The 72,089-nt window shown below is 31.6% G+C and overlaps 3 protein-coding genes across 4 annotated transcripts; 1 reads left to right on the forward strand and 2 right to left on the reverse strand.

Annotated features, from left to right (window-relative positions):
- Positions 1 to 24,821: 24,821 nt before the first annotated feature.
- On the reverse strand, positions 24,822 to 25,776 carry LOC112778303 (auxin-responsive protein SAUR78). The gene has a single exon (XM_025822636.3). The coding sequence runs from the start codon at positions 25,453 to 25,455 to the stop codon at positions 25,066 to 25,068; it is 390 nt and encodes a 129-aa protein (XP_025678421.1). The 5' UTR covers positions 25,456 to 25,776; the 3' UTR covers positions 24,822 to 25,065.
- Positions 25,777 to 39,228: 13,452 nt separating this feature from the next.
- LOC112776340 (17.4 kDa class III heat shock protein) lies at positions 39,229 to 40,617 on the forward strand. Its single transcript, XM_025820472.2, has 2 exons — positions 39,229 to 39,833; positions 40,171 to 40,617. The coding sequence occupies exons 1-2, from the start codon at positions 39,630 to 39,632 to the stop codon at positions 40,426 to 40,428; spliced, it is 462 nt and encodes a 153-aa protein (XP_025676257.1). The 5' UTR covers positions 39,229 to 39,629; the 3' UTR covers positions 40,429 to 40,617.
- Position 40,618: 1 nt separating this feature from the next.
- LOC112776339 (protein SLOW WALKER 2) lies at positions 40,619 to 51,256 on the reverse strand. 2 transcript variants are annotated; one of them, XM_025820470.3, is made up of 17 exons: positions 50,780 to 51,256; positions 47,343 to 48,064; positions 47,172 to 47,247; positions 46,940 to 47,059; positions 46,498 to 46,573; positions 45,883 to 45,951; positions 45,669 to 45,749; positions 44,996 to 45,067; positions 44,549 to 44,641; positions 44,256 to 44,390; positions 44,046 to 44,129; positions 43,775 to 43,918; positions 43,592 to 43,681; positions 43,389 to 43,471; positions 42,386 to 42,787; positions 41,939 to 42,161; positions 40,619 to 41,425 (listed from the first exon to the last, which is right to left on the reverse strand). In XM_025820470.3, exons 2-17 carry the CDS (start codon positions 48,022 to 48,024, stop codon positions 40,790 to 40,792), a joined length of 3,066 nt encoding a protein of 1,021 aa, XP_025676255.1. In that variant the 5' UTR covers positions 48,025 to 48,064; positions 50,780 to 51,256; the 3' UTR covers positions 40,619 to 40,789. The 2 variants fall into 2 exon arrangements, with proteins under 2 accessions (XP_025676255.1, XP_025676254.1); XM_025820469.2 differs by having other exon boundaries at positions 50,688 to 51,244.
- Positions 51,257 to 72,089: the final 20,833 nt, after the last annotated feature.

The following is a 72,089-nucleotide window of genomic DNA, read 5'->3' on the forward strand; positions in this document are numbered from 1 at the left end:
CCTCAGAGCAGCAAAAAGAAATTTTTTAGTGGTAAACCCAAATCCGAACCCTTGAGATAGTGCTTTGTCCCCAACAAACATTTTGAGCCTTTGATTTACAACGGTGATTATCAGAAATCACTTTCTCCATTTATCCCAAATTGACATTGCAGAGATTTGAAGAAAGAGTGAAGAAAATAAATTGTATGCAAATGAAAATAAATCACCTTTATCCTCTGACTTAGCTTAGCTTGCTTTAATTAGGGTGATTAAACATTTGCCTTTTGTGATTTTAGCTTTCTCTTTCTTTCTTCTCTGGTGAATGAATCAGGAAGAAGCTTTCTCTCTTTCTTCATAAGTCTGACCGAAGCAAGCAACGTGAACGTTAGCTTTGGATGGCTTCAACTTGAACGAGTAACTTGGGCTTGGATTGGCTTCTTTCCATTCAACCCGATTGATTTCTTTGTCACACAACATTTGGGCTTTGTTTGTGAATTTTGCACACTTTAGTAGCTTCTGTTTCTTTGTTCAATTTGTTTGGGCTGCTGCCATTTTATTTCTTTGGCCTGCAATACTTAGCAAAAGCTTATCAAATAAACAATTGGGTATTTAACCTAAAAAATTGATGTTTGTCATCATCATTAAACTAATTGCATTCTTATCTCAACAATCTCCCCCTTGATAACAAGCATGATTTCAAAGGATAGGATTAAATAAGTTGAGTTAAATAAATTAATGCACTTTCCTTTGAGTGATATCATTTGCTTTTGGTTTGCTCCCCCTTTCCTTTTCAAATGTTGCTCCCCTGAATTTGTGCTCTTCATTTGTTTCTTATTCACATATTCACAAAGGAAACACAACTATGTGCAACATATAAATGATTATTAAGGGATAGAGCATACATTAAGAATTTCAAACCAAAGTCTAAACCGAAGCAGCACCTATAACCGAAACAGGCAACTTAAAGAAAACAGAGTATGTAAAAAATTTTCAAAATAGAGTTACAAAACAAAGCATGTCATCATCACATAAAATAGAGCACATAAGACAGTATAAAATAGTACTACTACTTCTCCCCCTTTTATTATCAAGGGAGGAAAAAGAAGCAATATCAAACCTGCAGCAAATTGTTAAGGCAAAGTCCATATAACTAGATAAACCAAGAACAAAATAAAACAGTAGTTAATCTGTTTACGGTCATCTAAGACAAGACAAAGTTCAAAATAAACTACAATTGTTCCATGAAACAATTAAAAAAAAAACAAAATAATAAAGATCAATAGAAGAGACATCCTCATGCATCCGAACCATCCCCCTCAAAGTCAGTAGATTCTTCAGGGTCAGAGGCCACATTATCATCCTCAAGGGTGTTTTCAATGAATTTCATGAGAACTACCACCCTATCTCTAGACTTTCTGAGGTAGTTTTCATGCTTGGCAGCCAATTTTCTCTGCTCTTTGCTTAAGGTAATCAGATGGTTGGATTGAGAGACAAATTCCTGCACCACATCCTTCACCACTCCATATAGAAGTGATTTATGTCCAGTGGAAGCTGAAGTCCTAGAGGCAGATGGAGGAGAAGATTCTTCTGGCACATAGTCATCATCATCATCATCAAGGACCACCCTTTCAGTTCGAGTTGGTCCCTTTTTCTACTATTTCACTGAACCACCTCCTTTTAGATGTCTATTTTCATATGTCTCATTTGATAAGTCAACACCAAAAAGTTCAAAAATGCAGGTTAAGAACGTGCTATAAGGAAGAGCTTTATCTTTCTCACTTCTAATGCAATCAAACATATACCTTACCATTAAGTATGCAAAAGAAATTTCAGATTTTGTGAGAATAGCATATAAAACCATAGTGTCACTGATAAACCACTATTTTATGGTTTATCTTGTGCTCAAGTAAGTGGTTTTTATCAACTCTTTACCCACTTATTCATACTATTCACATGTTTTACATTCTCCTTCCTGATTTTGTGCTATGATTGAAAACATGCTTCTTTGGCCTTTATATTGCTAATATTAATCCTCTCTTATCACCATTAGATGCCTTGATATGTGTGTTAAGTGATTTTAGAGATTACAGGGCAAGAATGGCTTGGAGGATGGAAAGGAAGCATGCAAAAGTGGAAGGAATACAAGAAGTTGAAGGAACTGCAAAGCTGTCAGCCTGACCCTCTCGCACTAAAACGACCATAACTTGAGTTACAGAAGTCCAAACGATGCGGTTTCAGTTGCATTGGAAAGCTAATGTCCGGGACTTCGATTTGATATATAATATGCCATAGTTGCCCTGACGCTAGAAGATGCGAACGCGCGCCCCACGCGGACACGTCGTAGTGACGAAAATCAGCGTGACAGATTTCTTCTCCAGCGATTTCTGGGCATTTTCGACCCAATTTTCGGCCCAAAAAATACAGATTAGAGGCTATAAAGTGGGGGAATGCATCCATTCATGAAAAAAGCTTTCATATTCACAATTATTAGGATTTAGGATTTTAGGATTTCTATTAGTTTAGTTCAATTCATCTTCATTCCAGGTTCTATGTTCCTTCAATATTTATTTTCTACTTTTATTTACTCTAATACTTTTATTTGTATTTGATTTATGTTGTCCAATTGGCTTATGAACATTTCCATGTTATAACTTGAATTTATGTTTAGACGTAATTTGATGTGTTTCAGATTTATGATTGCTTTATTTACATGAATGCTTTTAAATTAATTTAGAATTTTCCCTTTTGGCTTTGGTTAAATAATTGGTGACGCTTGAGTTATCAAACTCGAGGTGTTGACTGAAAATTGGAATTCTTCAAGAATTAATTTGAGATCCAATAACTCTAACTTTTCCTAAGGAGAGACTAGGACTTGAGGAATCAGAATTAATTCATCCACTTAACTTACCTTCATAGTTAGAGGTTAACAAAGTGGGAGAGAAATCCAATTCTCATCACAATTGATAAGGATAACTAGGATAGGACATCCAGTTCTTATACCTTGCCAAGAGTTTATTTTATTATTATTATTTTATTTTTTTTATCATTTAACATACTTCTCCCTTACTTTCAAAACCCCCCAATTTACAAGACTCATAACCAATAATAAGAACATACCTCCCTGCAATTCCTTGAGAAGACGACCCGCGGTTTAAATACTTCGGTTATCAATTTCTTTAGGGGTTTGTTACTTGTGACAACCAAAATATTTGTATGAAAGGACTTTTGTTGGTTTAGAAACTATACTTGCAACGAGGATTTATCTGCGAATTTCTAGACCACGCAAAAGTTCCTCTCATCAAAATGGCGCCGTTGCCGGGGAATTGCAAACGTGTGCCTTATTATTGGTTATTGTAAATATTTGCTTTTTACTTGTTTATTTGTTTCTATTTTTGTTTTTATTTTTGCTTTTTCATAAATTAAGAGGTTATTGGTTTTTATTTAGTTATTAAATTTTTTTTCAAAAATTTGTTCTTCGTGTTCATCTTAACCTTCAAGTTGTTCTTAGTTATTTTCTTCGTTTTAATCTAAAAATTTTAAGTTTAGTGTCATTTTATTGTTTTTCTCTTTCCTCATTAAATTCAAAAAATTCAAAATTTAAAATTTCAAAATTTAAATTTCAAAATTCAAATATTTTTCAAAAAAATCATATCTTTTCTTATTTCAAAAATCAAATTTCAAAAATTCAATTTTCAAAAATTTAAATTTCAATAACCTTTAATTTAAATTTATTTTTATTTTCGTTTTTAATTTTATTTGCTACTATGAACTCTCACCCCTTTAGCTATGAGTCTGGTTACAATTATGTTGCAGGAAGAGGAAACTATAATGAAAATAGACATCAAGGTTGGAAGAATCAAAGATGGGAGGAGCCACAAGGATTTGATCAACCCTCTTGGCAACAACCCCCTCCAATGCACTATAACCAACAACCATTCTGTGATGCATACCAAGATGATGATTATGGTGGACCCCCTTGTAGTTACCAACAAGCCCCGCCATATGCTTATGAACCATCTCCTCAACACAACTTTGGACCACCATACTCACAAGCCCCTTACCACCAAACACCACCATATGACCCTAACCCTTATCCACCATACCAACCACCTTATGAGCCATATGAACCATACATAGAACCACCCAAATTTCAACCCAATTACTCCCAAGAATCACCACCTCCATATGCACCATATCCATATCCATCAATCCAAGAGCCTTATGGTCCTACTTATGATAGCCGAGCGCAACAAGAATCACAGGATCGTCTCAAGAAAACAGTGGAAAAATTTCATGCAACCCTTCACCAATTGAATCAAGCAATAAATCAATTACCTTCCCGACGTTCGGACACTCAAGAAACCCCATGGCTTCATGTGGACAATCTAATGAAGAACGTAGCATGAAGGAGATACTAGAAACTCCAGTGGACAGTACGGAGCATGACTTTGTACTGGAACAAGTGAAGGAAGCTGTAATTATTGAAAAGGAAGAAGTGGTTGTAGACTTAGGAGATGATGAACCTCCATGGGAAAGTCAGGTTATAGAACCTCCTTCCAAGGCGATTGAAATTGATGCTGAGGAGGGTGTACAACCTCCAAGGCATATCATGGTTAAGGACTTGGAAGAGGTCGATCAAGAGATGGAGATTAAAGAAGAAGAATCACAGCCTCCCATGCCCTTGGAAAGCAGTGAAGAGGAGATTGAATTGAAAGAAAGCTACCATGAGGAAGAGGTTGAAATTGAAGAAGCTTACAAGGAGGTGGAAGTTGTTAGAGAAGAGCACAAGGGAGTGGAGCTTGCAAGTTCATTAGAAACACCTCTCCCAAGGCCATTACCGTCCAACACAACGTTCAAGTGGGTAAAATTCTTATCCTTGACCTTTACCTTCCCACTTGAATATGGGCTACTGGAGACGGATGGTCAACTTAGAGCTCTTTGTGGCATTAAGAGTAAGAGGAAGATGGTCAGTGGTAAGAATTGTCCTGCAAGGTTCATTATGGTTGGAAGCTTTAAGTTTAAACACAAAGGTTGGTATAAAGCTCAACTGAATGGGTCTAGGAAGCTATTTGGATGTCTCAGTGAGAATTTCAATTGCGTGCCACCCGGATGGAATCATGATGATCAATACAAAGACGGATGCAAAGGCAAGGTCTGGGACCCCGGAATTCAGTCTAGAAATCAATACTCTTGGGGCCTTGTCACTTGTTTTACTTTGCTTGAAGGCTTTCTGCGCCTAGTTTGGGATCCCGGAGGCCATTGGAATTACAAACATTGGTAGAGATTCCTGGATGAGTTCAAGCACAAGCCGCCATGACAAGGAGCTCACCAAATGTCCAACTTAAGGACTTTAACTAAAAGTGCTAGGTGGGAGATAACCCACCATGGTATAATCGTTCCTTTCTCAATTTCAATTTTATTTCATTTTTTTAGTTTTTCGTTTTATTTTATTCTATTTTTATTGAACCTGGATTTATTCATAACATCCACATCTGCATTTTACATTCTGCATACTGCATATTGCATATAAAAAAAAAGCACGCACGCGACGCGGCAGCGTCGCTGACGCGTCCGTGTCACCAGTGCATTGGGGAGAAAAGAAATCGAACAGAAAGTCACGCGAGAGCGTGGCTGGAGGCGTGCCTTTGGCACAATTTGACCCACGTGACCGCGTCGCTGACGCGTCCGCGTCACTTACGCGGACGCGTGACCTGGAAATCGACGTGAAAATGGTGTATAGCCGAAAGTTGTGCTGGAGTAGGGCTGGACTGGTGCTAAACGCACAAGCCCTACGACGCGACCGCGTGCCCCACGCGTCTGCGTCATAGCCCAGTATTGGCCACCCACGCGACCGCGTCTACCACGCGATCGCGTCACCCAAAATTTTGGCACTAATGAGTTTTTTAACAGAAAGTTGTGCGATCGTGAGGCTGCCCTCGCGCCAGTAGCACAAAAACGAGTCACGCGACCGCGTCAATCCGATTCAGCACAATTCGCGCGAACGCGTCACCCACGCGTCCGCGTCGCTTGTGCCGCACAGCTTATCTAAATTAGCCAAAAATATCTTATCTTTTCTTCCCCAATCCTAATTTTTCTTATCCTTTCTTACTTTCTTCTTCTTCATATTTTTAACTTCTCATCCCTCTTCACTTCCATTCTATTTCATTTAATTTATTTGCATATTTTCATTCATTGCATTATTGGTGTTAGAAATTTATTTGGATTATTAAGGGAATTGTTTGACAATTATATATTAATTTTATAGGGTTGCTTGCATATTCAATTTAATACTTTCAATAGCTTATTTACCATGCATGCTATGTGTTTGTGAAAAAGCCCGTATGGCAATGTGCACTATTTTTTGATTTCTTTCTATCTACTACTCTAAATGCTTGCTTTTCACAAAACCCTTTTCACTATTAATTAAATATAATTGTTATTACAAACATGTTGTTAGACTTGGTAATCTAACTTGGACATTGAATGCTTGATCTATGCTACTCATGCCTTTGCCAGCATGCTAATAAACATCTTGCATTTAATTGTCATCATATGCACTTACTATATTTTTATTAATGATTTTTCACATGTAGTCATGACAATGTGTTAACATCATTCATCTTTTAATGTGCATTGATTACCACCTTTCCCACTCTCTTCCTTGCTCGAACCCTTAGCTTTAAAAGTTACTTTCTTTTTCCCTTTTCAGGATGACCACTAAGAAGGATAAAGAGAAAGCTACTCCCAAACCACCAGCAAGGAAATGAACAAAAAGAACCCCAGCTGAGGAACCACAACCCGTCCACTTGTACATCTCAGTATGCACCGAGGACGGTGAAATCTTTAAGTGTGGGGAGGTCGATACCAATCTCCATGGGTTAGTTACTCTTCTATCTCAACACCAATGGTTTATTTTCCTTGTTAGTTGTTGCATTTACATATTTGATTGCATATTTGTTTGATTTTGTGCATATTTTACCACTTGGTTGAAGTAATATTTTCTTTTTCAAGAAACCTTTTAGAGCATTTCACCAATTTGAATAAAATTTAATGTTAAACTTGTTTGAAGAAATATTATACTGGAACATGGTTTAGAGCTTGAACACACAAAACCTGTGAGATTTTGAGCCTATTTGATTGGTTGCATTTTATCAACCAAAATTCTGTTTTAGTGTGTATTTTTCTCTCTAAAATTGTGATTTTTGTCTTGCTTAATTCTATATTTCCATTATTTGATGTATGTATGCACTTATATGATTGAGGCCTTATTTCACTGAACTTACATACCCATATGGCCTTAACCTTTCATTATCCCTTGCAAACCAATTTTGAGCCTATTTTATCCCTTTATTCTTTACTTTAGCTCATTGCTAACTCTAAGCGAAAAACAATAATGTCTTTAATTTGAATCATTGGTTAGCTTAGACTAGTGAGAGTGCTCATGAATTAAGTGTGGGAAAAAGTGGGTTTGAAAATGCTTGGTTTAAGAATTGGGTGTTATATATCTTTATGAAAATGTGAAAGAAATGTTTAGGACATGTTCATGCATTCAATAAATTAATCATATGCATTGAGAAAAAAAAATAATAATATATAAATAATAAAGAAAAAAAAGAGAGAAAAAGAAAAGAAAAAAGAGCAAATAAGAAAAAGGGGACAAAATGCCCCAAAGCAAATGGTGAAAGCAATGCATATGTACTGTACTTGAAATCAGAATGCATGAATATGTGGAAAGCATAGTAAATGGGTAGTTAGATGTTGTATTATGATTACATGAATTGTCCAAGTTAGGTGGAAAGTTTAAGTTAATTAAGGATTCAGATTTTAGTCCACTTGGCCAAATACAATCCTACCTTGACCCTAACCCCATTACAACCCTTAAAAGACCTCTTGATATATGTATTTGTGCATCAAATTTATGTTGATTGTTAGATGAAGAGCAAGCCTTAGAAAGCAAGGTTAGTAGAGAATTGAGAGAGTCGAACCTTAAACACATGAGTGATTAGAGTGTATACACTTCTAGTGAGGGTTCGATGCTCGATTCCTTGTTCCCTGCTTTCATGAGCTATCTTCTTACAAGTCTGCTTGTCTTCTATTGTATAATTTGAATTAGTGAAATCTAATTTACGTTTGTCTTGAAGAGCTTATTTACTTTTAACTAAGTAGGTAGAAACATTTTGCATGTAGTTGCATTCATAGGGTGCATTTCATATTAATTTACCATTCATCTTCACTCTCTTTATAGATTCTCTTGAGCTTAGCATGAGGACATGCTAATGTTTAAGTGTGGGGAGGTTGATAAACCACTATTTTATGGTTTATCTTGTGCTCAAGTGAGTAGTTTTTATCAACTCTTTACCCACTTATTCATACTATTCGCATATTTTACATTCTCCTTCCTGATTTTGTGCTATGATTGAAAACATGCTTCTTTGGCCTTTATATTGCTAATATTAATCCTCTCTTATCACCATTATATGTCTTGATATGTGTGTTAAGTGATTTCAGAGATTACAGGGCAAGAATGGCTTGGAGGATGGAAAGGAAGCATGTAAAAGTGAAAGGAATACAAGAAGTTGAAGGAACTGCAAAGCTGTCAGCCTGACCCTCTCGCACTAAAATGACCATAACTTGAGCTACAGATGTCCAAATGACGCGGTTTCAGTTGCGTTGGAAAGCTAACATCTAGGGTTTCGATTTAATATATAATATGCCATAGTTTCCCTGACGCTAAGTGACGCGAACGCGCGCTCCACGCAGACGCGTCGCAGTGACGAAAATCAGCATGGCAGATTCCTTCTCCAGCGATTTTTGGGCTATTTTTGACCCAGTTTGTGGCCCAGAAAACATAGATTAGAGGCTATAAAGTGGGAAAATACATCTATTCATGAAAAAAGCTTTCATATTCACAATTATTAGGATTTAGATGTAGTTTCTAGAGAGAGAGGTTCTCTCCTCTCTCTTAGGATTTAGGATTTTAGGATTTCTATTAGTTTAGTTCAATTCATCTTCATTCCAGGTTCTATATTCCTTCAATATTTATTTTCTACTTTTATTTACTCTAATACTTTTATTTGTATTTGATTTATGTTACCCAATTGGCTTATGAACCTTTCCATGTTATGACTTGAATTTATGTTTAGACGTAATTTGATGTGTTTCAGATTTATGATTGCTTTATTTACATGAATGCTTTTAAATTAATTTAGAATTTTCCCTTTTGGCTTTGGTTAAATAATTGGTGACGCTTGAGTTATCAAACTCAAGGTGTTGACTGAAAATTGGAATTCTGCAAGAATTAATTCGAGATCCAATAACTCTATCTTTTCCTAAGGAGAGACTAGAACTTGAGGAATCAGAATTAATTCATCCACTTAACTTACCTTCATAGTTAGAGGTTAACAAAGTGGGAGAGAAATCCAATTCTCATCACAATTGATAAGGATAACTAGGATAGGACTTCCAGTTCTTATACCATGCCATGAGTTTATTTTATTATTATTATTTTATTTTTCTTATCATTTAACATACTTCTCCCTTACTTTCAAAATCCTAAATTTACAAGACTCATAACCAATAATAAGAACATACTTTCCTGCAATTTCTTGAGAAGATGACCCGAGATTTAAATACTTCGGTTATCAATTTTAAAGGGGTTTGTTACTTGTGACAACCAAAACATTTGTATGAAAGGACTTTTGTTGGTTTAGAAACTATACTTGCAACGAGGATTTATCTGCGAATTTCTAGACCACGCAAAAGTTCCTCTCATCAGTCATAGAACGATACCCTCTAATAAGAACCACTCTAAAGAAGAATAATATGGTTCACTATACGATGGAGCTGAGCCCGATGATAACCCAAAGCTTTGTGAGTTGGTGTGAGGCTATCAATTAGAGAGATATTTTCACACACAACAGCTAGAGCATCTCTATAGGAAACACCTAACCCTTCATCCCATTACCAGAGGTATAAGCACATGCACCAACATCAATATATTTTAGAGCATCACTTATGGTTTCCTCATTCAAAACAAGGTCATGACCTTTCACATATGAGTAAATGCTGCCCTCATGGTAGGTCATATTTGCATAGAATTCTTTAACTAAGACTGGGTAGACAGTTTTTTTATTTTGAAAATATATTTTCAGTCTAGAAATTGAAGATTATCAGCAAAAATAAAACCTTTCTTTTTTAGGGTTGGTAAATCAGCAAGAAAAGTAGGACGGATGGTATAGTAAATAACAACACCATCATAGAAATCATTATTCATGGTAGATCGAAAACGGTGAGGGTTGTAGTTATAGTAAGAGGTCATGAATTGTGCTTTGTGTTCAAAAGGGTCAATGGAAGGCTCTTGAACAGATTTGAGAGGGAGATGAGGGTTACCTCTTTGAAAACGCTAAGGTGATGACCTTGGCCTAGGTCGCGATCGTTCAGGCGCTAGCTCCTCAGCTGCTGGTCACTTTTCCTTCAAAGTGCTTGGTTTTGAGGGAGCACTTGGTGGAGTCGTCAGCTTGGAAGAGGAGGGATACCTTGGAGTGGTTTTGGTGCATACCATTGGATCAGTGCGAGGAGGAGAAGCGGGAGGAGATGGTGAAGGTGTGAAGGTTTGGTCTTTGGAGCTAGGAGAAGTTCTAGGTTTTTCAGGAAATTTGAGAATTTTGGCTCTTGGACTCTTTTGAATCACGGTTTTCTTCTTTATTGGTGTGGACAAAAATTTCGAAAAAACAAAGCACTAATGATAGTGGAAAAGAAACGAAGAGGTGGTGGAAGGAGTTATGAAGAGAGATGTTTGGTAACTGCAGCAAGAAAAAAAAATTTCTTGAAAACATGCAACTGCACCACATATGACAAGACCTTAAAAAGACTTGACATCATAAAGCATGATTTGATTTTATAAAAAAAAATACTAGGTAAAATAAAATTGATAAAATAAAACCTTTTTTACTAAAGGACAAAATACAAATTCACACATGGATGATGTAACACTCATTGGGCCTAGAGATGATATAGTTTAAGGAAACATATTGGACCACAATAACCCTGAACTGAAGGGTTAGCCCAAAAGATTCAGAACGTGCAGTTGAGCCCAGAAAATAATATTCAGGATTATGGTTCTTCATTTGTCCAAAATTGTCTCATCCCAACCTGAGAGACAAAAACTTCAACAAACACATCAACAAGGCATAAATAATGAATCATGACTTAGGATTCCTAGATTCGTCCTGAGATTGCAAAATTTATCTTCAGCTAGAGGTTTGGTGAAAATATCTACTAATTGATCCTTTGATTTAACAAATTGAATGCTAATATTCCCTTTTTGAACATGTTCCCTTATTGAGTGAAATCTCACCTCAATATGTTTAGTCCTAGAGTGCAAAACTGGATTTTTGGAAATATTTATAGCACTTATATTGTCACACAACAAGGAAATATTTTCAGCATTTAATTTGTAATCAGCAAGTTGAGTTTTCAACCAAATAAGCTGAGAACAGCAAGAGGATGTAGCAATATACTCAACCTCTGTAGAGGATAATGCCACTGTAAATTACTTCTTACTTGACCATATATTTAAGGACTTCCCAAGAAAACAGCATATGCTTGATGTGCTTCTTCTATCCACTCTATCTTCGGCAAAGTCTGCATCACAGTAACCAACTACAGAAAACTCGTTAGTCTTAGGATACTATAAACCAAAATTGGATGTACCATGAACATATTAATAATCATTTTAACTGCAGAAAGATGTTATTCTTTTGGTTTTGATTGGAATCTTAAACACATTCCAATGCTTTGCACAATATCGGGTCTAGAGGAAGTTAGGTACATAAGAGATCCAATCATTCCTCTATACTTAGTCTCATCAACATCTTTCTCAATTTCACCTTTTCTAACATTGAGTTAGGGTACATTGGTGTTCCCATGGGTTTGGCATTTTTCATACCAAATTTCTTAACTAATTCCTTGGCATACTTCTCTTGATGGATAAAAATATCATTTTCAGTTTGCTTTATTTGAAGCCCAAGGAAGAAGTTAAGTTCACCCATCATACTCATGTTAAATTCACTTGTCATGAGTTTTCTAAATTCAGTACAAAGGGTCTCATTAGTTGATCCAAATATAATGTCATCAACATAAATTTAGACTAAAATAAAATAATTATTAGAATTTTTAATAATAGAGTAGTGTCTGTGGTGCCTCTTTGATAAAGGGGGGATTGAATCTATAGTCTTCTTTTACTTTAATAAACAAATCCTTTGTTACACAACTTAAACTTGATTTCTGTTTGAACTGTGCAGCGAAAAATTTAAGAGATAATTTCTTTCTGTCTCATAAATATCAAAAAATATAACAGAGAGAGAAAGGAAGAAGTTGATACATGTATCTTGGTTCAGTTGCCTTGTGCAATGCAACCTACATCTAGTCTCCACCACAACAGTGGTGGAATTTTCACTATAGTCAAAGTATTATATACACCAATTTCATAGGATTCACATAATCCTATTTGGGCTCCCAAGTTTCTTCTTAAACTTGACTTGGTTATACTAATACCTAAACTCTTTACACTAAGTGCTTACTCAACTAGCAAGGGGTACCTCACAGGTACTTGACATAAGACAGAAAATTACAATCAAAGTAAATCAGAATCCACTCTTGACTTTTCTCTCAAGTGTTTCACTCTGCCTTTTTCACTCCTAGGATTTTTCTCAATGTCTTTCTCTCAGCCTTTTATCTCTCAAAGATAATATAGAAAGATATACATTGAAACTGAAAGACAAAATTGTAAAACATGAAGGAGATTGATACATAACAGCTTAAACATTATGACCTGAACCCAACAATAGAACTCAATACTTCATTCTTCATCTTGGCAGAGTGCTCCCTTTAGTGTAGGTGTAATACTTCCAAGACTTCAAACTCAATAGTGAGATTTCACACACAACTCTCTATTTGGGTTCTCTCTCCTTGCCTGACTCAGAAACAATTTTTTTTTCTTTTTGTACCTCTTGCAAAGTCACATTTCTGGATTTCTTCTAAGTCAACTCTTTGAACTATATGCCTCCTAAACTTGTCATCTCCCTTTCTTCAATTAACCCCAAAATTAGAGATTTCAAAGCTGGTCCTTTTGCTTGACCGAAGACCTCAGAGCAGCAAAAGAAAATTTTTCAGTGGTAAACCCAAATCCGAACCCTTGAGATAGTGCTTTGTCCCCAGGAAATATTTTGAGCCTTTGATTCACAGCAATGATTATCAGAAATCACTTTCTCCATTTATCCCAAATTGGCATTGCAGAAATTTGAAGAAGGAATAAAGAAAATAAATTGCATGCAAATAGAAATAAATCACCTTTATCCTCTAGGGCGATTAGTCATTTGCTTTTTGTGATTTTACCTTTCTCTTTCTTTCTTCTCTGGTGAATGAACCAGGAAGAAGCTTTCTCTCTTTCTTCATGAGTTTGACCAAACAAGCAATGTAAACGTTGGCTTCGGATGGCTTCAACTTGAATGAGTAACTTGGGCTTGGATTGGCTTCTTTTCATTCAGCCCGATTGATTTCTTTGTCACACAATATTTGGGCTTTGTTTGTGAATTTTTCACACTTTAGCAGCTTCTGTTTCTTTGTTCCATTTGTTTGGACTGCTACTATTTTATTTCTTTGGTCTGCAATACTTAGCAAAAGCTGATCAAATAAATAATTGGGTATTTAACCTAACAAATTGATGTTTGTCATCATCATTAAACTAATTGCATTCTTATCTCAACAAGATCCATTGGGATACGACGGGGTTACCACTATTAATAACCACTCGACCCCTGTCACTCTTGTTCGAATTAACATATAGTCTACCTCAGAGTTTTTTGAGGGAGTATGATACCGAATTCTCAAATCTAATGACCTCCTTCTCTGGGTGATACAGAAGAAAGAAGATAAACAAAAAGATAAGAATTTAAATTGAATAAGAAAAATATAATGAAATTAAAATAGAAAATAAAAGGGATAGATTGAAATTGAATACAAAGAGAATCACTCTACTTTCTATCCAATTTATTGATGCAACAAAAAAGGAACTCCTCAACCTAACTTGTACACACTATAGTTTGGGAATTGAATTGAAGGGACTCCTCAACCTTCTTCCTAATTCTTCAATGCAACAAGAGAGGGACTCACTCAACTATACTTATCCACATCATGGTTTCATCATGAAACCAAAAAGGAGTTTCACACCTCTAATTATTAAATACTATAACTACAATAGATTAGGAGGTATATATAACCTCTCATTAGGTTAAAACAAAGAAAATCCTAAAGTCCACAAACATAAAGTCCAATCTAGTAACTAAATAAACATAAATCAAAATACATCAAAATAAACTAATAAGTTTTAAATAATATTTGATCTCTTCATATCACGAACATTTGAAACCTGTATCATTGGGTCAGAATAGTATGTTGTGCCAACATGGGTAGGGGGACTTCACTTTGGTTACATGACTGTGATTAACCTGGATCCATCGCCATGAATCCAAGCAGCTGGCTGAACGATGTTGGGTCCCCTATTTTCAATTATGATACACCCCAATATTATTAATGCAGTGGATATGACTATATGAAATGCGATGTGAAATAGATTTTGGAGCATATGGAAATGCAAACTATTGAGGTGGCTCTTGCAGTGGTGTTGGCTGTAGGGGTTGTTACGGTTGTGGCTCTGGCTAAGGTGGCTGATTCACCACAATATTTTCCTCTTGATTTTTTTTTTTTTTTTTGCAACACAAGATCAAAAAAGTGTAAATGGGTGCCATATTTCATACAATACGAATATATGTAAAGGTCTAATAGATACTACAAAGGCATAGGATCCACAGCTAGGACATGATTATATCAGTTGGTCCATTGCATGATCCAAAACGACTGGTTGACGGACCAAACAAAATTTTTGGGTCCAGTCAAAATCTCACCATGTTGGTCGTCTAGAGACCTCTCCTAATGTGGACACCCTATATAAAATCAAATTGTCTTCTGCACCTGTTGGTTGCATGCCACTCAAGAGTCTCAAATGATATCAATGGTATTGTTGCTCTCCAAACCAATGAATGACAACAGATATCTTCTAGAATGACATTTGGCTTTACTCGATCAACACAGTAAGTTTCTCAAACAAACTAGACAAATACAAAAAAAAATCAAAAGATTATTCACCAAATAATACGAAGGTTCAGCATACATAAATATCAACATGATCTTATATTATTTAATTAGAACATACCTGACCTTCTTGCATGTCATTTAACAATCTCCTAAAGTGAGAAAAAAATATGATATCTATACAGCTGATTAGCACGCTCTCAATTATGCGATTTGACATTATTTTTTCATTAATAAACTTTTTTACCAAACATTAAAATACAATGTAAAACACTTTGTAAAATTAATAATCAATGTTACCAATTAGCTAGTGGGAAATGTTGCGAGGCACTAGGAATCGAGGCAAGAAATGACAGACGAATCCAAACCCAGATATGCGACAATGTTAGTGGATCATTGAACTCCTTACAGTCAAAACAAGATTACCTACACAAAGTTCTGTACAAGTGTGTTATGGATGCCGATCCTCAACTAATGTTGCTAATCTAAAAAAGTCGCAGAACAGCAGCATAAATTTCCAGTGAATTTTTAACCTAAACTTATCAGCAACCATGATTAACCCAAACAACAACAAGATATGGCACTCTTAATGGTAACTTGATTGTTCAGATGTAATCCATCTCTAACATTTCTAATCTAGGTCAATTTGATGTAACTTTCTCTACAATCACTGGTCCTAGGTGTAGCCCTAATTTGATGCATGCATTCAACTTCCATGGCCTCGTGACTACTCATGGTTAGTCCTGTCACGAGAAGATCATCTATCAGAATACCTAAAATTAGTGCTATATCTTCCAACGTAACAACACACTCACTAGTTAAAAGATGAAAGGTATGGATATCTGGATGTCATTCCTCAACTAGAGCTATTATCAAAACTAACTGACTTTGAATCACTCCAATCTAAGATACCTCATAAAAGTTAGTGTCGCAAAAGAGGCTCGACAATTAGAATATTTACATCTAGTGAATTTATGTGGACACACCTCAACATTCGTAAACCCTATAAAATATAGATAAATAGTAATTCAAGTAATCCCAGTTAATTAATTAATAATAAATTAAAGAACTTATAGTTCTAATTTTCATTAACATGATAATAATTATTATTAAATTAATATGAATATTAAGAAAATAATTTAACCTCAATACTAAATTAACTAACATAATTAATAACTAATTTTGTTATCAACAATATCTAAGCAAATTTAATTCTTATTTCTAACCATACATACTAACAAATATAATTAATAAATAAATTTACCTTATAAATACACACATATATACATACAAAGTAAAATAATTAATTATATTGTAACATAAATCCTAAATAATTATAATTATATCAACTACAACTCGGATACCCAGACCCAGACTGTAGGCTTGAACTGTCATGGTAAGTATAACCACCTAATCAATATTCAAATTCAAGTACTTCCCTTATTTTAACTAACAAGTAAAGATAAATTAACGATCGCAAACTATATAAAGGGGTCAAGAGGGTCCCTCAGGTACAACATACATCTCTAACTCTCGCCTACTTTTCGGATCCATTTTTTTTATTTGAGTGTCGAAGTGTCTTTGTAGGTACCACTCCAGCGCTCCAAGAGTCGAATCCGTCACCATCAACGGCGACTAGTCTCCGACCCCTCTTACAACTTGTAGGAGTGATATCTTGTCCAATATCAAATAAATAAAAATATTATTTATATATTAAAATTAACCACAATATATTTTTGTATAAATATATATTGATTTAATTTATATTTAATATATATTTTATATTTTAATAAATATTATATATTGATAACTGATTTTAATTATAAATAAATTAATATTCTTTATATTATTGTGCAAATAGATGGCATATATACGCTTAACTTTTTAAAATTAAAAAATGAGTATAATTTTGATATGTACATTGTTCTTTATTTAGATGATTATTTATAAATTAAATATAAAAAGTAATTAATTTCATTATATATATATATATATATATATATATAGTTGGAGGAATATTAAGTGCCTAATATTTTAGTCCAAAAAATGAAAGAATCGTTAACTCAAATATAAGATAAATATAAAAAAAATATTAACTATATTGGTCTTAGCATTTGTATTAGATATACATGTAAAATTTTTTTATATTAGCAAAATACATGAAAATTAAATCTAATAATAAATTTCGGTTATATTATTGTCAAAATTATCTTAAAGAAAAAATTGTTATATTTTTTATACTAAATTAACATGAAAATTATTCTATTCTAAACTAAATTAATTTCATGTTTACTTTTAAGAGAATCAAATAATTTGTTTCCAATAATCACCAAAAAAGTCATTTGTTCCAAATATAAAGTTAGATATTATGATGTTTATTCACTATCAATATAAAAAAATCTACACTAAAATCTAATATTTAATGAGTTGTCACATAAGTTAAAAATTTTCTTCCATTAATTTGTATAATGATTATTTATAAAATAAGATTTAGTTATCCTATATTTTAAAGATGTATTCTATAATAAATTGAAATTGTTACACTTTTTATGTATTTAATATGTCAAAAATTGTAAAAAAAATTATTTTGTCAATAATTTTAGTAAAATATTTTTTATAATACCTTTAAAATGTACTAAAATACATGTTGGTAAAATCCTATAAAATAATATATAATTTATTAATTTTAGTATAAAATAAATACTCTTTCATAGTTAATACATGTAAAAAAACAAACTTACAAACGTCTGTTAATGTGTCATGCACACAAATATAGCAAGCGATTATAATATAAAACTTTTTCACAGGATATTCATGCAAACTTTTTATTTATGATTGGAGCTTGACCATCAACTTGCAAAATGAACAAAAGTGTAGAAATCAGTGGGCAAGCCCCCAGTATACATGCTGAATGATTTATAGGTGAAATAAAAAGAAATAAAAAAAATCATAAAACAAGAAGTAAGAACATACTCTTGGAGTACTTCTGATACCATCTGCAAAGTAGACCCACACACTGAACTAATTTGTCTAGTGTGACTAAAGCATATAAACAAAACAGGTTGGCTGCAATAATCTCCAATTGACTTGTGAACTTTTACAACTTCTACTGTATGGACTTTGGATACTTTAATTATAAGATGCACATTAAGAATTAGGCATCTTTAGTTAATTAACGTCAAAGTTATCAATAATATTTTTGTTTTATTTTTATTCCTTTTTCGCAAAGGAAAAATATGAAATCTATTTCTTTTGGTGTTTTCTTTTTATATTGAGAAAATATCACTCTCCTCCTCTGCGAGATGTTAAAATGACATTCTCCTCCCTTCTATTTATAAAATGTATATTTTCCTCTTTTATAACTTTTAAAAAATTTCATTTTTAATCCATTTTAAACTTTTTTTTGTTAACTAATGTTAATTTTATCTTTTTTCAAGAAAAAATAAATTATTTTTTACAAAAATATCTTTTAGCAAAAATTTTATTTGTTTGTTATTAAATTTTGCTTAACAAAATACTCTTTAATAAATTATTTTTTTATTAATTAAATTGTATTTTTACCAAAATATTTTTTAAAAAAATTAATAATTAAATTATTTTTTCTAAGATATCCTTCAATAATTTTTTAATTGTTAAATTATAATTTTACCAAAATTTTTATAACAATTATTTTTATATTTTATTATTAATTTTTTTATATCAATATAAATTATTTTAACATTAAATAAAAAAATCTTACTATTGTTAATATGTATAATAATTAATATATATTTATATTGAAAAATAATCTTACTAATATTTTTATTTAATATTAAAATAATATATATTAATATCGAAAAATTAATAGTAAAATATAAAAAAAATTGTTAACGAAAATTTTGGTAAAATTATAATTTAATAATTAAAAAATTATTGAAGGTATCTTAGAAAAAAAATTAATTATTAAATTTTTTAAAAAATATTTTGATAAAAATATAATTTAATCAGTAAAAAATAATTTATCAAAGAATATTTTGGTAAGCAAAATTTAATGATAAAAAATAAAATTTTTGCTAAAGAATATTTTTATAAAAAATAATTTATTTTTTCTTGAAAAACGAATAAAGTTAACATTAATTAATACAAAAAAATTTAAAACGGATTAAAGAGAAAATTTTTTAAAAGTTATAAAGAATGAAAATATACATTTATAAATGGAGGGGAAGAGAATGTCATTTTAGTGTCTTACAAGAAAAGAAAATGGTATTTTCTCTTTTATATTTTATACTAGCTACATACTTGAATAAAAAAATTAAAAATTATTTTCGTAGCGTCTTAAACTTTCTCTCAAAATCAATTTTTTGAAATTGTGGATAATAATTTTTTTTTAATAGGATAACAACCCATCTTCTTTCAATGAGTACTAAATATTATATTTTAACAGAGAATTTAGTTAACATTTAAGCTACATGATAAATTTATTATTAATAAAAAAATTTAAAATTTTTTTATTTAATAAATATAAAATAAATATATTAAAAATTTAAATTTTTTATGTTTTTAATAAAAGAATTTTAATTTATAATTTTAACATATATTCTTAAAACACAAGATAAATAAATTTTTTAACAAAACCATAACTTTTTGTTGTACCTGGTTTGGAAATAGGACGATTCCATAGTTAGATCCTGTAATATATTTGATTATGTGGCGCTGAAACACTTATGTTTGCATGTATTAGCTCAATTTGCAGAATTCCTAGGCATCTTGTTGCACTGATAACCGAGGTATTATAATTCACAAACTGACAATTTCTCATATTTGTGCCCACTCTCCGTGCATGTTAATTCAATCTCATTAATTAATCTTGAAATAAGATATATCGTGATAATAAGGCAAAGCAAGATTTACTAATATAGAGTTTGAATATATTGATCATTTAGGTGAAGTTGACCAACATAATTGGGCTCTTCTTAACAAAGAAGGGATGAAAAGTGAAAATCTTGAGATAATCACCTTTAAATTATGTATAAGATTTTTTTTAATAAGTATGCTTCGAGTACAAAAAAAAAATGTACACAAGTTCAGAGAGCACCAAACATAAGATAAGAAATATAATACAAAAACTAAACTTAATCGTTAGTATAAAATATATATTAAAATATAAATATATATTAAAAATAAATTAAATTATATATATAATATATTTATATATAAATATATTAATGATTATTTTTAATAATTAATTTTAATATATTAATAACATTTTTTCTATTTTTTACATTGATTTGATTTGAAATAAATTAAATTAAAAATAAATTATTGTATTTAAAATTAATTATGTGAAATAAGAATTGATTTTCTTTAAAAATGGATATACTTTGATTTTATATTTTTATCATTTATTTATAACATAATTTTTTATCATCACCACACCAATAAACAGTATCATAATGCAAACGCCATCGAACTTCTACTACATCTTTCTTTTTTTCAATTTTTTTAATATTAATATTTAAAAAATAAAAATAACTTTTTATATTTTATATATACTAAATCACTTTATTTTTAACCAAATTCTATTAAAAAAAATAAAAGAAATTTGAGTTTAATTATAATATAAATTTATAAAAATTAATTCAATTTTTTTATTTATTTTAAATAAAAAATTTAATTTTAAAAAAATCAATTTTATTTTTATTGTATTCCGCACACCTTAGAAAACAATAGTTCACATAGTGTTTATTATACTTTAATCATATTATCTGATTTAAACATTTGAACACCTATATTTATTATCAACCACCTCCGACTCTTAGCATGCACAAGTTATATTACTGAAAATTAATATGTAGTTCCTTTAAGTTTGCAAATTATTTTCTTGAAAAGAGTAAAATTCTTCTAATTATTAATTAATACTATGTTCATCTTTCTTTTAAGACATCATCTCAATTACATCATAGCTATGTTTATCTTAAGGTATCTTTGCCAATTTGGATTATGAGAATTTTGATGAGAATAAAGAATAGTACTCCGAATGAAGAGAATGTCAACAAACTATATGTCTCCACAGACAATATTATTATTTATAAATGTTTTATGACTTCTTGAGTTGAGAAATTACTTAAACAAAATGGTAAAGTGTAGGTTAGAAATACAAAATTATCACAATTTTCTTATTCCAAGTTTTTTATGTTAGTTCATCAAAAACATTATATTAAAAATTATACATGAATGAACATATTTAAAATAATATATTTTTTATGAAATTATATTACAAGTTTTTCTATCTTCTATTACGATTTCATTCAAAGTTTTAAATTACTTCTCGCATTAATTAGTAGATGCTAAGATAGTGAATTCAATTCTCTTAGATTTATATATGTTTGATATTGTAACTTCCTTTTTAAAAAAACCATAATTATAATGTGAATTATTAAACCTATAAAGTTAAAGGATAAAATATTATTTTAACCTATAATGTTTAAAATATTTTATTTTTATGCTAATTATTTTATTTTATTTTATTTTAATTATCTAGTTAAAATAAAAAAATTCTTTCAAAAATACTCTTTTTTCTATCATTTTTTTTATAACGGCAAAAGTATTAGTTATTGTAGTAATTTAAAAACGAAAATAGCGAAATAATAATACAAAAGAAAATCATAACAAAGAAAAAATAATATCTAAAAAAATGTTAATTTTAACAGAAGATTAAAAGAGGATAAATTAAAATATTTGAGATAAAAATTAAATTTTTTTGATAACTTATAAAAATTAGGATTTAATATAAAAGTTTGACACTAAAAGAGTATTTTGCTCTAAAGTTTAAATTATTAAATATTAAATCCACTGACACAGAATTATTGTAATTCTCTCTCCAATGCTTTCATGATGTAACCTCTTCTTTATGGATGTTTGAGACTTTAGAAATATTTGGACTCGATTTCTACCTTTTAAATATAGAGAACTAGTATAGAATTGTAGAGTCTTATGCATACAGTCATTTATTGATCAATGACAAATTTTTAAATAGAGTTCAGTATCGTGGCGGATTAATCTTTAGTCTATCGAATTAGAGAATACTATGAAAAACAAAAAAAAAAATGAGAAAAGAAAAGTACAAATAGATTTTTGATTTTTTGATATATAAATACTTAAATTTTTAAAAATTTGAAAATACATTTAAGTTCTTAATCTTTTTAAAATCTGGATATATTAATTTCTTATATTCATTTGAGTCTGTCGAAAAAATCAAATATGACTCTTGTTGTACACATAAGAGAATTTTTAAAATTGAACAAAGTAAACTTAGAACATTGATATGTCCAAATTTTAAAAAGTCAATAATTTAAATATATTTTTAAATTTCAACAAACTTAAATATCTGCAAAATTAAAAAGTCAGCGACAGATTTCTCTTTCTCACATAAGAACGAGAAAGTTTTTGGCAAAAACTGAATTGTGATGGATTCAGTTTTTGGTCGTATGTTAGCAAAATCTTGACTCTTTATTTTCACTTTCGCTGCCAATGTATGGGTTCCTTAGCTTCCTGTGACAGTAACAGAGTTAAGAAAGTTTTGGTTGAAATAAATTATCCTCTTGCACTATCACTCATTCAAAGTGTTTCTATTGGGTCTCATCAAAGGTTTCTTGGCAAAAGATTGGAAGTACACTTGCACATATTTATCGGGACATGAATTGCACTGTTGATGGTTTGGCAAACCGTGTTCTATGATTTTATGATCTTATCACTTGCCGGGTGTGTTTTTCCTACCTTATTCGTTTTGTTTTATTCGGCCGTTAGTACCTTTAATTTCCCACTCAAAAAATAATGTCCGGTTTTACCATATTAGCGCAGACACTTCACACTTGTAACCACTTAAGACGTTGACAATATTTAACTCAAATTAATTTATTGCTTCCAACATCGCTCTTAAGGAAGAAAACCCGTATATCAGATCAGACTAATATCAAGAACGTAACTTAATTGACAAAATGATTTAGAAATTCTTAGGACATATATTCATCATATCATATTATGTATAGAAATTATCATGAAACAAACAAGAAGATTGTAATATATATTTCTCCGCAATGAATGAAACACCGAAGCAGCTTAATTTTTTGCCCTCCAATATCTGTCGGCCACTTTCATATATAAGAAATGTTGAAGGGCACGCCTACATACATTATACATTATTATTATAATTAGTCTCTTTAATTACACTTACTTAACTAACACGAACATTTGAATCATCTTCATCACTTCAACTATATAACTGCTTTACATGACTAATTATCCTCCTCTCACTTTAGTTGCAAGCAACCGGCATATACTCGTATTATTATTATCTACTTCTACTATATATAAAGGCAATAGAGTGAAGTAGTTGGCATGTATTTTTATTTTTAAATATTCTTCTTATAAATCCATAAAAGTTAATTTGTTATTTTTTTAATTTAAATCCAAAATTTAGTTGATAAAATAGTAAAACAATAACTATATTAACTAATCACACATTTTATAGTAAATTCAGAGACATATTTTCCATTTTGTAAATGTACACCTATTGATTAATCCACTGATTTTTATGTATGAAGTGAGAAGCTAGTATTCGAATGTTTCTTCTTAAAATACTATTTTATTATATTTCTCTTTTAAACAAATTGTTATAAAATATTTTCTATTTATAAAGCTTGAATAAAAAAAACAATGGTTAAAAGAATCAAAATAATGTATACTTAATTACGACTTTATATAATATTCATACATTTGATTTGATATCTATTAAAAACACATTGAATTTATAGATAAAAATAAGAAATAATAAAATATGCCAAAACCACAGTGTAATTAATAATACTAAATTGAATCTCTAAAGGTTTATACGCCAATTTTTGGTATACAAATATGTTACTTATCATACATATTATTAATCATGCTGCCTGTTCTAGACAAGATCAGCCATTTATAATCATAATTAAATAAGAATATTACGTTTTAGTTAACAGATATATAGTTAAGATTAATAAAGTCGTGATCTCATAAAATTGTTAAAATTATGACATTAAAACAGATGTTAAAAGTAGTAAATGTTTCTAAATCGTTACTCTGAAAAAAATAAAAATAAAAGAAAAGGGAACCAACAAATAAACTCTAATATTTACTAACACCTAAAAACATTACTAATTTAAATATCGGATTATCTTATAGGTTCTTGACCTAATTTTGACAACACTCAAATTAGGGTCTCCGATTTTTTTATCTTTTTAACTCGTAACTTCAAAAGGTATAAACACAATCATACTAGATATATACTAAAATTAGTCATTAATACAAAATATATATTAAAATATAAAATATATGTTGAATGTGAGTTAAATAGCGCTTGTATTTATATACGAATATACAATAACTTATTGTACACATAATATTTTTGTAATCTTGGTACATATATACTAAAAAATAACTATTAATTAGCTATTATATAGAAATATATATATTTAATCTAAATAAATTTCTTTTGTTATGTTTTTATCAAAGTATTTGATTATTTATCTATTTTAAATTTGATTATCATACTTTAATAAATATAATTATGATAATTATTAATGATTTTGTTAAAAATACATGTAAAATAATATGTATAAATAAAAAAAAAACATAATAACTAATTTAATTAATAAGAAACTTTGATGTACATGCAACACTTTTGAAATATTTTTGTATGTTATATTCACTTGGATAACATTTATACATAACAATGATGAATGAGCAAAAGTGCAAAACCAATTAATCAACTAACTCAGCATTGTAAATCTCTTTTTCTCTTTTCTTTTCCCGGACTCTTCTCTTCTCTCATCACAATAATAATAATAATAATAATAAAAGTCAGTTAATTAATTAATTATGCAGTAGTTGTTGCTTAGTTTTCTCTCTCTCTCTCTCATTCTCTCAGCATGCACAAGTGTAGAACTCAACCAGCTCATCCATGGACCCCAACTGAGTCTCAGCACTCTCAAGCATCCAAAGCAAGTGCTCAAACAGAACCACCTCACAAGAAACAACTATTCCGCCATGGCACCCACCATTACTATTATTGTTGCTGTTGGACCTGTCCACCAGCTCCTGGAACACCGGGTGATCTATGATCTCAGAGTTCACGAGGTACCTCCTCCGCGATCTGCCGACGTACACAACGTTCTGTTCCTTGGAAGACGCGGCGCCGTGGTTTGAGTCGCAGCTGGCGGCGGAGACGCAGCTGTTGTTGCGGCTCAGCTTGCTCAGTGACGGCCACCTTTTGATCGCTGACTTGATCTTCGTTAGTTTTCCCACTTTCGCCATTAAGGTGTTTGATGAAATGCCTGACTGAAGTGAATGAGTGTTTTTCTGGTTTTGTGTTTGGGATGTGAAGGAAGGTGTGAGGGAAGGTTCGGTTTATATAAAGAGAAGAATTGAAGTTAGTGAGGAATGGTGGAACACGTGCATGGCCCACGGTTTAGAGCACAGCTAAGAATGAGATATTTTTCATTCATTTTATTTCGGTTGGAAATTCGGCAAACCCAGTTGCTCTTTTTTTTTTTTTTTTTTTTTTGAGGTTATTTCCCTTATTGGGATTAGGAAGGTTTTGCAAAGTGACAATCGTCTCTCTCTCTTCCTCTTTTGTGCTTTTACATGCATGCCCCTTGTTTTTGTTGCCAACCCCAACCTCGAGGACCATGTGATTTCTTTCTTGTGCAAATAGCCACAAATTTTCTAGCGTGTGTAAAAAAATTAAAAATGACAGACACATTAAATCAAGAATTTAATTTTAATATGGGTGCATTTAATAATGTCACACCACATCAATAAAAATAATTATTTTTTATATTAACAGAATAAATAGTCATCTAAAAAAATAAATATAATTATATAATTGTGTAAAATATTTTATACTATTAGTGTATTAAAATTAAATTCTTAAATAATTAACCAATTTTAACAAATATATTAAAGTGAACATAAGAACTATGTGTATTTTGAATAATTATGATTGATGAGTATTGTAAAATATTTATTTCTCTTATTTTAGCAGAAAAGCATAGAAAAATAACTTAGTTAGTCAAGACTAATAAACTTTAATATTTAAGTTTATAATTAAAATTTAAAATTTAAAATTTATGATTTAAAATTTAGAAAATTTAATATAAAACAATAATTTTTTTGTTATTTGAGAATCCTCCAAAAATTAAATTGGATTAATTGTGTTTCTCTAAATAATAAAATCAGGTATATTGATGGAACTATTTGATTTTAATATATATATATATATATATATATATATATATAGAAAGAATTAACCTGTCTTTCTCTTTTCTCTTTACCGCTCTTCTCCTGTCGCTCTACAGTCATGTTTTTATTGCTGAAAAATGTCCAATAATATTATATAATTGATGATCGTTAAATGTCAGATGTTAAAAGCTATTATCATGTTAATTTCTTACGTATCATGTTCTCACCTAAATAACATAAAAAGAGAGAGAGAGAGAGATGAATATATATTAGTAGTATATTACTATTACATTACATGTACGGTTCATGCAACTGATGCAAGGAGCAAGGGAAACAATATGGGTTTTAGTGAACAAGATATAAAATTAAATAGAATAAAATAAAATCTCCAACAGTTAGTTGCGTAATACATGTTAAATTTTATTTTTCTATATAAAAGTCTTTTTTTTTGTTATTTCTATAAAAATGTTGGAAGCAATAATTTTTATTAGTATTAACCAATATTTTCAATGAACATTTTATTTTTATATGATCCGAATTTATAATTTAGAATTTATGATTTAAAATTTAAAAAAATCTCAAGAGCCAGTATAGATTCCAACAAATCTAGTCAGCATTTGGTTTAATTTTTAACACTACATTATATTTGGACTTTATTTAAATTTATATAAAAAATATTAATATTGACTAATTGATAATCCAAAATGATAAAATCTAATGGACTTGTAGAACTGCTGTTAAAATTTAATTAAAAAAAATGCATTTTCTCATCTAATATACATTTTTCTTGTTGTGAAATATATTTGTCATGAAATAGATCTGTAACAGTATTTAAGTTTATCAAACATTATAAATTAATATCAATAGTTACATAGGATTGACTGAGATGGTAACAATAATTAAGTTTATCAAACATTATAAATAAATTAATATCATTAGTTACATAAGATTAACTGAGATGGTAAATAACTAATTTTTTTTTACAGAATTTTTTATTTTTTTACAGAATTTCATTTAAAGATTTGTTCCATAATGCATAAGACATAATCAAACTACTAACACTCATTTAAATAACTTAAATAAACGAACGAACCAACCATTTACCCAAACCCAAATTGGTTGGTAAAATAACCTTATTAATTAACCATATATAAAACTGGTGTGTGTAAGAGAATAGTATAGCTTCTATCTTCCTACAATGAAATAAATATTAGTATTATGATTATTATAGATAGATGATAATCTCATAATGGAGTAAAGCATATAAAATAGAATGACATTGTAGACAAGACAACACCATACTCTTTCAAGGATCATCTGTTGTAAAGTAGGCCCTGAAAATCTTAGCACTACAGCATTGCAAATAGAACATGATGAGGATACTAGAAAAATATCAAATAAAAAAATGATTCTTTGTTGGACCTTCGATCTTATTTTATTCTCTTGTTCTTTTATTTATATATATAAACAGAAGCAAAAACTTAACAACCCTATATAGATGTTCTATTAAATTTTTGCATTTGTTTATCCTAAAGAAAAATTACGATTGTCTAAATAAATCTCATTACTAGAAATTTAACTAAGTTTTTCAACAAGAATTCTTTTTATGTTCATTGAGTCAAATACAAAACTTTTAATTAAAAAGTTAAGATACACCAATCCCAATGCAACTTGGTTGTTAAGCTGTGTTTCCTGTGAATGGGATAGTGAAAGACCAACAAATTAAGGTGTTGCATTGGTTGGTAAACAAAGCCAGCAAGATTAGCATATGAGCTAGTACTCAAACGAAGAAAGAAGTTTTTATCATTTTTATAAAATACTTTTAATACCAAAACTAAAAACTGTATAAAAAAAAATATGAACAAAAATAGTACACATGATGAAATTATTAAAACTCAAAACTAACTACTTCTATCAAAATATTTTTATATAAAAATAATATTATAAAGCGTTAAATAATTTAAGTATTTAACATATTTGATTGTACACATTTAATTCAACTATTTAACAGTTTGTAATATCATCTTTATGAAAAGACGTTTTTGCAGAAGTAACTACCAAATTGGGTTGTGGCCAGTGTTTGGCTTATTATTCATGAGGCTTTAGGCCCTTACAAACTATGAAGAGATGGTGCCCACAACTTGTCCTTTACTTGTATATGCTTTATTACCAGCTTTGTTTTAGGTACAGAGGTACCATTAGCTAGGTTCTAAATGCATATGGGGCCAAGGAACCTCATCTCTCACAGCACCCTAACAACTCCAATTATGGACTTTGTCAAGTTCTAGAAATTCAATCTGAAATGACTACTACAAATTCAATTTCTTATTATAAGTTCCATACATGAAAAATAATATCCTTAGTTGTTGTTGACGTTAGGAGTAAGACTCGAACTCGTAATCTCTAGGTGAGTATAGAGAGGTTATCTCATTTGAGTTATAGTTCGTTGGTCGCGTAAGATTAACTATTAGAGTTTTGGTTCTTGTATATATTTATTTTTTAAAAGAAAATAAAATTTGATATACAAATCAATTTCACACTAACCATATATAAAAAGCATAAGTATTATATCTCTAATAAGATGGTGACGAGTACTTTACTTATCAAAATTTAGACCTAAACCACAAAAGAAAAAAAAAAGGGTTATACTAAAAAGTCAATAAACTAAAATTATTTTATTTAATTTAACATTTATAATTTTATTATATATAATATTTATAATTATACACTTATCTCATTTAGTATTATTCAATTATTTCAATAATAATTAAAAATATAAAATAAGATAAATAATAATAAAAATATAAAATAAAATAATTTTGAGTTACTTTGTACTGATTTAATTTATTATTGTTTGTCAAATATTTTTTTTAAAAAAATTCATGAATAAATAACTTAATTAAAACCCCAAATCATTAACTATAATATATCAGCAAAAACGTATATTTAACCTTTTGAAATCAGACTAACTTATTAGCTAATTAGTCCTTCAAACATATATGTGACATCAATTTGGTTCTCAAATAAATATCTAATTAGTTTCTCAAATAATACATGTGATATACCATTTTTCCAACAAAGACTCAATCGATGCAAAATACATCTACAACAATAAACTCATCATCTCACATATATTTCTTAAATAACTATACTAGATGTGTATATTAAAAATAACTATTAAAATTAATTACTAACATAAAATATATATTAAAATAAATTAAATAGAGTAAATAGATGTCACAAATCTTTGAGTAGTAATACGTGAATAAGTATTTTAGTGTTAAAATTACACATGATTAATGAATAAGGCATATATACCGGATGTAAGAAATAGTAGCATATGCAGAGTTTCTGATGGGGAAACATAAATTTGGATGTGTAATGAGTCATGAGTCATGAGTAATGTCTAATGTGTGGGTCTTGTTAGTGTGGTCCAAAACATAACACAATGGGTCAAGGTGAAAAATGAAAAATGAAAACAAAACAAGAGGCTCTGAGCAAAGAAGCAAAATCCATTTGGTGTTCGCAATGCATTGCAGCCGTCAGTGGTCCAACTAACGCTTCCAATTCCCGCTGACTAAGCTGGCGCTCTTAAATTTTAACCTTTTCTTACAAGTTATAACACAAATATGAATAAGAAAAGTCTAGGGGTAGTAGTTTTATTGAAATTTGGCCAACACTTAATCAGAAAAAATAAAGTGAATAATCTCACATTTTTTAATGAAATTTTACACTATTAAAATCACTAATAATAATTAATTGATGGCTACAAATCACAAAACTGACTGCTCCTAACACTCCTCATATGAATATATGATAGATTTTTTCTGTTCATACAAAAGTGAATTCCTAAATGGATTTAGCTAAAATATGTTATATGCGCACAAGTTAAAGTCATTATTAGCAATAGAAAATTTTAAATAATTTATTATAATTTATATATAATAAATATATTAAAAATTTAAATTTTAGATATTTTTTATAAAAATTCTTTTAATCAATAATTTTATCAATTATGTGTCTTAAGAATACATATTAGTTAAATTCTTCATAAATAATGTACCAACACAAGTTTTTATTGAAATACTACCATTTATTGTGAATTAATTATTGGAGTCCAAATTGTTAGGAACAACTGCATTTTATTACCACTTAATCGGACACATTCTTTTTTATCCGTTTTATATTTAGGATTTAGGATTTAAAATTATCATATATAAAGACATATAATGATAAATATTCTGCTAGATGTAACTGGATTTATTGACTTTTTTGTGTAATTGCAGGTTTGTTTGAGGTTGTCTTTTGGATGATTAATATTTTTTTATGACAATGCCAAAAAATAATATCAAATATGTATAAGCTACCTCAAAATCTTTTCTCTTTATTTAGGTCGAGCTTATAATACAACTGATCGAAAAAATAATAATAAATATGTGGATTAGAATTTCATACGTTTTGTGCATTTTTGGCCATGAAAATTTTTCGAGTTTCTTTTCTCAATATGTTTCATTTTAAAAAGAAAAAAAAAAAGGAAAAAACCCATAAAGAAATATACCAAAAAAATTGACCCATAATTATTTCATTTGCATCAAACCATATATTGTAATGTGTAATATGATAGGTATAACTGAGCTGAAGTGGTTCAAAAATGATGCCTTCATAAATAAAAATGGTCCCAAATCTTTAGAACACTATCACAGTATCACTGTATCACATAGCTGATCATGTGCTAAGAGAGACTGTGATGGGGATCCAAGACGAGATTAATTTTTTTGGGGTCTTGGACCATGTTGTATACAATGTGAAATGCATTAAATTTTAAGATTATGTTTGGATTTGCTAATTGTAAATCATGTGCATGAAATAATGTAGCGTACAAAATGTCAAAATCATTGTCAGTTCAACCATATTATTGAACAGAGCACTAACTTAGCAACATAATTAAACCGAGCATCAATGCTGATTGGGAAGCTAATTAACAGACACAATTAAATCAAGACTTGAGTTAGGTGTGGGAGGCAAGAGAATTGCAATTTTAGGAACATATTAATACTTTAAATTTGATTTTTGAAAATGATAGGGAATGGTTATTACCACTAAAAAATTGATAATATCACTTTCAATGTGATAAGATTTTGTTATAGATAGGCTTTGTATCTAAAATAGTATTTTTCAATTGGAGGTGATATTATTAATTTGAAGATGACAGCATCCAACAAAATTTTTTTATGTACGGATAATTTTAATATAAAAGAGGAGTGCTAGGGTCAGTAACTTTTGTGATTTATAGTCATCAAATAGTCATTAATAATGATTTTAATGGTGTAAATTTGGTGTAAGATTTCATCCAACAATTTACTTTTCTTTGCTGGTTACATACTGACCAGAATTTAAAAAAGTTGCTGGCCCTAGACTTTTCCTTTTTATAAAAATTCACAATAACTTATAACACAAGTTTAGATTATTTTTGAAAAATTCATACCTAATAATTTAATATTAAAAAAAAAGAAATTCGTCAATATCCACTTCCATGATAATACTCAAATGGTATTTTTTATTTTTATTTTTAAAAAGTTCCCAAATGGTTTGTCATATAATAATGCTTGGAAAGATAGTATTAAGGTTAAACTTAGAACCTAAATGAACAACCAAGTAGCTTAGTTTATCAAAGTTTTTTGGAAGGCAGGGTTGACCATCAAAATATACTTGAAAGATTTAATTATTTATAAAAATAATTTTAAAAGATGAAAAAAAATGCTTGGTGGTACAAAAACTCGTGGAACAAAAGTAGATTAATGTGATTAGGTTATCGCATAAAATAAAAATGCTGCATAAACAACTAATTCATGTACAACTATTAAAGATTAGGTGTAATTTCTTATAGGTATGGACATACACTAAATTATACAATTTTAGTAACATTTAAAAATATTAATAAAATCAAAATAACATTATTTAAATGTTTAAAAATAATTTTCAATTTTAAAAATAAAAATAAAAAATATTATAAAAACATAAAAAAATTATTTTTAACAATATTTAAAAAAAAGTTGAGAAATTGAGACAAAGAATGACTGTGTTTAAGAACATAGAAAATGAAGCAAGGATTTTAAAGGAGATTAATGATGTTGTTTACTTCTCTTAATTAGGGATGGCAATGGGATAGGACGAGAGTGAGGGTAGGGATGGGAGATATCTTCTCACTCTCTATTCTCGCTTCTAGATTTGCTCTCCATCCCCACCTCAATTTTTGCCGTAGAAAAATATTGCTCTCCATCTCTATTCTCTGCAGATCTTCATTTTTTGTGGGGTCCCATTATCCATCATCCAATATTGATCATTTATATAAAAGTTCTAATGAAAAATTAAAAACAATGAATTAGAAAACATTATTATAACATACAAGGACACAATCATACAGCGGTGAAAAGAGAAAAGAACGCCACGATCGGAGACAAAGAGATGGGGTGACGACATGATGAGCACTAAGCAGGAGTGGCGAGGGGTATGGTTGTGACTTTATGAGAGATTGGAATTTACGAGTTTTAGCCTTCTGGAGTGACTGGAGAGTGGGACAGCATAATGTTAGTGTTATGGAAAAAAGGGAAGACACTTTTAAAATTAGGTTTTTCAATATATATAGGTGAGTTCCGTGGTGGCTAGGATTGTCGTGGCTAAAGGTGGTCGTGCTTTGACTGGTGAATTGGTGAATGACATGTGACATACCCATTTAAGCATTAGAAGTTTTTAATGTCAACATTGAAGAAGATTAAACGTAGTTAAGTATGATAACTTGCTAAGTTTTACCGCATTGATAGTATAGTTATTTTGAATCCGAAAAATTGATTATTTCATATGGACTTTAGATTGCATGGACAATAATCATGTCAACGTAAGATAGGTCTATGAGGAATTTAAAAAAAAAAAGAAAAAAAAACGTGAAAACAATTATTTTTTGGTTCCCTGGCTAGTATTGCGTCTGGGTTCGTGAAGAGCACATAGAGATTGATGAGAAGAGTTTTGGTGCCAATTGAAAACAGAGGCATACTACTGTCGGCAAAATTTCGAGCACCAGGAGAGAGGCAGAATCATCTAACAGAAAACTGAAGAAAGGCAGAATCATCCAACAGTAAGACCTAGAGCAAGCAATCTAACATTCCTCTCCTCCGATCAACAGAGAAGAATGGGGAAGGAAGTATTGGTACAGGCAAAGAGCAACTCGTTTCTATGGCAGCAGCGTTCAACAGCTCACCAGCATTCTACTCTATTCCGTCATCCAGCAGCGGCCACCGTTATTGGTAGAGAGAGCGCCTCACTAAAAAGAAGTGTTCTTGGTTATCTTGATTAGGATTAGGAACCATTGAGTGAGATGAAAGGGACGGAGTTAGTGGAATTATTCCTAACTATGACCCCAAAACATGTTTTTTTCGTTTTCTTTAAATCTAGTAAGTTAAAATATGTAAACTGTAAGGCCCAAGACTTTTGAAAAGTCCTATTTTAAACTAATCTCAAATTACGTATATTTATTTATAGTTTTAATTTTAGAAATTATTTTAATATTTTATATTGTTACGATGATAGTACAAAATGTTAATTGATATTTTATAAAAATTCACAATAACGTATAACACAAGTTTAGATTATTTTTGAAAAATTCATACCTAATAATTTAATATTAAAAAAAAAGAAATTCGACAATATCCACTTCCATGATAATACCCAAATGGTATTTTTTATTTTTATTTTTAAAAAATTCCCAAATGGTTTGTCATATAATAATGCTTGGAAAGATAGTATTAAGGTTAAACTTAGAACCTAAATGAACAATCAAGTAGCTTAGTTTATCAAAGTTTTTTGGAAGGCAGGGTTGACCATCAAAATATACTTGAAAGATTTAATTATTTATAAAAATAATTTTAAAAGATGAAAAAAATGCTTGGTGGTACAAAAACTCGTGGAACAAAAGTAGATTAATGTGATTAGGTTATCGCATAAAATAAAAATGCTGCATAAACAGCTAATTCATGTACAACTATTAAAGATTAGGTGTAATTTTTTATAGGTATGGACATACACTAAATTATACAATTTTATTAACATTTAAAAATATTAATAAAATCAAAATAACATTATTTAAATGTTTAAAAATAATTTTCAATTTAAAAAATAAAAATAAAAATATTATAAAAACATAAAAAAATTATTTTTAACAATATTTTAAAAAAAAGTTGAGAAATTGAGACAAAGAATGCTTGTGTTTAAGAACATAGAAAATGAAGTAAGGATTTTAAAGGAGATTAATGATGTTTACTTTTCTTAACTAGGGATGGCAATGGAATAGGACGAGAGTGAAAGTAGGGGTGGGGGATATCTTTTCGCTCTCCATTCTCGCTTCTAGATTTGCTCTCCATCTCCACTTCAATCCCCGCCGTAGAAAAATATTGCTTTCCATCTCTATTCTCTGCGGATCTTCATTTTTTGTGGGGTCCTATTACCCATCATCCAATATTGATCATTTATATAAAAGTTCTAATGAAAAATTAAAAACAATGAATCAGAAAATATTATTATAACATACAAGGATACAATCATACAGCGGTGAAAAGGGAAAAGAACGCCACGATCGGAGACAAAGAGATGGGGTGACGACATGATGAGCACTAAGCAGGAGTGGCGAGGGGTATAGTTGTGACTTTATGAGAGATTGGAATTTACGAATTTTGGCCTTCTGGAGTGACTGGAGAGTGAGACAGCACAATGTTAGTATTATGGAAAAAGGGAAGATATTTTTAAAATTAGGATTAGGTTTTTCAATATATATATATATAGGTGAGTTCTGTGGTGGCTAGGATTGTCGTGGCTAAAGGTGGCCGTGCTTTGACTGGTGAATTGGTGAATGACATGTGACATACCCATTTAAGCATTAGAAGTTTTTAATGTCAACATTGAAGAAGATTAAACGTAGCTAAGTATGATAACTTGTTAAGTTTTACCGCATTGATAGTATAGTCATTTTGAATCCAAAAAATTGATTATTTCATGTGGACTTTAGATTGCATGGACAAAAATCATGTCAACGTAAGATAGGTATCTGAGGAATTTTAAAAAAAAGAAAAAAAATATGAAAACAATTATTTTTTGGTTTCCTGGCCAGTATTGCGTCTGGGTTCGTGAAGAGCGCATAGAGATTGATGAGAAGAGTTTTGGTGCCAATTGAAAACAGAGGCATACTACTGTCGACGAAATTCCGAACACCAGGAGAGAGGCAGAATCATCTAACAGAAAACTGAAGAAAGGCAGAATCATTCAACAGTAAGACCTAAAGCAAGCAATTTAACATTCCTCTCTTCCGATCAACAGAGAAGAATGGGGAAGGAAGTATTGGTACAGGCAAAGAGCAACTCGTTTCTATGGCAGCAGCGTTCAACGGCTCACCAGCATTCTACTCTATTCCGTCATCTAGCAGTGGCCACCGTTATTGGTAGAGAAAGTGCCTCACTAAAAAGAAGTGTTCTTGGTTATCTTGATTAGGATTAGGAACCATTGAGTGAGATGAAAGGGACGGAGTTAGTGGAATTATTCCTATCTATGACCCCAAAACATGTTTTTTCGTTTTCTTTAAATCTAGTAAGTTAAAATATGTAAACGACTATGAAGGGAAAAAAAATTAAAAATACCGGGCTATTAGTTGTTTCTTTCACTAATTAGTTGTTTCTCCTCTCACTGACACACTCACTAACCGCGCACCGAGACTTAGCCCTTCGATACTAAACCCCCAATTTCAACTGGAACCCTAGTTCTTCAATCACTATACCCAGAACCAATCTTTATCAATTTTTTCACGAAATTGCATTATCGATTCTTTTTTCATGTTAATTACTCTAACTTTATGCGCCAAATGATTTATTGCATTTAATTAGTGGAGTTACTGTATCATTAGAAGAGTCAATGTCCACTCTCTATATTCAAACGTCATAGATGTGCTTCCCGCATTGGTTCACACGTTATAGCCATCTTAGCCATCAATATGCATCTGTCACCACAGACGGCATTATATATATATTATGTGAAATGACTAAAAAAATTATATGAAAAATAAATTATTAAAGGTATTTAAATAAATTTAATAATTTGAAATTAGTGGTAACGGGACGAGAATCTCCTCTCGAGTCTTTGTGTTTGCCCAGAAGAATTTTGTCCTCATCCCTATTTTCACAGAGAAAATTTCTCATCTTCAAATCTTCATTTAGAGCTGTTCCCGCAAAATTTTGTCATTCTTTCTCTTAACACTCCAAAATTTAATTAATGTTAATTATAATTAGTAATTTTTAATCATCCTCAAATCTTCTATTCAAAAATTAGATATCAAATTATAAACACTATAAAATTGGCCACTGAGAATTATTTTTAAAAATCTATTGGTCACATGTTGGTTTCTCTGTCCATTGTGGCATGCTACTTGTGGCACCCTAGTCGTTCCAATAAGAAACTTATCTTAATTAAGCTATCACCAAGAGCATATAATAAGATTCAGATACATAATATTTATCAGAGCATCTATGTGGTTTCAGAATTGATTAGGGGACAAAGTATCAAACACCATGGCCATAGTGATTCTGTTGCGTGTATTTAAGTAGCAAATCTTCCTTCCTAGTGATTATATGTCTATAATAGACATGCATAGTTGTAATTTACACATTTCCTCAAACTTTCCTCGTGCTGATTTTTGTATGAATATTACTACAATGATGATCTTCTTCTGTCGTTTCTTACATTATTATTATTATTATTATTATTATTATTATTATTATTCACAGTATCATCTAATCTGAGAGACTAAAAACTAATTTATTATGGATTTGATTTCTATTTAAGAATTTGTAACTAATTTATTATATTAATTTTTTTTAATTTGAAGTATTTATTGCCCTTAGGATATAAACTTGACTGAAATGTGACAAAATAAATACTATTTTGCCTCGTTCTTTTTAGGAAAAGTATTTAAAGGTGAGAGATCATACTTTACCTTCTAAAGTAAAAATTCAAAATTTAAAAGATCCAAATTCATTCAAATCATACTTAAGATAAAAGTAATCCACACTAAAACAAAAATCAATATAGTAATAAGAAACAACACAATAAAATTATACTATACAAACCCAAAAACAAAAAGTTATAGTATCAACAATGGCCAACTCTAAACCTCTAAATGAAAATCTAATTCGCTACGAATTGAGAAATATCATAAACAAAAAAAAAATATCATACCTACTACTTTTTTGATAATAAACAAAACTCTTGTTGGTTATCTATACTTTTCCTTTCTCTTATATTTTTTCTTGTTTTTACCTATGAATTAAATGGTGAAAGATCATACTTTATTTTTTAAAGTAAAATTTAAAATTTAGAGGATTCAAATCCGATTGAAATAGTTAGAAATGACAAAATGGTTAAGTTTCCTGGTTTTGTTAAAGATTTATTGATAAAAATCGTTGTTTTTGGTCCCGAAAAAAATAACTGAGATTCTATCTATTTCTGGGTACAATGATGTTTTCTGTCATGGGTTTCGTACAATGTTATCTGCATATCATATCAAAGCGGAATCCCAACAAGCCCAAAGTGTAGATGCAGCAGCAGCCCATGATATCTTTTCATTTACGGCCCGAAAACATATTTCTTTTTCATTTATCGTTAATAAATGCAACTGTCAGTCCAAGAAAAAAAAAACAAATGCAACTCTTGGTCTAATTTTTGTTTGTAAACTTTTCGTCAATAATTTTTGTTGTATGAGATATTGAAATTTAAAAGTAGGAAAAAAACTAAAAGTTATCTTATTATAGAAAAATGATCACGTATTCCTGTAAGGTTTGTTTGGATGTTGAAAAGAAAATAAGAAGAAAGAAAATGGAAAGAAAAGTTGAGTTATTTGTGTGTTGTTTGGATGAACAAAAAATAAATGGAAAGAAATTAAAGAGAAAATTTTTTTTTGTTTGGATGGAAAGAAAAATGAGAAGAAAGAAAATCATAATAGTATAAAATTACATTAATACCCTTATCATAAAATAAAGTATAAGTGTTTTTATTTATTCATGTTTTATTATATTTTATAAATATTATAAAATATTATAATTTTATATATTTGATTTAAATTATTTATCTAATACATATAATATTTAAATATAAATTTTTATTATAATAATATATTAAAACTAAATTTATATTAATATTTGTTAATAATAATATAACTAAGGGTAGTATTGCAAATACAAAAATATAGTACTTTTCTTCTTGTTTTCTTACTTGTGATGGAAAGAAAATTTTTTTAGTGGGATCCATATAAAAAATTTTTTTCCTTCCTATTTTCTTTCATAACCTAACAAAATAAAATATCATTTTTCATCCATTTTTTTTTTTCATCCATTTTTTTTCCACTCATTTTCTATCAAACCAAACATAGTGTAAAAGAGTGGAATATGATACTCTATATACGAACCCATAGCCAAGTATAAATTTAACGGTAACCACTAAATTAACCTTGGCTACAATGTGATTTGTCACAACTGACCCGCTGAGAAATAAAATCGTTGGGTCGTGGCTAAAAATGGTTGAATAAAAAGTGCACTTGCAGGCTGCAGCTGTGTGAATGTGACTTATTCTATTTTATGCAAACCCAATTAAATGGTATTTGTTGTCTGCTGCGTATAGCTATGTTTGATAAAAATTTATTATCAACTTCCACTATTAAAAATAAGTTTCTTTTTGTTAATAGAATTGCCTCTAATACAATAATGCAAATGGCTTATTTTTTATCTTTTAAATACACATATTGATTAATAAAAATATGCAAAAATCCTTAATAAAATAAATTAACACTTGATTTTTCAATTTTTTTTTAAAATACATCAATTTTGCATCATTCGTCGAATTTGATGGCACGTAAATGCATCCGTCGAACTGAAAGGGAAGATGGCAAATTTTTTTTAAGATTAAGACACGTATGATAAAAACACGAAGCGCAATCGAGCTTCCACAATTTTCCGGAGAGCTCCACGTGTAACCAGATATCCAAACGATCCTTCCAGAATGTTTGCTTTACCACTCTCGAACTTTCCTTACTCCTTTCCACTTTCTCATAATCTCATTATATAAGCAATAAACCCATCCAAAAAACTTTCGAACTCGATTTCTGAGAGAGCAAAAAGAACCCACATAAAAATTCCTGTTCGGAGTGATAATTTGTAAAGATGGCGAGTATTGTTGACTCGTTCAATCTGTTCAATTTGCCAGAGGCAGTGGAAAAAATGTTGTTCCCTACTCATCATAGCCATGACCATGACCACGCTCGAGAGGGCAGGGTAGTATCAAACATTCCAGTGGATATTTTGGACAATCCCAAAGAGTATGTGTTCTTCATGGATGTTCCGGGTCTCTCCAAATCTGAAATTCAGGTACTTATGTTCTTCATAGATGTCATTGATTTCTTAAGAGGCGTTAATAATGAAATGTTAGTTAGGTTTGGATAAATTAAAAAATTGATGCGATTTGTGTTTTCAATTTTTAAAAGTTAGAAGTATTTTTAAAGAAAGTTTTTCAAAAGTTAATTTAAGTTTAAATCAACATTAAAAGATTTAATATAATTTTATATATTAAAAAATATTGTAAACAATAATATAATATTATTTTTATATTAATATTTATTATAATATTTTTAAATTTAATTTTATGATAGCACAATTTTATAATTTTATAATATTAATTTATTTTTCAACTAACTGAGCAATGCAGGTAACCGTGGAAGATGAGAACGCACTTGTTATTAGGAGCAACGGGAAAAGGAAACGTGAAGACGGTGACGACGAAGGCTGCAAGTACCTAAGGCTGGAGAGGAGAGCACCACACAAATTGCAAAGGAAGTTTCGTCTGCCTGAGAACGCTAACCCCTCCGCTATCACAGCCAAGTGTGAGAACGGGGTTCTTACTGTTACTGTTGAGAAACACCCTCCACCAACGAAATCTAAAACAGTTGAAATTGCCATTGCTTGAAGAATAGGTGGTAGATGCAGAAGCTTGGACTTGGAATATTTTGTTTATTGATTGTTCTTACTCCTTTCCCCTCTCTAGGGTGCTTTTAGGTTTGTTCTTATGGTTTGCATAGTTGGCAGTGACGCTAGTATTTATGTACTGGTTTCCACGTAATGAAAATGTTAATGAAATTATGACGCTAGTATAAAACTAAGTCTAAAATCAATTCATTTTATAGAATTAACGAATAACGATACACAAAATTTCGATATGACGTTACAAAAGCATAGCATGCAAAACTGGTATTGTGGTCTATGTGTGCTAACGACGCTGCCAAGCATCAATGTAAGCATCAATGTAAAATCAGAACAATGCAATGAGTCTATTTTTTACTCTTTTTGGACTTGTGTTTTTTTCCGGCGGGTTTTTCCCGTGTCCTGTGACTCTCGTCACCATCCTCTTCCATTAGATGCTCATAATCTTCGTAACTTGCAAACGGAGATGCCTTTTCACTCTTGCGTTTTCGTTTTTGTTTTCTTTTGTCGACTTCATCCTCATCAAAATCAACATCTGAGGCATCGTCAATATCTCCGATCTCAATGTCGTCGTTGTCGTCGTCGTCGTCATCGTCATCAATCGTGGCGTCGTCGTCATCATCAATGGCATCGTCAGCCTCTCCTCCTGACATATCCGACGGTATATCGGCATCACCAATCAAGTCATCGTCTTCCTCTTCAGCGACATTGTCTAAATCATCATAATCATAACTGTCCGGTTCAGCAGTATCCAAGAGATTCTCGATCTCTTCATTATCGCTCTCATCCCCACCTTCAACCTCCTCGTCATCGTCAAAGAAGTCAGCATCCTCATCATCAGCTGACTTCTTTTTCTTCTTCTTCTTCGGTTTAGAGCTCATTTTGTTTGTATAGAATTTGTGGAAGACGAGATCTTCTGGGGGCACATCTTCTTCGGCGAGTGAAAGAATTTCTTTGCCAATCAAGTGGTTGTTAATGTCCATCTGCAAAACAGAGTTCAGAAGTTTTTTCCGGAGAGAAACTATAGGAGATAGGGAATCAACTTAGATAGTCACCGTAAGTTAACTTTTTCTTTTTTTAATTTTAATTTTTTTTTAAGGTAGACTTACTTGTAGTTGACATGAGAAGTTGATATTTGAAAACTGTATGATGATTTATCAGATTTAACTAAATTGTTATCTATTCTCGACTATCAACTTTACATGAAGACAATTGTATCCAAATTTTCCAATTTTTGGTAGATTTAGGAATTAGAGGGTGTAATTTAAAATTTAAGATTAAAAATTTATGATTTAAAGTCTAAAATTTAAAATAAATAAAATAAATTTTAAAGAAAAATAGCTGATAATAGTTGAAAAAACAAATTGGTTTCTTAGCATTGCTCTTTCAAAACAAAAATTACCAAAAGTTAGCTAGCTAAATCAGAATGATGCAGGATTGGCCATAAGCTCAAAAACCATTTTGTGGAAGAGGCAAGAACATAAATGAGTTATTACCTGTTTAGTAGGTTCAATCTGGGAACCACCATGCCATGAGCTCTGTTTCGGTTTCTTCTCCATGAATTTGTCAAGGAAAGCTGTGAGATTTAGGTCACTTAATGGGTTTCCATTGTAGACGACGTTTGCCCCAGAAAGAAGAGTTCTGGCCATGGTGGAAACTGAAGGGTGTGCGTGCGAAGCAAGTACCATTAACTCCCACCAACTTACCCGGTCTGCATTGCTGCAGCAGTGTACAAAGCAACATTAGAGGCGCTACAACTGGATATGAATACAAGGGAAAAAAGCGCAGTTGAAATAATTTTGTAGTCAGGAGTACAAAACATTATACATGATGTGCAGCTCATCTTAGAACCTGGTGTTTATAACAAAAGAAATACCAGAATCTCTTCTAAATTTATGATATTCAAGATGAGGACCACTGTGGAAGAAAATATAGCAAATTACCAATAAGAAGGTTCTCGGTGTCGTGGGTCATAGCCTCCAGGCAGTAAAGACTTCTTGGCAGATACCTTAGATTGCTGTCCTTCATCATCAGATGCAGATTTTGATTTATTTTTGGATGCAGACTTCGGTTTTTTGATACTCGGTTCATCCTTCGCAAGCAAAAAATCTGCATCCTCCTCTGAAGCACCATCTGAATCATCGTCATCCTCAGAAGATGCTGGAAGATCGTCTTTGCCTTCCGAAGAATCACTATCATTATTTTCATCATCTCCATTCTGAGCAAGGGTAATATTATCAGCTTGTTTTTTGGATACGGTGCTAGGTTCATTATCAGTTTCTTCTATAACATCTTCAAAGTGTTCTAGTTCGTCATCAATAGATTCACTCTGCAACACCATGTTCCTAAAAGACAAAATATGAACATGATTTTTTTTGGGGATCAAAAGAGTATAGTAAATTCTATAATAAACTTATCCAGAATTGACTACAAAGACGAGCGTACTCACATAGTATGCAATTTATGGCAAACATAACAAAGCAGTAGTTAAAGCGGGATGCTTGTGCATCGAGCTACCTATTTTTCATAACGTGAAGTAGTTGTCAAGACAGTACTTTGCATTTGCTTTTAGCTTTTTCCAGCAAAAATAAATCACTTCAATAAATAATTTTATTTGAAGTCTAAAAGAATCAGTCTCAGCTTCTGAGGAAAACGTAAGAAAAAACAGTTTTCAGCTTTTACAACAACATAGAAAAAGCAAGTTATATAATCACTTTTTAAAGATCACAAACGAACATCACTTTTATACTGGTTGATACTGTCTTCAAATTAGAATGTTGACCGGATTATTCAATTGCTGTAATTATCAGCATCAAACACACAATGGAGGAATGTCAGGTCTTAAAGCATTTGATACAAGTCGCTGAAAATTTTCTCACTAGCAACTACGTCCAATTTAAATGTGATAAATAAAAATGGCATACACCAAAAAACAACTAGCCTTACCATAGAGGTGGTCTGGCTTTAAGGAGTTCGGACAGAAGAAAAAGGCATGCACAGGCATATTGCGGTGGCATCTGAAGTGCAACCTGAAGTGAAAATAAATAAAAATAGAAATAGAAATAAAAGAAAAAATCAGAAACTTGATTCATGTTACTCTACATATTAAGATTTAAGAGAAATAGACAAAAAGGCAGTTCAATGATTACCTGCAATAGACGTTTAGAAAAGGCAGCCACACGCTTTAAATTTACATCTCTTTTCATTGCTCTTAGAAGAAGTGCAACGAACATTTCTGCCTGAAATCGAGCTAGTTAGAACTTAGAAATACAGAGAAGTTAAGAATAGCAGAGGTATATAATAAATAAAACAAGAAAAACATGTTTAATTGCCTTGGACGTATTCATGGCAGCTGGAAGCAGAAGTTTAGAGTACAATGCACGGTAAAATCGATCACTAGCTATCTGATTCTTGGATGTGATTTTATCGAGAAGCATCAGTGCTTGAACTCCTACGTTAAAATTTTTTGAATGAACCTGCAGGTTTTCAGCTTTTATCAATATCCAAGAATCAAAATAAGGTCATGACTCATGACAAATGCTCTTGCAACATCTGTCGGCGAAATATTGCAGCGAAATATTGCAGACTTTCGGATATACTTACCAACTGGAAAAGAATTGGGGTTTGAACATCAACAATGTCATCGACTTCAGTGCTTGATACATAAGGAAATGCCCTATTCACTCCCTGCAAGAAAATCAAGCAGAAATTTGAAAGACTTTGAGCAAGTAAAAACAACATCAAAAAAACTTAAAAAGAATTTCACAATCATTAATCAATGTCAGTTCTTGAAAATTACAGTAACATGCTTACAGTTAGGAGTGCTGAAAGAAGCCGGGAGTCCAATTCAGCATGTGATTCAGGTGTACTTTTTGATTTTTGCTCTTTTGGATTTGCCTTGCTGCTTTTATCAAGCTTTTGATTGCTGCTTGCACTTGAGATTAATACCTGAAGATTTCTAATGTGAATATTTTTCTTATTCAATTTTACCTTTTTCCTAACTATGTAGGGAAAATGCATATTGTCTAATTTTTCTTTTTTTTTTTTTTGGGGTGTGTCAGGGGAAAGGAAACCAATAACACTTGTTTCCTTGGTAAAACTGGTACCTTAAACAGCGCAAAATAAACATCTATTAGACGTTTTGCCACTTTTGGTCCATCTCCTCTATTTGTTAGACGGATTTGGCTTAAGAAGTTAACCTGAAAACATAGTCAAGAAAAATCAATCAGACTCGGTCAAACAATTGACCATTTCTGGATGGATTTGTGGAGTCAGAGTTTTTCAATTGAAAAATTGAAGGGCTAACTTATGATACTACTGAAAAGTGACATCAAAAGATTAAGTCTTGCAATACAGAATATTGTCGTTTAACATAATAAAACACCAAAATAAAATAAGTCTGAAATGTTATACTGAAGTCAGGAATCGTTAGCCATAAATTTCAAAACATGATAGGACAGACAAAAAGTAAAACTTGTGATTCTTTGAGTCTAATATGTAAGAGAGAAACATTAAATTATATGCACAAAACACTAACAAAGTTTAGGGCATACAGCATGGTACTGTGAACGTGGTCCTAAATGGGGCCGAAAGAGAAAAGTATCCACCTCGTCAATAACCACGGCCTGTATGGAAACAATAAAAATAAAATAAGCTTATACAATCACACATTCACACTAATAATCAAGGACCAAAGAAAATATATGAAAAAGGAAGAGAAAGAAATCAAAGGGGGTCTAAATATCATAACCAAAAGGCAAGGACCCTGAAACATAACTAATCCATTTTCTTAATCAAGAAAATGAACATGCAAAAGGAAATCATATGGACCGTGCAATCATTTTTTCTTCAAGCATATATTCCCCAATCATTTTTTCTTCAAGCATATATTCCCCCCCCCCCCCCCCCCCAAAAAAAAAAAACAAAACAACAAAACCCCCACCCCCAAGGAAGCACCTTGTCATATGTAAATTGTAATGACAGGATGGATAAGCCATGACTAATCAGAAAGTGGAGATTGAATCCCAAGCAAAAGCCAACCCCCCCCCCCTTCTTTTTCCTCTCTCTCCTGACATAATGACAAGAGAGATTTGACTTGACCTAAATTTAATTTTCTTTTCAAGAATATTTGTCCTACTAATATTTGCTCAAGCACAGAACATTGACAATGGTACTTCCAAACGATGTAGGAAAATGTTTATAGTAAATGCTGATAATTGTCCATACCTTCATATTTGGGTGGTCAGACAACAGGTTTGACAAGTGATAGTCAGCATTAGATGCGGCCCTATTATCCGGATCCCCAAGCTGAAAAAAATTCAAATTTAAGAGGGAAAAAAACACTTAGCAACAGCATCTGGTAGTTACAGCAAACCAACTAAAGTGACAACATTGAATGAATATTGAACATGTTCAATTCAGATAGGCATGAATTACCCACTTTATTAACAAGAGCAGAAAGTAGTTTGCGCTCTTGCTCTGACTTCCTACTCAACAGAATATATATGCTCTGCAAAAAGAAGGAAAGGCATCAACCAAATATTTGATAAGTAAGTCAATTGAGATATGTGTACATTCAAATAGTCTCAAAGCACATTTTTAAGTGTAACAGCATCTTTCAGAAAAAAGTTTCTCGTAACTAACTTTTGAAAGATAGATTTCAAAAAATTGTAGCATCTATGTTTGGTAAATCAAACTAAAAATGGCTTTTAATAAACACAAGCAACAACAATTGTATTTGGTAAAATAGCATTTAAAATTTAAAAAAACTATAATAGATATAAATATAAGAGTAAATTTGGATATTTATTAATGTAAGAGGTAATATTAAACTCTTTTAATTTTGATAAACACATGTCAACTTTGAAAAGCTCCTCCTTACCAAACCAAGCCGAAATAGTCTCAAAGCACGTTTTTAAGTGTAATAGCTTGAAGATAACATCAAACATATTCTATATTATATAACTATAACATAGTCGCTTGTATGTAATATGAATAATAATTTAAAAAGCAATAAAAAAGAGTCGAAGTGTGACTGTGAGAGCAAAATGCCAACCTTTAGTGCCTTGTTTTTAAGAGCCGGTAGCATGTCTCGTGACGCTTCTTCAAGTGCAACAACAAATCTTTCATATCTATGACATCAAGCTATAAAATGCATCAATAACAAAACAGCTTTGGTGGTCAGGAAATTGAACACCACTGAATGAAAAGGTACAATCGTATGATTCCTCAATCAAAATGTTAATAAACACAAAGGGCAGTAGTCATATGGGCAAGTTTTGACAGTTAGGTATTCAGCATTAACAACTCATTCTTCCTGCACTTCTTTGTCAGCAGTGGGCTAGCGTTCTATGGAAACGGTCATATAGAATCTAATTATTCTTACTCTGTAGATGCTAGTATAGGAAACAAAAAAATGCAATTCATAATATGCATTTGCCGAGTCAAATAAAATAACTTTAATCGGAAGACAATTAATAAAGTGTGGTGAGGCATACCTCTGCTTCAAACATTCCTCCCAATACCAGAACAGTAGAAGGGAATATCCATCTTTGGTTTCAGGAACATGATTTAATGGCCGCTGTATCAAGGTCTTCAATTTTCGATCCGGTAATAAGCTGCCAGACAAAATATACAAGGTATATGTTTCAGTTATATGTAAACTGGACATTGTCCCATAAAGAAGTTCTTTTGTTAAGTTTTCTATGACAAAATTGGGGAAACACAGACCTCGCAATGAATAATTCTTGAAGTGCTTCAAACCCTGTCAAAGCATGGCGCTTCCCAACCTTGGATGTCACCATTCCTAAAAGAAAGAATAAATTTCATAAAATCTAAGCTTTCACACACATATGGAGTGGGGAAAATAATCAAGCTGGAATAATCAATGAAAAAGTTGACCTAAAAGTGCATCAATTGAGCGCAGGTTTGCAACAGGGTTGTCTCCAACTAACACAGAGAAAGCAGAGACCTTGTCCGCAGCAGTTCCAGACCTCTGTGTAGACACCAGCATCTTGATATCACTGCTCTGCCCTCTCGTCGACTCGTAGTCCTGCGCGTACTGCGCCATCAACCTCTCACCCAATTCTCTCTTCTTCTCCACAAACCCCCGCCACTCTTCCAAATCCTTCACCTCCACCTTCTTCCCTTCCCCAACCACCTTCGCTTCCAGCTCAGCAGCGTCCTCGAACCACACTCCCAACGCGCTCGCCTTCACCAGAGGAAGTTTTGGAAGGTTCTTGAACCTGTTGAACCCTCTCTCCTTGTTCCCGTCTTCCAGTGACAAAACCGGGGTTTTGGGTTTCGGGTTTGCCTTCTCATGGTGGGCATTGCTTCTACTTGTTTCCTTGGTGCTCGGTGCTTGGTTGTTCCGCTGCAGTGGTTTGGTGGCGGTTTCGCGTTGCTTCTTATCCTTCTTTGGGGGCTTGTTTGGCTTGCGGAAATCAACGTCGTTGAAACCGGAATAGGATTGGGAAGTGGACAAGCCAAGGGAAGAGGCGAATGAGGCTACGTCGGATTTGATGAGTTCTAAGTCCTGTGGCTCCTTGGAGAGCTTCTTGTTCTTGGAATTGGACTTCGACATTGTTGCATGTGCAGCGATGAAAATTATGGAAGGCACAAAGCTGGGAGAAAAGAGATTAGTCGTAAGTCATAACAGTCCCTTCGGGGACATCTGATAAAATTGGGGTGAAACTCACTTCCAGTTATATTAACCAAGGTTGCGAGACCGAACCAATCAATGAACCGGTATGGTAACTGGTTCACTAGTTCAATGGTTAAACCGGTTAATTAAATATTAATTAAAAATTCAATATATAATTTCAAATATTTAAATTCAATAATTTCTGAACTAATAAAATTCAAAATTTCACAATTTCACATAATGTTCTACCACAAAAAAAAAAAACATTAACCAAATTTTTAACTAAACACAAGCACTAATCATCACTAATCAGTAATCATCAGAAAATCAGCAACATATCAACAACAACATCATCATTATTTCAGAAAATCAGCAATTCAGAATAAGCAAACATCAACAAAATCAGTATTATTAACTCAGCAACTCAGAATTAAACCCAGCAACTCACAACTAAACCCAACTCCAACTCAGAATTGAACAAGCAAAAATAAATTGAAGATACACCAATGCCTGTTCCAAACAAAACACAATAATTTATATCAGATGCAAGGAAATGCATTGATGCCACAAAGATATCCCATATAAACCTTTAAGAATTATAGGAAAATTTCCTTAAAGCAGGTACAAATAGCTCTTGAGAATGATATCTTACAACTTCAAGCAGAAAACACATATTTAAACAAAATATATGGACTAAACTTTCAGTATGAGAAATAAATCATTATAAAATGCAGCAGAAACCATATCATTAAGTTGACTGTAGTAGAACCTGTATAGTTGTATGCAAAAAGCAAAGGTGTAATAATGGTGCTTATTATCAACATAAATAGCACCAACTAAGATGAATCAAATGTGCCCACAACTTTCAAAGCAACTGAAACTTAAACCAACGATTGTAATTCTGAAGCTGCTTGGATCGTGCTAGTAATGATGGCAGGAAAGAAAAGTACTGAAATTGCCAATTTAATTATTTTGATTTATTACAACCAAATCATGAAAATATTCAGAGATGCATGTGAGAACTGGAAATCAAGGTTCTGAAAACCGGACCGATCATCAAACTGTTTTAGTCACTGGTTCATTGGTTTACTGGTCCAACCAGTCCAACCGTGATTTAACCGGAAAAACCATCCATAATAAAATAATAAATAAATTATAAATAAACATCCTAAATATCTTTCAAATTTAAAACCCTACGTAAAATATCACCAACTAAATGTAATTAATCATCAAAATATGCAATAACTTGCTGCAAATTATACTTCCATTAAAAATAGCTGTATTACTTCCATTAAAAATAGCTGGATTGAATTATAATGCACAAGTTAGAGATAAAGAATATTGTCTTAATGTAGCTAAGTCAAAAAGTAAAACAAAAAATGATAGTGTTGCACAATAAACACACAACAGAGCACGAAACAAACACACAACACAACAGAGGCTGAAACAAAAACACAACAAAGCCTGAAAAAAAAAGAATCCAACACGGAGGAGGGGTAGCAAGTCGGCGGAGATCAAGAACAGGGACAGTGCGACCAAACAATGAAAACAGAATTTTGTTTATATAACAAAACAATCAAAACATTCACTAATTGCAAATTTTTTCTTCATAAGAACAGAACAAAGAAAACATGAAGCATATAATAAATCAAAAGATCACCAATTGCAAATCTTTTAATAAGAACAGAAGTTAGAACAGTGAAAAATGAAGAAAGATTAGTAGTTTTCAACCCAATTTTAACAAAGCTCATCACAATGATTAACAACAAAAAAAAAGCAATGAAGGAACAGTGAATCAATAACATAGGCAGTGCAAATTCAAGAAACTTTAATAAAATTTAACTACAGAAACAGACAGTAAAGCAGTAATAGAGTTATCAATTTAAAATTTATCATCAAATACATTCAGTGAGCAAAACCAATCAACCAAGTACTGACTGGGCATTCGGACAAAAAAAGAATCAAAAGAACATTTAAATCACAGCAAAAACACAACAACAATAGGAACATTTAAAACAAAGCAACCCAAAAAAAAATCTAAAAATCACCATTGCTAAAAACAATGATTTGATCCGTGTATGCTCAAAGAATTAAAAGCTAAGCTTACAGGAAAGTGAAGAATACCAAAACCAAAGAACCTTCAATCACAGCTTAAATCAAGAACAGAAAATCACAACAAAAACAAAAAAAAATAAAAGTAACAGAAGAACAACAGAACAACAACACAAGAACAATTAGCAAATTAACAAATTCACAATAACAGTTAAAAATTTACCAGAAGAACACTAATGCAAGTGGAATCATCATGCTAATATGTTTTCTGCAAAGATGCTATTTGTGCAGCTAAAATTTCCTAATTACTAAGATCCAATTATTCTAATTTCACATGCAATCAACTTACTAAGTTTCTAAAAGCTAGAAATTATAAAACCAACCAGAAATATGGTTAAAGCATTTCATCAAACATGTTGAGTGCGGTAAAATTAAAACAAAATAAGAGAATTCAAAACTTAATATCAATGTGATAGAGAAGAGAACATAACTATTGTAACTTTAATTCAGTCTATGAAATAATCCAAACCACTACCAAATCAAATAGTTACTTATTGTAATAGAAATCAGAAGTTGCAGAGTTTGAGGCAGAGTATTGGTGTTGTGTGAGTGTATTGTCTGGTGGCGGGTTTAGGGAACTCACGGCGGCGACAAAAGAGAGGAGTTCGACGGCTAGGTGGAGGGCGCGGGTTGGTCGCAGTGTTTGAAGCAGAGCAACGTGGCTTCCAGACGAACACGAATGCGAACTCGAACGGTGAACGGCGAGTGAACGCGAACCGTGAACGCCGAGCGAACGTGAACGGCGAAGAACGCGAACGAAGACGACAGCTGAACGAAGACGCGAACGTGAACGGCAAACAAACGGCGACGGAAGCGCGGCTGAGCAGACAAAGACGACGGACGCCGAGCTCGAGGAAGCAGCCGCGATCGGTGACAGCGAACAGGGGTTGAAGACTTGGATCACGATGGAAGCTAGATGGAGGGACGGATGGCGAACTTTGAGTGCGACGGACGCGGCAGTATGCCACTCCTTGCGGCGGTGGTGTAGGCTTCCAGTGCTAGGGTTTTTTGGCTGGGGTTGTGTGCTTTGATTTCTTTCTTTAAAGAAACGGGGAAGGGAGAAAGAAACGAAGGAGCTTCCATTTTTGTGTAAACCGGGCGGATTCCGGTTCGGTCCAACCGGCCGGTTCTTGTTCGGTCAGCAGTTTTTCACCGGTTTTACATGTCTGATCGGATCGCTAATGTTGTCAGTTTGTGGTTGAATCGGTCTGATCGGTTGGTTCGATCCGGTTTTTAGAATATTGCTGGAAATCAAAGCATATCGTAGAAGTTACAAAATTGAGCCACAGAGGAGAAAGGGGACACAGCAAAAATTATTAACAAAACTACACAGTATTATCACATTGCTTACTGGCGGCATACTGACAGCGACGACAAAGGAGACGGCAACACCGGTGAACACAGAGAGAGAGAGCTTGAACAGAAGAGATGACGACGGCCACAAAGCATCCACACGACGGAGAGGGAGCTTCCTACGACGGCGACACAACTTCCTAGGACGGCGACGAAGCTTCCTACTACAGCGATACAACTCCTGCGACGGAGCTTCCACACACGATGCCTGTACCCAGCGGAGAAGAGTTCGGCGATGACAACGAAGCGGAGCTACAGGGCTATGGGGGCTGCAGGGGCTATGGTGGCTGTTGGCTGCTGGCTGCCGGTTGCCGGCTGTGGGGCTCCTGGGCTGGGGCTGGGGGGCTAGGGTTCTTTGTTCTTTCAATTTTAAGCTTTCACTTTTCAGTTTCAGAGAGGAGAGGAGTGGGGCTAGGCTGCGTTGGGGTTTAGGGTTTCTTCTTCTTTTTTTTTTAAGGTGTAAAACGGCGTCGTTTGGAGGGGTATACTACACCGAAAATCCTTTAAAAAATCGGCCAGTTTTGGCGATTCACCAGTTAGTTGTCGATTCGACTGGTTTTTTGCCAAGCAGTAGAGGTGTACATGATCTGGTCCGACCCAAAAATCCGGCTCGAACCCAAAGTATTTTTGCATATGTTGGCCCGGACCCAAAGTGGTCCGGATTTGACCCGGGAACAAAAAACAACACTCAAAAGAATACTTCAATCAGGTTTGGGCCATAGCTCGGGTCACCAGGTCTGACCCAACGAGGATACATATTTCAAAATTATTATTTTGTATTTAAGAAGTATAAGACTTTAGACTAATATATAATATTTTGTGTTATTAGTATTGATTCATGATTATGCTTTAATTTTAGAATTTGGTGAGTATTTATTATATTTTTCTAAGTGAATTTTATCATATAAAATAATTGTTGGAGATTTGGAACTTCTTCCATACTAGCATTAAAAAAGATAATACATTTGTCTTGAACTTGTGTTTTCTAACAAATATGGTGTAATATTAATTATGAACTAATCTATTTAATTTAATAAAAATAATTATGAAACTAGGAAAGAGATACAAAGATGCATGAAATTATGATTAAAGGCCCGATTTTTATCCCGTATAATTGTACCCCGAATGTGTATAGATTTCATCGGATTAGAGTCTAAAAAATAAGTCCAGTATATATTTAGCATCAGCTCTGTATGAGGACAAATCCAATTTCACCCTACCCATATACACCCTTACTAGATAGTTTATGATGTTAACTGAACTGGCTTGGTGATCGATTTCCAATTAATCCAGCTGAACCAACCGGTCCAATTCGGTTTTCAAAACTATGATATTAACGAAAAAATTACTAGTTAAAAAACATTACATAATTTAAAGTATTTAACTAAATTATTATACAATGATTCTCAATTATTACTTATTAGTATGCTTGTCTTTAACTAAAATTGGAATAATACAAGGTTGTAATAGAAACATAACCGTCACGACAAAAAAAAATTCAAATATTTTTATCACAAAAGTAATTTGAAACTATTATATCATAAAAATAAATTAATAGCTATAAAGTACGAATATTTTGTTAAGTTGCCGTGTCCATATGTTGGATACATTTCAGACATGATATTCATCGATATTTGTCTGATACGCGTATTTGTTGTGTCCAACTATGTCTTAATAAAAAAAATTTAGACACGTTTAGACACAATAAATAAATCACGTGTCAGCGTGCCTAACTTTATTTTTAACATATATTCTTGAGAAATAAATTTAGAAGTAATATATATTATTATTTATTAAAATTAAAAATATTTTAAATACTTTACATAATTAAAATAAGAAATTAAAAAATTAAAAAATTAATTAATATTTTAATATCAATAAAATATCAAAATATCATTATAATTTATCTAAAGGCTTGTTTGGGTGAGTTTTTAAAAAAAAATCTTTTTTCGAGTTATCTTTTTTTAAAAGATCTTATGAAAAAGTAAAAATAATTTTTTGTTTGGGTATCTCATGCAAAAAGATCTTTTTATCTATCAATTATGTTTGAGTATAACAATATAAAAATGCTTTTTTGTTTGTTTGTTACATGAGAAAAATGTTTTTTTTTTATTTTTCTAGTACTTTTACTTTTACTACTAGAAATTTGCTAAATATGCTAAAAAATAAAAAATAAATCTTTTTTTTTATTGAAAAATATCTTTTTTTTTATTAAAATGATGGTGCCCAAACAAACACTAAAAATACTTTATATTTTATATATATACTTATTCTTTTATCTTACAAAATTTTAAAATTTATGTGTCGACATGTTTCATATTATATCGTATTTTATATTTGTGTCAGTGTCTATATATCATAGATTAATGGTATCTAAAACTATTTCTCATCCTTAGTAGGATATCCACATTCCACAAAGAAAGAAGCGTGTGCGTAAAAGAATAATAGACAAAATAGTTTATATCATAAGAAAAATTCTTTCACTTTTGTCAAGATTAATCAGGTGGGTTGATCCAACCAAAAAATTAGTAGTGGACAAACAAGCAAATTAGTCCACGGCCGTCAAATTTACTAAAAACCAAATTACTTTAATACAAATTAATGCGGCTCAGATGTATGATTTGTGGGGAATGGATCCTCTCAATGGTTGAAAAAAAATTAAGGGAGTAAAGTGTGATCTATAATCTTTTAATACACTCTCTCTCATATTTTCTTTTGATCTCACTTATAAGAATTAATGGTGAGAGATCACACTTTACTCTCTAAATTGTTAAAAAAATTGAAAGGATCCATTTCCTGATTTGTGTACCTCCATGGCACACCAATGAGCGATCACAGTAGAAGATTGCCTTGTAAAATAATTCACAAAAATACTCCAAGTGTGGCTCGACCTTTAGATAGTTGTGTCTCACTATGTCACTAACGATGAAGCACGAACACTTTGCAATGTGTCTGTGTGTCGAATATTTTTCGGACACGATATTCATTAACACATGTCCAATTTATGTGTCTTTTGTATCCAACCGTATCTTAATAAAAAATTAAAATTTATTTTCTGGACATACTTGAATACACTTAGATATCATCATGTGTCAGTATGTTCAGCCTTATTCTTAACATATATTTTTAAAATATGTTTAAAAATAATATATTATTAATTATTAAAATAAAAAATATTTTAAACATTTTATATAATTAAATAAAGACATTAAAAATAATTTTAAAAATTATTTTATATTTTAATATTAATAAAATATTAAAATATCATTATAATTCATCTAAAAATATCTTATATTATATTATATATATATATATTGTTAAAATTTTATTAATAATGTAAATATTCAATTCAACAAGATATAAATTACACAAGAGTAATATCAATAACAAAATAATATCTAATAAACTAATATTGAATTAAATATTAATACTCACAATATAATCGAATAATATGAACTTGTATTGTAATTCAGAAGTTTGAACGAAATATAAGAATGATTATTCAAAATACAAAGCTTGCAACGAAAGTTTAAATGTATTTCAGAGTATGAGAAGTAGTATGTAAATGCAGATACCTTACAAATATTGTTAAAATCTTATTAATAATGTAAATATTTAATTCAACAAGATATAAATTAAACAAGAGTAATATCAATAACAAAATAACATCTAATAAACTAATTTTGAATTAAATGTTAATACTCAAAATATGATCGAATAATATGAACTTGTATTGTAATTCAGAAGTTTGAACAAAATACAAGGATGATTATTCAAAATACAAAACTTATAACAAAAGTTTAAATGTATTTCAAAGTATAAGAGATTGTGTGTAAATGTGGATGCCTTACGACTTCCTCCCCCCTTTTTATATTGGACTATCCTTTTATTCTTTTACAATTTTATCACTAATTTTACAAATTTACTTGTTCTTTATGTGGATGATTCAGGGACACCATCTTGGATTTAATATGTGCTGTCATAGTTTTTAGAAATTTGGTTGTTACTTTTCAACTACCTTTTTATTGACAAAAAGAATATCCTAACAAGTTATATTAGGTAACTCTTTCACTCTTTTACTATATCTTTTTATGGTAGATGTAGATGGAGTAACCACTTATTGCATACCAAACCAACCGATCCTATTTGAATCCATACATAAACCCAAGAAAAGAGAACTAAATTAGAAGAAAATGGTATTAACAATAAGATTTTAATAATAGTTGGATAATAATTTTTTAGTTTCGAATAATATTGATTCTTATGTGTCATCTTGTTAATTTCTATTGTATTAATAGTTTTTTTTCTTAATTTATAGATTTAAGTTTTTCTTTTAGCTTCTACATTTGTTCTAGTTTAATTACATCAGGATTTTAACATTTATATATAAGCTTTTCTATGGGTTTAATTTGTTCATGTTTATGTTCAATTCTTTCTAACTGATTTTTCATAATATCTAGGACTGTATTAGTGTAGTTAAGCTGCTGATATACTTTTTTAATATTTCTTTTGTCTGTATTTCCTTCTATTCTACTGTCTTTATAGAGGTGGCTTCTAGTACTAAATTTTAGGATACTTATAGTTTTATAGTTTTTTTCCGTATATATTAAGACTCTACTATTTGTCTTGTGTTAGTTTTTCAAATAGTGGTTGTCTTACTTAAAAGACAAAACTCTTTTTTAAAATCTTGAAAGTAGTTTTTGAACTAGTCAAAGAAGTATAAATTGATTTTTTCTATTAAGTAATTATAAAATTCATTTCTTATGTCTATGATTTCTTTTCAGAATATCTAGTAAAATACCATTTTCTTAATTCTATATTATATTTTACATTAAAATCTTTACTAATCCGATTTTTATCAATTTCAAAAGGTTCTTCTTTTATTCTAACTCCCAAGATTTGGGAGACATTAAGTGAATAATTAGTTTTTGTCCCGTATAGAGGAGATGCTATATTTGGTCTAATGTTGTTTATCCCTATAACTTCTTTGTTTATAACAGAATTATCTATAGTATCAAGGAGTAATATCTTTTTTATTCCAATAATCCGGTATTCTGACTGATTGTGACCTACTCATTCGTAATCTAATGTTTGGACCTTCTCTAATTATTTCTCTAATTTCTGTATTTTCTATTTTTTTTCTTCTACTACATCCTCTAAAATCCATTCTTCAGGGATATTCTTCATTAGTTATTCATGTTGGAGTTTTTTAGGCGTTTGAACAAAAGATCTTCGTCTTTTAACGATTCTCTTCTAACCCTAAAATTGTAGTTTGCCTTTGTAACTCACAATAAGATCGAATAATATGAACTTGTATTGTAATTCAGAAGGTTGAATAAAATACAAGGATGATTATTCAAAATACAAAAATTGCAACGAAAGTTTAAATGTATTTCAGAGTATGAGGAATTGTGTGTAAATGCGGATGCCTTACAACTTCCTCCCCCTCCCACTTTTATATTGGACTATGCCCTTTATTCTTTTACAATTTTATTCCTACTTTTACAAATCTTCTTGCTCTTTCTGTGGGTGATTCAGGGAATCCATATTAGATTTAATGTGTTCTGTCATAGTTTATAGAAATTTGGTTGTTGGTTTTATAATTTGCTGGTATTCTGTTGGTATCCCACTGGTAGCTTTTGTTGTTTTCTGCATGTAATGTCTTTGTTGATTTCTGAGCTATTTTGACACCCCTTCTTCTGTTGTCGGATAGGTATCTGATTTTCTGATTCTGAGACTCTCTTTTTTTTATTCTCCAAATAGATCTTGAGTGTCGAGTATGTACAATCCTGAGCTGGACTAAACTTTTTCGTCTTCATTTGCTTGGACTGATTTTATTGCTTTTAGAGAGTTATGAATTTCTTCTTTTGAGGTGGCCGCTACAAGAGCAACCATCATCTATTTTTTATGGGTTAAGAAATGAGTCTCTTTTTCATGTGATATCTTTTTAAACCTTGAACAGTGGTTCAGGGGTTCTGATCTTTTTTGTGATATAGTCATCCAGTTATCAATGACCCCTTTTACTGATTAGGTTAAGGTCGAATTTATTTCACCATTTTATTTTTATGTTTCGGATTAAATATTGTACACTTGGAGTGTCTTCATATCTTGTAGAGTCATATTCCCATGTCATTATCCAACATATTTCCGTAGTGAGAATGAAGGAAACAAGCTTATATCCATTTAAAAATAAAGTTTTATTTTTAAAATATTCATAAGCCATGCTAGCTTCCTTTGGAAAAATAGTTTCTGTCGGTCCGAACACTTGGAACCATACCTGAAACCATTTGAAAAACTATAGAAAAATTTTCTTGCAGAACCATATGAACCAGGAATGCGAATTTAGAGAAAGATACAAGGTGTACCACCAGGCGTCTATATAATCATAATATGAGTAATTTTGAGGTTCGAATTTTCTAGTAAAATTTTTACAGTGAAAGGGAGTTCTTTTCCATTCTAATAGGGTTATTACTTTGATGATCTTAATTTTGGAGTATATTATATTTTTTGTGGTTGGATCTTTATTGTAGGTTAATTCAATAGATCTTGTGTCAACTAAAATAAATTCATAGAAGGTTCAGCTTTTTTGAATATTTACTGGTGGATAATGAAAAGTATTTGGAAAAACTATTTTACAAAGGGTTCTTCTATCCATTTTGAACCATTTTTTTTCTAAGGCTATTATTTTCATAGGTACAAAATTTTCATGGTAAGGATGTTTCTTCGATAATGGTTTAGTTTGAATAGATTAGATGGTTGTAATAATGTATATCTGTTAACTGTAGAAACTTCATATAAATTTTTAGTTGATGTAGATGATTTTTCGCTCTTAACAATCTGTGACATTGTCAAAGGTTTAATGGCTAATTGTTTAACTTGTAATGAAGTCGTTGATTGGTTAATAATTTTATTCGAAAACTTTCTTGCAAAATCAACAAATCTTTTAATTGGAGTAATTGTTCCTTGAAAAATTTCATATCCTAAAAATCTTACTCTTGCTATAAATATTTTTATTTTCTTTTCAGATAAGACAAGACCGTTTTCTTTTATAACATTGATAAATTTTTCTAGATGTTGAATATGTTGGTTAATTCCTTCAGAGTATACAAGTATGTCGTCTAAGTAAACTATGGTAAAATCTACATGTGAGTAAAAAATATTATTCATAATTTCTTGAAATTCTCTTGGTGCATTTTTTAATCCTTGGGACATTACATTCCATTCGTAATGTTCAAAAGGTATGATAAAAGATGTTTTATATCTATCTTTCTCTTTTACTGATATTTGATAATATCCAGATTTTAAGTCAAATTTAGAAAAGATAATAGTATTACTTAATCTTTTAATTAAATCATCTTTGTTGGGTAAGGGATATCTTATATATTTTAAGGCTTTATTTAGAGGCTTGTAATTAATTACTAACATGGAAGCTCCTATTTTGATTTCTAAGGCCTTTGTTACATAAAATCTTGTACAATTTCAAGGAGACTTTGATGTGTAACACCCTAACTTTTAGTATCTCATGATCGCACTAAAGTCCTGGCGTTACCTACCTCTACTCCTTTAATTTCATACTATATTTATTTAATATTGAACTTTCGCGAATATAAACCGAACTTTTAATTAAGAAAACGAAAAGTCCTTTTTCTTTTAACTATGTAAACACATAAGTATAATCACATAATATAATACATATATATCGTTATTCATTCCTTCCTCAAAATACAAGTCCTCTCCCTCGTGGACGGCTTAGTGGCATGGGTAATTTTAATCAAAATATGGTATGTTGTATAAATTTAAAATCTAATTTAATTTCTTAAAATTACTTTAAAAAATATTATTAATTATTAATTTTCTAATTGACTTTTAATCATGTATTCTAATTTAAAATTAGAAATAATATAATCAATTTTCTTTGTTTATAAAAATTAAAGTATTAAATTCCAAAATCTTAATTATTTAACTAAAACATATAAGATTCTTATTCTTTTACAATTGCTAAGTTTTATAATTTAAATAGAGAAAATTATTCAATATTTATAAAATTAAGTAAAATTTCTAGTTTAATTATCAAAACTTGATTTAATTACTTTTAATAAAATAATTTCTGAAAATAAAGTTTTTAATGAATAAATAAATTGAAATTAGCTCATAATAAGATTTTTTCGAAAATTCTGGGTCTTACATGATGGCCTGATTAATCCTTTATCTAAGAATTCTTGAATTTCTTTCTTATAGTATTCTATGAATTCTTTATTCATTTGGATAGGTTTCGTCTTAGTACGGATATCTTTTTTATTAAAATTATCTTCATATGGTAGGGATACTTCATGTAATTTCCTATATTGAAAAGTTTTTGGATTTAGGCTACACAAGTCTTTTTTTTAATCCTATCTTCTAACCCATTTATTATGATTTGGATTTTTTGAGTTTCTAGTTGATGTTGTACCATTTTATATATAATCTCTTGATTTAGGAAATTAATTTGTTTCTTTTTTCTTTCTATTATATTAAGTTGGGGGATAGCTACTTTTTGTAGTAAATTTAGTTCTCTTTTCTTGAGTTTCTATATGAATTCAAATACGATCAGCTGGTTTGGTATGTAATATGTAACACCCTAACTTTCAGCACGTCATGATCGTACCAAAAGTGAGACGTTACCGACCTATTTTCCGTATTTACTATTTAATACTGAGCCTTTAGTTCGATTTTGCGTTTCAATTTCTAAGAAAAAGCCGAAAAGTTTTGTTTCTATGAATTAAAATCATATACCAAAGATCTCCATGCAATACTAGTCACATAGTTAGTAAAAATAATAAATATCCTACAAAAGAATTCAAATGAAACTCAGATACAACTCCTATCCCTCTGTATAAAATAAAATCTTAACTAACAAAGGCGAGGGAATTCTAAGAAAGTGACTCAACACATAAACTTAACTCAAATAAGACTAATAATCGTCCGCAGCATCAAACTGAGTCTTCGAACCTGTGTCACTGAAAGGGTGGAAGATTTTGGGGTGAGAACAAACCACGCGTTCTCAGTAGGGAATGGAAATGCCATAAGAGTAATGAAATAAATTGCAAATAATTAACTTTACTCAATAAAACTATATTTTTTATCAAACCTTTTGAAAATACTTTTTACTATTACTTTATATAATTAATTACTTTCCTTTAAATTTCTAAACTCAAAACATATTTCAGTCACAAAACTTTTCATACCAACTATCTCTTAGCCACCTAACTAATTCTTAGTCACAACAACAATTATTAATCACCTCAATACATTCACAAATAAATAGCACGAGTAAAGGTTTCAATTCAACACCCAAACAAGTCACAATAAGACAAACAGCACAATCATAAAGAAGTAATACAATCAAACACAACCAAATGCATATGCGCAAACATCATGATGCATGTCTGTCCTAAACAGGCCATGAGCTCATGTGTTGGTTTGTCACCCGATTCCCGACACTAGTCCTGAGATAAGCGTTCGTACCGCCGTCCTTATCTCAGGCATCGTCCCTTCCATGAGCGTTACGTATCGTCGTCCTCATGGGGGAAACTACCTTTCGGTCTCTAGTGAGCGTTATGTATCGCCGTCCTCATTGAGCCATCCTTATAGTGTCAAGTGAGCGTTACGTATCGCCGTCCCCACTAGACACTTGGCACTAAGGCCCAAACAACATTCAATTTCTTTTCAATCTTTGTTCTCTACTCTACTGTGGTAGAGACCCCTTTAATTATCTCTCTTTCCTTTACTTTTCGTTCTTCTTCTTTTCTTTCTTATCAACCAGACTCAAAACATAACTTAAAGCAAAATCCCTTCTCAAAAGATAGAATTTAAAACATTATACTTTTCCTTAATAAATCAAATTCAAAATAGAATAAATCTTTTCTTAACTAAATAAATCTCAAATAGTTTAATTTTTCCAAAACCAAATCTTTTAAATAGCATTTCAAACAAAACCTCAATTTCATAAAAATTTCAGCAGCACCTCCCCTAAAACTCGGGATATGCCACCCTTTTGGGTTCCCTCTTTCTCAACAAATCACCAGCCCTTTTATCAGCAGTTATCATAACAATAGATTCTCAGTAGACAACTCATCATAATTCGGTTTAGCAATCATTCTATCACCAACTAAAATCAGAATTTCAGTCAATCATTCTTTTAAAGTAAACCCATCCAACTTCAAGAATTCATAACTACTATTCAAATTCAGCCTCACGTAATTCTAATTATTTTAGAGTTACTTAGGGCTTGTTTGGGTGAGCTTCTAAAAAAAATAACTTTTTTTGAGCTATCTTTTTTTAAAAGATCTTATGGAAAAGTAAAAGTAATTTTATATTTGGATATCTCATGCAAAAATATCTTTTTATTTATCAATTATGTTTGGATATAACAATATAAAAGTACTTTTTTGTTTATTTATTACATGAAAAATATCTTTTTTTTTAAGGAAAAAAGATCTTTTAAAAAAAAGATGTAAATTATAGCTTCTCAAAAAAGATGTTTTTCTGATTTTTCTAGTGCTTTTACTTTTACTACTCAAAATTTGCCAAACACGTTAAAAAATAAAAAAGATCTTTTTCCATTGAAAAAATATATTTTTTTATCAAAATAATGGCGCCCAAACAAGCACATTTACTCCGCATCCAAAATCCATCACAAATCAAACATTCATATATTTGCAATAATTCAGTAAACTTCTTAGGCATTCAAAGTTTAAAATATTTAATTTAATAAAATATCCCCTACCTCGAAAAGTCGAACCAACGCGTTAGAGAAAAACTTTTACCCTTGGCTCTGAAACAACGACATCAACTCCAACTATGTTTCGCAGTGATAACAGCCACAAGAGCACCAGCTAACATCAATAACTCAATCCTGACATAAAATCGTTGCGCAAAACTCAATAATTTACAACAGAACAGCGACAAAGAGAGACTTTCTGAGCAAAAGAGGTTTACTGGACTACTAGAAAGGAAGGACAGGGACAGCAGCACCTCAGGCTTGCTTCCCGGTGACCACGACGCCATTCTCCGGCAGCCAGGCGCGGCGGTGCAGCCTTCCACTCATCTGGCGGGTTTTCCTCCTCCCTATTTGCGTTCTACTCATCCATGACAGCAACGCTCTTCGTGGCTCCCTCTCCTTTGGCGACAATGAAACAAGGTAATGGCGACTGGGCTTGAACGGCGACGGCTGGAAGCGGCGGCGGCGACATGTAGTGGAATGGAGCGTGGCGACGGAGCACGAATGACGATGAGGACGGGGGGCACGGCGACGCCTTCTTCCTCTCGCTCTTGGCTCGCGCTCGTCTCCCTCCTCTGGTTCCTTCCGCGAATGCCATCCCTCAAGATTTGACGATGACGCGGCGTGGCTTCCTCCCACGACGGCAGTGTGACGGCGGCGGCGGCGGCGAAATGGACAAGGCACAGGACGGTGCGACAGCTATTCGGCTCTCAGTCTCTCTCCCTCAAGCCCTCACCATTTCTTTCTTTCCTTGTTTTCTTTTCTATTGCTGCTGGGTTTGATAAGGAAGGGAACATTGGCGGTTAGGTTAGAAGAGATTAGGGTGTTAATTTGGGGATTAGGGTTTTGTGTATGAAATTGGGTATTTTGGGTAGTTTAGTAATTTTAATAAAATTAGGGTAATAGAGTAATTGAAAACTAATATTTATAAAAATACTTATTTAATTATCAACTTAATTTATTTTCAAATAAACACTAATTCAATAATTAGAGTTAATCAAATTAATTTTTTTTAAAATCATAAAATAGAGTTCAAAATCTAATTATTCAAATTAAACCATATATCTAAAACCCTCATTATTTTTCAATTACTCAAGTTTTCAAATCAATAATAAGAAAATATCCAACTAATATAAAATTTTCTGAAATTAATATCTTGAATAAATAAAATAAATCATAATTAATTTATTATTTAATTTCTAAAAATCTGGGGTCTTACACAATAAGTGGTTATTCCATCTACATCTACCATAAAAGGATATTATAAAAGAGTGAAGGAGTTACCTAATATAACTTGTTGGGATATTCTTTTTGCCAGAATAAAGGTAGTTGAAAAGTATACTCTGCCTTTACAAATCTTTGCTTTAGAAATCTTGTAGTTTATAGTCATTCTATCATTTTCTGCTTTGATAATAGTTTCAGTTGTTTTTTCATAGTACTTGTAACATCCTAACTTTTAGCAACTCATGATCGCACTAAAAGTTCAGGCGTTACCTACCTCTAATTTTTTTTATTTAGTACTATATTTATTTAATATTGAGCCTCTGCGAAATACAACTGGATTTTTAATTATAAAAGCGAAAAGCCTTTACTTTAAAGCACTTAATCACATAAGTATATTCACATAGCATTATATACATAGACTTATTCAAAAATTTTCAAATACAAGTCCTAGCCATCTGTAAACCAAAATGGCAAGTGACGAGGAAAAAAATCTTAACTAAACCAAAAATAAAAAATACAAATACATATAGCTCTGTAGTTCGGTCACGACTTTGCGCCAAAACTTTCTGAACCTATCACTAAAAAAGAAAATCTGTAAGGGGGTGAGAACGTCGTCCTCGTAGGTTCTTAGTAGGAAAGAGAATACCATAAAAAAAAAATACTTGCAAATAAAAAGATTCCATTATAAAAATAATTTCTTTTTAAAATACACTTTGGAAAAGTTTTATTAGAAATCTTACTTCAAAAATGTCGTAAAAAAACTCCTTTAATTTATAAGTTCGTAAAGTAAATCGAAAAGGATAAATTCCCACAATTCGTTAAATCTACCATCATCTATACACATTCAGCCTTCAGTCACACAGAACTCTCAGTTGGTTTATGCTCAGATAATTCAATCACATCATCAGCACCATCTTCAGACCAAAGTCTCTCAGTTGATTTAAACACAAACAATTCAAACAAATCAATCACAATTCAAGAACAGTTATAGCAAATAATACAAGTAGCTGCTAAATTGGATTAGCATGTAGGCAAAACAAGACAATCAATGCACATTCAAACATATCAAACAAATACATATGATACATGTATGTTCTATTGGCCATGAACTCACATGTTAATTAAACTGCCAGAATCCAACACATCCGATAGCTGACCCAGATATTGTCTCTCTATTTCACTTCACACTCTTGGAATATAGTGTCCACCATACTCTTGGGATATAGTGCCCACCACACTCTTGGGATATAGTGCCCGACACATTCATAGGATATAGTGCCCGCCACATTCTATACAAACAGAAAGAGAACCACGAACAAGTAGAATTTCACCACCATCCTTGCTCGATTTACAACCAGAATCAACGCGCAAGCAGGATTTAACCATCGTCCTTGCCAATCACGAATCAGTTTTTAACACGCAAGCGGGATTTAACCACCGTCCTTGTCAAGCACAATTTAATACGCAAGCGAGATAACACCATGGTATGTGAAATTGTTACTCTGAGGTTGTAAAATTTGTTGTTCGTTCTCTCCCTGGCAATGGCGCCAATAACTGGTGCACAATACCATGGTCCACATATAACTTCACAACTTCGCACAACTAACCAGCAAGTGCACTGGGTCGTCCAAGTAATAAACCTTACGTGAGTAAGGGTCGATCCCACGGAGATTGTTGGTATGAAGCAAGTTATGGTCACCTTGTAAATCTCAGTCAGGCGGATATCAAATGGTTATGGAGTTTTCGAATAAAAGTAATAAATAAACAGAAAATAAAGATAGAAATACTTATGCATATCATTGGTGAGAATTTTAGATAAGCGTATAGAGATGCTTTCGTTCCTCTGAATCTCTGCTTTTCCGCTGTCTTCATCCAATCAGTCCTACTCCTTTCCATGGCTGGCTTTATGTAAGGGCATCACCGTTGTCAATGGCTACATCCCATCCTCTTGTGAAAATGGTCCAAATGCTCTGTCACGGCATGGCTAATCATCTGAGGTTCTCGATCATACTGGAATAGGATTCACCCTCCTTTTGCGTCTATCACTACGCCCAGCACTCGCGAGTTTGAAGTTCGTCACAGTCATTCAATCCCAGAATCCTACTCGGAATACTACAGACAAGGTTTAGACTTTCCGGATTCTCATGAATGCCGCCATCAATCTAGCTTATACCACGAAGATTCTGATTAAGAGATCCAAGAGATAATCATCCAATCTAAGGTGGAACGGAAGTGGTTGTCAGGCACGCGTTCGTGGGGGAATGATGATGATTGTCACGTTCATCACATTCATGTTGAAGTGCGAATGAATATCTTAGAAGTGGAATAAGTTGAATTGAATAGAAAAACAGGAGTACTTTGCATTAATTCATGAGGAACAGCAGAGCTCCACACCTTAATCTATGGAGTGCAGAAACTCTACCGTTTGAAAATACATAAGTGAAAGGTTCAGGCATGGCCGAATGGCCAGCCCCCATGATCTAAGAACCAGACGTCCCAAGATGATCCGAAGATGTCTAATACAATAGTAAAAAGTCCTATTTATACTAAACTAGTTATTAGGGTTTACAGAAGTAAGTAATTGATGCATAAATCCACTTCCGGGGCCCACTTGGTGTGTGCTTGGGCTGAGCTTGAATGTTACACATGTAGAGGCTCTTTCTGGAGTTGAACGTCAGGTTGTAACGTGTTTCTGGCGTTCAACTCTGGTTCATGACGTGTTTCTGGCGTTTAACTCCAGACTGCAGCATAGAACTGGCGTTCAACGCCCTTTTGCGTTATCTAAAGTCGGCCAAAGTATGGAATATTATATATTGCTGGAAAGCCCTGGATGTCTACTTTCCAACACAATTGAAAGAGCGCCATTTTGAGTTCTGTAGCTCCAGAAAATCCACTTTGAGTGCAGGGAGGTCAGAATCCAACAGCATCAGTAGTCCTTCTTCAACCTCTGAATCTGATTTTTGCTCAAGTCCCTCAATTTCAGCCAGAAAATACCTGAAATCATAGAAAAACACACAAACTCATAGTAAAGTCTAGAAATGTGAATTTAACATAAAAACTAATAAAAACATCCCTAAAAGTAGCTAGATCCTACTAAAAACATACTAAAAACAATGCCAAAAAGCGTATAAATTATCCGCTCATTACACCACCATCCTTGCTAATCATAATTCAATATGCAAGTGGGATAACACCGCCGTCCTTGCCATTAACACGTGAGAAAGATAAAAACCTCCGTTCTCGCCGCGGACGGGATAAAACTACCATCCCCGCATAATAGTTTACGCACTGCAACAAGCGAGATTACACCACCGTCCTTGCCATGCAAGAAACCAAGCATAATGGTTTACCCACTGCAACAAGTGAGATTACACCACCATCCTTGCCATGTAAGAAATCATCATCATATCCCCAATTATAAACCTCTTGCGCATACCTCAACTTATCCAAATTCCCATTTTAAATTTGTTCTTTAAAAGTGACAAACCATATATTTTAAATTTAAATCCAAAGTAGGTTTTACATTTTTCCATGTGCCGAGGACCAAGTCACAACCCGTTGACTTTAACCAAAACTTTCTAAATTTCAAAGCTTTTCACAACCTTAAGATAACTTCACTTAGAACCAGTTCTCCTTCATAAAACTCATTTTTTTTCATTTAAACCAATTCATTTTGAGCTTTAAAACTTTTTCAATAAGGTCTAAAGCCAAACCAGTTAAAAGTTGAAAGTCTTATTTAAAAACCCCAAAAGTATTTATCCTTAAATCTATTATTTTAAGTATCTAAAATCTTTAAAAGTAATCAAGACATATCTCTTTTGATAAAATTAATCAAGCCAAACTCATTTTAGAAATTATAACTAAGACTCTTTAAAACTCTTCACATCCTTACAAAAATTCTGGCAGAACCTCCCCTAAAAACCAGAATTTACCACTTTTTATGGGTTTCCTCAATTCAACCTCAACTGGCTTCTATAGTCAACAACATCATTTAAACCTATTCCAAGCCATCATCGGTCATTCAATAATAAATCAATCCAACGTCATAATCGGCCATTCTTTCAAACCTCAAATTCATGTTTTAATATAAACATTTTTCATGAAAGCCTTGAAAATGGTTCAAACCCTTCACTTACCAAAACCCACCAAAAGAGAAACATAACCTTTTTCTCAATCACAAATACCAAATTTATTTTTTTTTCAAAAATTCTCAATCCACAAATAACTCCATCAATAACACAATCAGTCACACAGTATTCACAATTTACAAATAACTCCATCAACAATACAAATCATTCATACACTCAACCACAACCAATAATCAGTTACATAACAGGCAATTACACATTTGCATTAATTCACTAAACTTGTCAGGTATTCAAACCCCAAAATATTTTAATTTTAAAATAATCTCTTACCTCGGCTGATCAAACTCGTAGCAATTAAAATGCGATAAACCCCTTTCCTATCAATCCGCGATAGCAACAATAACATTCACCATTTGTGGTTATAGCAATTTGACCCCGAGACATCAGAATCCCAAAATTCTCAACAACAAATAACAAGAATGCTAACAGTGATAGTTTTGGAATAGGTTTAACTTACTGCAACAAAAAAATGAAGTAGTAGCCTCGATGATTTCCAAGCGACCACAATAAATACAGTAGCAACAACTCATATCTGGCATAATTTGAATTTAACGCGGGATTGATATTAAATAGAGTTAGAATAGAAATAACATGAAATAATATTTTTATTTTTTAATAATAATATTATATTATAATTTATACATTTATTTAATTATTTTTAAGTTAATGGTTTAATTTTTTACTCATGTCATAAATTGATGTAGAATCAAATTAATTAGTAAAGGTATATATGAGTCATTTTTATTCCTAAAATTTGAAGAGTAAAATATATTTTTTATTCATGTAACACCCTACCACACAAAGATTTACGCTTAAGTCATAAAATAGAGGTGACGTGGCATTACGACCTCTAAAATAAAATGAGTACATATAATAGCAGAAGAATTATAATATGCTAGGAGCCTTGAAGAATAGAGGGAATAAAAATCGAAAAATAAAAGCGGAATGCTCAAGGAACGAGTTGACTTGCGTGCTAAGAAAACCATAACTACTAAACATAAGATGACAGAAGTAGGAATAGAGTGCCAAAGATACAAAATAACAAGCTCCTGACTCAGCCTGCGAAGTCAAGACTGGCCGGAGAATATTTACATATATACACATACATATCCAAAACCCAAAAGTACATATACACAATTCTACCTCTCCATAAACCTCTAAGAGGATCAAAATAACAAGTTAGGCGGAGAGAAAACCAAGTACATATATATATACATCATAGCATAACAAAATAACCCTGTAACCACTCCGCTTCAAGAGTCCAGACGCCTAACGAGATGCCTCTCGACCTGTATCTGAAAAACAACAACATAGTATGGAATGAGAACTGGAGGTTCTTAGTATGGTAAAGGTGCCACACACATAATATATAAGGTCTTGGGAATGCCAGAGGCAATCCTAGAACGCCGACACTCAGATTATAGAGCTTAAAGTATTAAATAGAAGCCATAAAAGGTGGGTTTTCTAAGAATATGTAAACCTAACTTAACTTAACCTTAAACCTAAATCTCATACTGCCATTCCTCCATACCTCCAACTCCATCATGCATTTTCACAGACAAATAGACAGATAAAGGTAAACACAAGAAGGTTACAACTACTGCAGGTAACAAATACACATTTAGCATGGCAAATACAGATAGGCACCCCCAATTAAAGCACAAGCAAGTAATTCAAGTAATATGCATATGATGTTTGCCTGTCCTATGGCTGATGAGGCTCATCTGTCGGTTATCCAGCCAACCCGACAAGTCTGAATTGTCCTTAGACTGTCCCCCGACGTGCATCCCCAAGAGTCTATGCATAGATTTTTCTCAAATAATCAATATTGCTCAATGGGGGTAACATTCCCGGGAATTTATATAGTGCCCGGTCACACTTACGTCGTAGGGTCAACAGAGTATCGAGTTTTCAACCTGGTACACGTGGTGGCAAGTCACGACACTTAATCCAGGGAATCTCGTATCTCAGATTATTCAAATTCATAAGCCATATAAATAATTCAATTATAATTCATCAACATCCACATCATTCTTAATCGCATCTCATTCATCATTATACGTCAATCATATTCAATCCTTATCCTTCATTATCACACCTCCCATTCCGTCCATCAATAGTTCCAATTCAAAACATAATTCATTCTTTTCTAAATAAATCAAACTTAAAACATGCTCATTTTCTTAATAACTCTAAATCAAACCATATAACATTTGAGTCTAAATCTTTTTAAATAATCATATAAACAAAATCTCTAATTTTTATAAAATTTCGGTAGCATCTCCTCTAAAACTCGGACTTTGCCACCCTTTTCAGGTCCAAACCTGCTTTCTTTTCAATTCAACATACCCTTCCTCATCATCATAACAATCGCCATAATAAATCTACCTTAGATAAACAATTATACTCATACAATATTCAAATCCAACAACCCAAAATTCAACTAAGAATCATAGTTCAAAAATCCTAGGCTTTTAACACAATACCTCATTATCACAACAACCTCCACAATAGTTATACCTCAAATCAATAATTCACCAAATCATTAGTTAATCAACAAGCACCAAACCAACCATGTTCATCAACAATAACATTCAACCATAATTCTCTCCAAATTAACATAACAACATTCACCATCCAAAATTAATAACTAATTATTCAATAAACTTCAACCAAATATATTCATCGATAAATTACTAAACATTAAACATACACCTGCATTCCAACTTATCCTATGGTTGTCTAGCCTAAGTTTTCACAGAACATTATATATTAAATGCAAGAAACCTAAACCATACCTTGGCCGATTTCCACGTAACGACCAAAGCTATTTATTCAAAACCAAGACAGCCCCTCAAAACTCAACTAATCCGCTTCCCCCAAGTTCCAGTATTCACAATTTCAAGCTCCAATTATTTATTCACAACCTAATACACATTCATAACACATATATATCCAATTTAATACTCAAAGCTCAAATTCAATGAAAATAAAATAGAATTATCGTATCCTCACCTTACCCAAGCTTCACATAAGCAAGAGTGAACGTTTTTCTCAAGCTAATTGGATCCTAAAACATCAAAAATCAAAAGAAATTCAACACCCCTTCTCAAAACTCGAAAATTGGGAGAAATGAAGGCTGAGTGTGAAATAACGAGTTACCTATGAAATTGTTCCGGTAGAAATGTAGAGCTCGACGCGGTGAACGCGTGGCCGCAAACGGTGCGGCGATCGGAGCTCAAACGGAGGAGTTACGGGATTTGGTAAGTAACGTGAGAGTTCGGGAGTGTTTTCGTTCTTCTCCTCACTGGGAAGCTTTCAGCTTCACGTTGCTGAAATGAGGGAGAAAGCAATGCGTGGGTTCATTTAATAGGTCGGTCCGGTTGGACCGATGGTCCGGTTTGGATCCGATTCAATCGGTTCAACCCATTCGGTCCAATCTTGGACCAATTTTTCTCAAAATTAGTGTCAAAATTCTCGTTTCGATGAGTTCTATCCTAATTTGATATAATATTTACATTTCTAATTCTCCTTATTAAAAACTAATTTATTGACTAATTATCTACTAATTTAACCGGAGTTTACAATTCATAATGTTTATTTTTTTAAATATCTTTAATGTTTAATTTCATTCAATTTTTTTAATATTTTCGATTTGTATCAAACTTACTTTCGAATCTTAATTCCATTTAAAACGATTTGACCAAATTATCAGATTTTATCGAAAATATCAAAAGCAAAATTTCAATATGAAATACCTCATGCTACATAAAAGAAAAAACTTAAATAGAAATTAGAATATTTATTTATTTATTTATTTATTGGAATAACTACATATCTATGTATCTATATATTTAATCAAACGTTATGAAAAAATAATAATATTTGAGAGACAAAAAAATTTAAATTTCTCTTATTTAATATTCATTAATTATCGCTATAAATGCTAAATAAAATAAATTTTGACTTGTTTTGTTTTCCTAACATTGCCAATAAAAAATATAATTAATCTTTATAAATAGTATGATAAAAATTGTTTCACACTTATATTATAATCGAATTTTTTTAATATATAATCTGTTCATACCCTGTCCCAAAAACATGAAGTCAGGCCCAATAAAGATAAAGGTCCATCCAAAAAAAGGTAGACTCATCCACTTACCTGACCTTATAGAGGTCGGGCACGACAAGGATAGTTCAACCCTACTTATCGGGATAAGTAACCACCTTTTGAAATATCTTCTACTATCACTACTTTATCTAGAAGGGAGATCTCAATAAACTCCCAAGATAAAGGTGAAGGTTCTTGTTGGCCTAGAGAAAGGGGGTTGAATCTATGCTTTTTCTTTTAAGTTTGATTAAACTTGCCTTAAACCAAAAAATGTAACTTAGCTTCTGTTCTGTCTGCG

This window comes from Arachis hypogaea, chromosome 19 (assembly GCF_003086295.3).
Source record: "Arachis hypogaea cultivar Tifrunner chromosome 19, arahy.Tifrunner.gnm2.J5K5, whole genome shotgun sequence".
NCBI lineage: Eukaryota > Viridiplantae > Streptophyta > Magnoliopsida > Fabales > Fabaceae > Arachis > Arachis hypogaea.

What these genes read in the sequence shown, in the direction of transcription:
- LOC112776340 (XM_025820472.2), top strand. Translation starts at nt 39,630, where the DNA reads ATGGCGAGTATTGTTGACTCGTTCAATCTGTTCAATTTGCCAGAGGCA. An exon ending in TCTCCAAATCTGAAATTCAG is followed by an intron (nt 39,834 to 40,170) that starts GTACTTATGTTC and finishes TGAGCAATGCAG; the next exon opens with GTAACCGTGGAAGATGAGAA.
- LOC112778303 (XM_025822636.3), bottom strand. Translation starts at nt 25,455, where the DNA reads ATGGCGAAAGTGGGAAAACTAACGAAGATCAAGTCAGCGATCAAAAGG.
- LOC112776339 (XM_025820470.3), bottom strand. Translation starts at nt 48,024, where the DNA reads ATGTCGAAGTCCAATTCCAAGAACAAGAAGCTCTCCAAGGAGCCACAG. An exon ending in CTGACCACCCAAATATGAAG is followed by an intron (nt 45,068 to 45,668) that starts GTATGGACAATT and finishes GTTTCCATACAG; the next exon opens with GCCGTGGTTATTGACGAGGT. An exon ending in TTCTTTCAGCACTCCTAACT is followed by an intron (nt 44,130 to 44,255) that starts GTAAGCATGTTA and finishes ATTTTCTTGCAG; the next exon opens with GGAGTGAATAGGGCATTTCC.